The sequence below is a fragment of the Crinia signifera genome, chromosome 5 (assembly GCF_055691185.1).
Source record: "Crinia signifera chromosome 5, ASM5569118v1, whole genome shotgun sequence".
Taxonomy (NCBI): Eukaryota; Metazoa; Chordata; class Amphibia; order Anura; family Myobatrachidae; genus Crinia; species Crinia signifera.
In genome coordinates, this window is record NC_139221.1 from 213,607,728 (window position 1) to 213,679,816 (window position 72,089).

At 40.6% G+C, this 72,089-nt stretch overlaps 1 protein-coding gene across 1 annotated transcript; it reads right to left on the bottom strand.

Annotated features, from left to right (window-relative positions):
• Positions 1-20,392: 20,392 nt before the first annotated feature.
• INHBA (inhibin subunit beta A) lies at positions 20,393-36,255 on the bottom strand. Its single transcript, XM_083188513.1, has 2 exons — positions 35,506-36,255; positions 20,393-26,093 (listed from the first exon to the last, which is right to left on the bottom strand). The coding sequence occupies exons 1-2, from the start codon at positions 35,891-35,893 to the stop codon at positions 25,246-25,248; spliced, it is 1,236 nt and encodes a 411-aa protein (XP_083044639.1). The 5' UTR covers positions 35,894-36,255; the 3' UTR covers positions 20,393-25,245.
• Between the last annotated feature and the right edge of the window lie 35,834 nt (positions 36,256-72,089).

The window sequence follows — 72,089 nt, forward strand, 5'->3', positions numbered from 1 at the left end:
AAAAAATGGTTTCTCTCATTCTCCTCCACACAACATTGGACAAAGCTGCTACAGCACTAGGATATGTGTGGTTGGACTACCGGCAATGTATTTGGATAATGCGCAGCATGAGCACCCCTGTCATAAGCAGGGCCTATTGGTTAATCAGGTACTGTTCATAATGTATTTCTATGTGTGTCTTCGGTAGAGAGTAGTGGAAGAAACAGATGCAAAAAGAACATAATTATACTTCATTAACATATGCACAATTTTTTTATGTCAACAACATCAACTGACTTTATTAATTTAATCATCCACACTGATTATAGCCATTACTCTACCAAACCATAGTCCAATTTGGGCAGATTAGACCCGATCCCGATGGATCGGGCCAAGAAACCGTCCCAAATCAGATGTGTTTGACATCTCATCCGATCCGTTGAGCGATCCCGCCTGCATTGGATGGGATCTGGTGGTCGGACCTGTATGCAGGTCCAACCTCCGACTCTGACCCATCTCCCGGCGGCAGCAAACAGGATCGCATGTGATACATCGTACATGAAAGGACCGCATGTGATGTATCAGATGGGATCCAGCTACATGGAAAGGTCCCGTGCAGGTTAAGGGGAGTAAGATGGCCATACGCTGCTGGGATACATGACAGTAGTGTATGGCCAGCTTAAAACATTGTCTAAAAAATACAGCAAAAGTGGTCAGCCAGGGGCCACAACACCTTGGTACACTACATATCCGTTTTTTTGGTTGGGTCCCGCACTGGATACTCCACTATTTATTGACTATTACCATCAATCTTATATTATTTAGAGTGGAGTGAGTAATTAAAGAGTGTCCAAATCCTGTTATGTTAAATTATTCAGAGGGCTCTCTTCTTTAGAGGGAAGAAAACCCCTAGATTTAATCACTTTATAGGTTGGAGGTGCTCCCCAGAGTCAGAGATAAGTATACGTTACACTGGAGAAAAAGAAGACTCTTTGTGGGGGTACTCTTAGTGTATGTACATAAGTACATACATGTATGAATACCTATTACCAGAGAATGTGGTGAGTGGTAATCGAAATGGTGATATTACTTAAAATTTAGCTTTTAATACTATCATTTTAATATAGGTAGGTAATTAACACAAAAATATACAGTTAAATTACACATAATTCAAATCCACAAATAAAGTTAAAATATGCACCGCAACTCACAGTTACGTCACTGTTTGTGAATAAAGGCTCGTCAATGGGTAGCCTTATGCGTCCTTGCGTTCAATTTTTATATCGGCTATATAGATTGGGAATACCTATAAAAGGCAGTCACCGTATTTACTATTGTTACAGACCACAGATTAATGCCAGGTTATATTTCAAGTCTAAATGTGTGTATCAGTAATTGGTGGCTGTCAGAATATGAGAAAAAAGAGAAGACTTTGGGTCAAATAGAGAGCTAAAGTTGGAGAGTGGTCAAAGTTTGCTATATATATATATATAGACTTTTGCTTCGGTAGACACAGCACTCCAGACTTGTAGATAATCAAAGAAGGTTTATTGAAGATGGCAACGTTTCAATGCATACTCATTTTCGTCAGTCTACATACCCCATCGACACCTGCACCCGACCAGCAACGGATAAGGGAAGCTGTGCCCGGCCTGCCACAAGTCTATATATATATATATATATATATATATATATATATATATATATATATATATATATATATATATATATATATATATATATATATATATATATATGGACCTATATATGTGGACCCAAAGGTGCGGCACTCGTTATGATAAAGCAACCGGCTCCCAGATCACGTTTGTGATAAAGCAGTGACGAGAGCCGCACCTTTGGGTCCATATACTGCAATCTACTTTGCTGTGAAGGCACCGACTCATTTATTGGATGTCGATTGGAGTGCCATACCTTGGGATTTATATATATATATATATATATATATATATAGGAATAAACAATTTTTTTCACTGCTAACAAGTCTCTTTGAGTGACGCTGCTCACACGATACATATATATATATATTATATATGTATATGTATATATATATATACTGTATATATATATATAATGTGGCCACGATGCACATTCTCTCTAAGAGAGTGGAGAGAGAGAGGACAGCAGAGAGAGCGGAGAATGAGAGCGAGAAGGACAGCGGCAGGAGAAAGAGAGGGAAGGACAATGGAGAGAGAGATAAAGACAGCAGATGGAGAGAGATAAAGACAGCAGAGAGAGATAAAGACAGCAGAGATAGATAAGGACAGCAGAGAGAGATAAGGAAAGCAGAGAGGACAGCAGAGAGAGAGATAAAGACAGCAGAGAGAGATAAAGACAGCAGAGAGGACAGCAGAGAGAGAAAGAGAGAGATTAGGACAGCAGAGAGAGAGAGAGAGATGAGGACAGCAGAGAGAGAGATAAGGACAGCAGAGAGAGATCAGGACAGCAGAGAGAGAGAGAAAGAGAGATAAGGACAGCAGCGAGAGAGTAACAAATCACTTTCATTATTCAAGACAAGCAGTGTACCGTGGAGACAGTGTCGGGTTCCATGGAGGCAGCGGTCATGGTACCGTGGAGGCTGCAGTGCATCACATTAGGGAGTGCAGGGCAGCAGGCGACGGTGGGTCATGTAGACCAGGGCCGTCTTTTTGTATGGTCTTAATGGGCACTTGCCCAGGGGCACCGGGTGTATAAGGGCCCTATTCTGATAGCTGAGGATCCCCTTTTTTCAGGGATACCAGAATTTTTAAAATCGGCCCTGGGGAATTGGAGATATCCAACTTCAAAGCAGCAGTCCACTTCTGACCTGTTGATTGCAATTCCCAGTCATATTTCTCAGGTTCTCTCTGACTTAGCATTATTCTGATAGCTGAGGATCCCCTTTTTTCAGGGATACCAGAATTTTTAAAATCGGCCCTGGGGAATTGGAGATATCCAACTTCAAAGCAGCAGTCCACTTCTGACCTGTTAATTGCAATTCCTAGTCATATTCTCAGGTTCTCTCTGACTTAGCATTTTTCTGAGAGTATATTCCAAAAGCTGGGACTCTCCCCTTTTTGTCAAGACTAGCGGCTTGTCTCTATCATGCTCAGAACCAGAGATATCAGCCTTCCAGCAGCCGGTCCCTACTCCAGCTCCAAACGTCTGGTGTACAGTTTTATGTTTTTGGCAATGGATTGCTCTGGCTCCTGATCTCTGATCCCCAAGTTCCCAGCACCTTCTGAAAGTTGGCACTCTAGGTTTTATTACTATTGAAGGCTAAGAAATCTATTTCCAGATAATTGCGATATCTGCAGTCAAACAAGCTGCCCTTCCACCGGAAAATGAAGAATATTAAGCCCACTCCATTATCCGAGCCTCCCCTGCATATCAAACACCCCCTACGTCCCTGGAAGTCATTTACAAGGGACCCTTCATTCAAATCAGTGCCCCCTTCCACACATTAGTGTTCAGCCTCCCACCACCTGTGCAGTAAAGGAGTAATTAGCAGAAGTCACTGCTCCAGGTCATACATGTTGAATGGAAGATAGAGCACCCCCTGCCACCCGTGGGAAATCAAAGCTAGTGCTTGATGTTTTGAGCATTGATAGTGGATGGTTGAATAGTTTTATGCCATCGATGGCTTTCCGATGGTAAAAGTTGGGGGCGCATGTGCGGCCTGCTCCGCCGGGAGGTGCGCGTATGTGCAAAAGAAACTTAAACTGGATTGATGGCTAAAGTTGCGCGGCTAAACGATGGCAGGAACCGTTGATGGTGTGAGGTAGAATGGTTTATAGCCATCAATAGTTCCTGCTTTAGAAGCCATCCATGGCAACCATCGATGTGGGATGTGCCGATGGCCATTCCTACTGCTGATAGCACCCCCCACCCCTAGGAGGGGAGAAAGGGTAAGGGCCCCAGTGCATTGCTTTGCCCAGGGGCCCACACTGCTGTTAAGACGGCCCTGATGTAGATGGTGGAGGCATCAGCGGTGGGTTTCATGGAGGCTGCAGTGGCGGGTCCCGAGAAGGCTACGGCTGCAGAGCCTGTGGCAGGAGTGCCGGGCAGTAGCGCATCATAACGCTGCGGCCTGTTTCATTTATCGCACCGGGGCAGTCACTATAGCGTGACATCAAGCCCCGGCAGCAGGGGGAGGGTCCGCAAAGGGCTGTACCTGTAGTACAGCCAAGGGGTGGACGTGTAATTGCCTGGGGAAGGGGGGTTGGTGGGCATCGGGCAAGCGACGCATTGTGAACAGGGGATGTGGGGTGACTAGTGACGCCACTGGACAGCGGGTTTTATGGCCGCGCCGCGGCTGACTCCGCTACTCAGTCTGCGGGGCGGGCAGCGGCAGGCATGTAAGTGCTGGCCACCGGCGCCCACAAAGACAGCGCTGCCACTCACTCCCCCAAGCCGCAGCGGTGGCTGCCTTAGTGTAGTTACGCCACTGGTAGTTATGGTATATATATATTTTATTGATGGGGCCCACCATAAGGTAGTTGCCTTGGCCACCACAAACATTTTTGCCCTGACAATACCCATATAGTAAATGTATAGGTTTGTTCATCATTATAAAAACCAAGCTAAAGTACGGTATAGGGCATGCTTTAAGACTCATAAGAGCATAATCTAATGTAAGCTTATACAGTAACACACATGTTTGGACACTTCTCCCTCTCACTTTCAGTAGAATTGTCTTGTCATAGAAGCACGTGGAAGACAAAGACACATGTTCACATCTGTACTTACAAAATTATTTTATTGTTTAATTTATTCAGAAGCCTCATCTAGTAGCATGGTCTCGATAGGCGAATCTCCAGCTTCAGCTAAAAACATTCTTATGGGTTTATGTGCCTTTTTCTTTAGATTCACAATTAAAGTGAGCGATGAATCATTTGCCCGCAAGTTAGGCAGGGATTAGGGAGGTAGTTGTGAATAAAATATGACTCAAAACAAAAAGTCTATATGGCCACATCGTCACTAGTTACTGTAGTTACTTTCTTAACCCTTTAAGTGCCAGAGATGTGAGAGATGTGCAAAATATCCGCAAAAAATGTGTGTCGGTCACAATGAGGCTTTTTTTTGGGGTGCAATAATTAATTAAACTTCAATTAATTGACTTTAGATCAATAACTGAAGAGATTTATTTTCCTCGACTACGGCCCTGGCAATTTTAGTGGATATTTTGCTCATCTCTCACAGCAACGTTGGCACTCAAAGGGCAGTATCCAATGCTCCCGATTCACCGGTTTTGGGGGGGGGAGAATCGGGCTGTTTTCACTCCTTGCGTTGAATCTTTTTCACAGAAAATCTGATTTACTCTATTCAATGTTCACTGCTGAAAGTGAACAGTGAATGCCGACCAGTTCTCTGTTTCATGCTCGCTGCAATTCGCTGGTGTATTTCACTGGGGTTTTTACTGGGATTCGCCGAGAGGGTATTCAGTGCTAGTTTGGAGATCTGCTCTCAGCATGATTTTTGCCTTGCATTTGTTTGTTTTTTTGGTGTAAAAAAATCAGATTTTTTTTTCTGTGAAGGTGCATGCTATTTTTATTCACGTGCTTGCAGCACATGAATATATATATATATATATATATAAAAAAAAATGTATATCATTTTTTTTTTACACATTCGCCAGCAGGGGGCCGGGAGTAAATATTCACTTCTCACTGGTCCCGCTCATTACATATGCACGGGCCAGTGAAGCGGCTCCCTACCCCTTTCCCCTGCCAACTCTCCCTGCAGGGCAGCTTCTACTGCCTGTGTCCCTGGGAGTCCTCTTTCTCCCCCACAAATTCTGGAGGAGGCAAGGAGGCTTACATCTCCCTGCCTGTCGCCATCCCCTGGCTCCCTGTGGCATTCACCACAGGGGTTAAAATTAGGGGCAGCGAGCCCCTGCGGCATTGGATAGGGTGACAGGGAGGGTTGGCAGTGAATGCTGCAGCCCTCCGGAACCCTGCAAATGTGCAGCGAATCCTAAACAGGATTTGCTGCACATCGTGAAAAAACGCATTGAATACTCCCCAAAGGGTTAAGCTTGAATTGTACATTGAGTCACAGTAACTAAACAAGTTCTCTTTGAACTGTTTGTTAGTAATAACAGCTTCACACAGCCTGCTTTATGGAATCATTTCCTTACAATGGTTTTCTTTTCTTGATCAATTCAGAAATGTTTTGTGGATGGTTTAAACTGGAAGGTATTTTAATGGTAGGAAAAAGATTTATCTTAAAACATGTTTTGGTTTCATTTGTTATATTGAATGTCGTCTGTTGTTCAATAACAAAAATAAAAAAGTTTTAACATTTGCAACATTTTAAATACAGTATGTAAAATGGGTGGTTGTAAATGTGTAATATATTGAACAGATGACATACCTTTTGCAGACATTCATTCGGTTGACATGAACATGTCGGCATTCAACTTGTTAACATGTTCATAGTTATTATTTCTTTATTTATTTATTTACAGTTTCTTATATAGCGCAGCATATTCCATTGCGCTTTACAATTGGAAACAACAGTGATTAAACAAACTGGGTGATTAAACAAACTGGGTAGATACAAACCGACATGGAGGTAGGAGGGCCCTGCTCACAAGCTTACATCATGTTGACATTCAGCATGTTGACAATGATGTGATTTCAACATTGTTTTTAATATGTTGTAACTTTGAGTCAACATTATGATAATGTCAATATTTCTTTCATTTTAACCATGTTGACGTCATGAACGTCGACATTCTGGGGATGCCCTTAAAATGCAGCCACCCTCTGCTTGCCCCCATTCAGCTGCTCCTGGAGCAAATGGCTCGGCAAGTGTGAATCTCACCAAAGCCGTTCGCTCCAGGGATTTGCACATGTTCATATTTGCACATTTGCAACCCCCCCCCCCCCACACACACACTCTCGGATATGGGGCCGAATTTGGGTCTGAATCATGCCCTATATTCATAAAGCCTCTCTACTATAGAAAATAACATAACTAAAGTAGTTTGAGCTTGCCAAATTGTTAGGAAACAAATCAATTGTAAGTAGGTCTATATAAATTACAACTTTACTGATGGATCTGTGGCTGTATACATTATTAGGCACATCTGTGCATGGGCAGTAAGACAGCTACAGTAAGTCATAGAGTTGGGGTAGTCAAAGCTGTGACAGTAGTAAAAGTGACTTCTGGAACTAGATGACACTCAGAAGAACCTGTTCTAGGACAGGAAGGAGGAGGAAGCATTCTATTGTCAGTACACCTTTGGGTGCTGGATGGGCCCATAAATCATGTGGCTTGAAGCAATACACAACCTGTACCCATGGTGAATATACTACTGGTGTTGTACAGTACAGCCATAAAGATACAGGTCATGCACCTTCAAATGTGCGTTATGAAATGCACGCTCTGTTGATAACAAATTAACATCCATCCACGACTTCTTCATTTTAAACAACCTCAACCTGCTGGCTATAACAGAAACCTAGCTCACACAGTCAGACACAGCCTCCCCTGCAGCTCTGTCACACGGTGCTCTCCCCATCACACACAACCCCAGGCCTGGTAACAGCAAAGGAGGTGGGGTTGGAATATTACTATCCCAAACCTTCAAATACACAGCTCTTCCACAGGTTTCATCCCTCACATTGCCATCATTTGAAGTACATTCTATTGGAACTTACACTCCTCTCTCACTGCATGTTGCAGCTATCTATTGCCCACCTGGGCAACCCACGTAATTTCTGAAATATTTTTCTGCTTGGCTCCCTCACTTTCTTTACTCTGACATTTCAACCATCATGGGTGACTTCAACATTTCTTTTGACTAGAGATGTGCAAGCTCTGATTTACTCTGATTTACTCTGATTTCAAAGCAGGATCTTATTCGCTATCCCAAATCACATGACAGTTGTTGACAGTTGATAGCCAATAAGATCCTGCTTTGAAATCAGAGTAAATCAGAGTAAATCAGAGCCTGCACATCTCTACTATTGACAGCCCAAAATCTGCTGCTCGTGCCTCCAAACTACTCTCTCTAACCTCCTCTATCGGCCTCTCCCAATGGACTGACTCCTCTACTCATCAGGAGGGCCACTGCCTTGGTCTTGTATTCACTAAGCTGTGCTCAGTGTCTGAATTTATCAATACTCCTTTCCTTCCCTCAGAACACAACCTTATCACCTGCATGCTCTCCTCTATTACTTTAAACTCTAAAACACTGAAATCCCTCAATCCACCTCAAGCCCGCAGAAATATTAATGATATTAATTTTCAAGAACTCTGCTCCTCTCTGCAACAACAGCTTGCACCTATTTCTGCTTTCAGTGCTCTTGAGACAGCGGTATTACACCTGAAAATAACTCTCAAAACAACCCTTGATGATGTGGCTCCAGTTACCCACCACACTTCACATAGGCCTAGACGCCAACCGTGGCAATCTAAATTAACAAGACACCTACAAAACCTCTCACCGAAAGTTGAACGTAAATGGCGTAAATCTCGACGTCCAAAGGTTTTCCTCACATATAAGTCTATCTAACAGTCTTATAGTTATGCTCTGGAAACTGCCAAACAAACAGATTTCCAAACTCTCATTTCTGCTCAAGCTTCTAACCCAAAATGTATTTGTAATACATTTAAATCACTTCTCAACCCTCCCTTACCCAAGCCACCGGCCAATATCCATGCACAAGATCTTGCTTCCTACTTCATGGATAAGATTGACAAGATCCAAGAGGAATTGGTATGCTCCAACTCAGTCGGTGATCGGCTCAATTCCCTTCCTGAGCCCTCTGAAATATTTACTTCATTTGATCCCATGAATGAAGATAAAGTATCTGCACTTTTCTCTTACTCCCACACTACTACTTCTCCTCTTCACTATATACCCTCACAAATAATTAATCTCTGTCTCCTGTGCTCATCCCAACCTTAACTAAAATCTGTAACCTCCCTTTCTCTACTGGTATCTTTTCTTCATTGTTCAAACATGCAGTTATTACTCCAATTCTGAAAAAAAATTATTCTGACCCAAGCTCTCTCGAAAACTACCGCCCCATCTCTCAGCTTCCCTGCACCTCCTAACTACTTGAAAGAATCGATACTTATGTTGCAGTAATCTTATAATTTACCATGTACTTGTCCTGTATGGTCTTCAACTGTAAGTCACTGTTTTCCTGTTTTGACTATGTGTACTCTGTAATTGGGCACAGTGGAACCCTTGTGGCATCATATCACTCACCTCACACACTTTCTTAACTCGCACAACTTATTGGACCCGGTTCAGTCAGGCTTTCGTTCCCAACACTCCATAGAGACAGCACTGTCTAAAGTTGTGAATTATCTGGTCACTGATAACTCTAAAGGCCACTACTCACTACTAATTCTTCTAGATCTCTCTGATGCTTTTGACACTGTTGACCATATACACTTTTCATACAAATACTACAATACCTAGGTCTTAAAGACACAGCCCTTTCTTGGTTCTTATCCTACCTATCTAACTGCTCCTTCAGTGTGATTCCACCTCTTCTCTACCTCTTTCAGTTGGAGTACCTCAGGGTTCAGTTTTAGGTCCTCTGCTTTTCTCCATCTATACCTCATCTCTTAGCAAACTAATCAGATCTTTTGGAATTCAGTATCATCTGTAAGCGAATGATACTCAGCTCTACCTATCCTCCCCGGACCTGTCCCCATCTGTATTGGGCCATGTCTCTGAATGTCTTTCTGCTGTTTCATCCTGGATGTCATCTCGCTGCCTCAAACTGAATATTTCTAAAACATAATTAATTATATTTCCACCAATAAATAACAGTTACCAACCAGATATCACTATAGCTGTTGCGAATATGACAATCACTCCTACCATTCAAGCTAACTGCCTAGGTGTCATTCTTGACTCTGAACTTTCCTTTGTTCCCCACATTAAATCTGTCTTGAAATCATTCCACATGCACCTAAAAACATATTCAAAATTTGCCCTTACCTAACACAAGACACTGCAAAAACTCTAATCCATGCTCTCATCATCTCACGCATTGATTATTGCAATAGTCTCCTTATTGGACTTCCCCAATACAGACACTCACCACTACAGTCCATCATGAATGCAGCTGTTAGGCTAATCTTCCTAGTCAGACGTTCATCGTCTGTAAAGCTACTCTGTCAATCACTTCATTGGTTACCTGTATTCTATTGTTACCCTTTGTACAGCGCTGCAAAACACTTGTGGCGCCTTATAAATAAAATTATAATAATTATATTAATTCTATCGTATTCAATACAAAATTATTTTACTCACAGACAAAGCCATAAACCAAACTACATCAACATACATCTCTTCTTTTATCTCAAAATATATTCCAACCCGACCTCTTCGCTTCTTACAAGATCTACATCTCTCATCCACACTCATTACTCGCTCCCATTCTAAATTGCAAAACTTTCTTTGGTCTGGAAGCACTTTGTGTTGCACACCGCTGTCCGGACTGCGAGGCACCCGGACGGACGGCGGATGCTGCACGCTGTGACGCGGCCGGGGACGTTGCCCGGCAGCGTCTCAAGCCTCCTTCTGATGGGGAGCGTCGGGACGTTGCTAGGCAACGTTCCCGAGCTTCCGCCCGGCGGCAGATGACGCGCGCGCCTGACGTCAGTCAGGCGGCGCGAAAATTCAAATAAATAGCCGGCGTCTGCTGGGCACAGACACCGGTTATAGCGTTAGCTTATTCTAAGCTGCTAGCTCTCTGCCCTGTTGGCAAATAGCTTGTGCCTCCGGTCACCGTGGCTTCCCAGCCCATTACCCCTCATTAAGTTCCTGGTCCCTTCTTTGCCTCGTTCTTCCAGCCTTCCCTGGTGTGTCCTGTCAGTCACCTGCTTCAGCCAGAAAACCAGCTTCAGCCTGAGCCTGCGTTTGGCCCACTGTCTCCATCATCTCGTGGGTCACGTAAGTGCTCCAGTGGAGCCTCGGTCTTTCTTTCTCCGGTGGCCCTCCGTGGCCGTGCCCCTCCGTGGGTTCTGTATTCTCTTTTCCTTCAGCTCTTGTGGCCCGCCGTGGCCGTGCCCTTCAGTGGGTTTATTCTTTATTCTTCTTTCTTGTATCTTTCTGTCTTTATTAACATCTGTCAGGCAGGGAGTGTCCTCTTGTCATATCCCGGTTTTGAGGAGTCACTGTCCCTGAAGCGTAGCCTGCTGGAGACTCCTCTTCCCTTTTATTTGTGTCTGCAACTTGGTCGCTTCCCGGTTTGGCCTGGTGCCGGCAGTCAGATGTCAACTCCCAGTTAGGCCTGGTAGTTAGCAGTCCTCTTGGGTGCCCTGTGGCGATCGTTTACCCCTTGTCCATACATAAGACCTGGCTGCATCGGGGTCAGAGCGGGCCTAACTCGCTCCTTCGGACGCGGCGGCCACAGGTGAAGCCTAGCTCTGCAGGGGTTTACCATCTGCCTCAGGGACTCAATAGAGTCAGAGTAGGATCCGCTGTGGCCGTCCTAACCGGCGGTCCCGGCTGCGGGCTCACGCCTGACCACCTGCTTAAATCCTCCAACCATCTCACCTTGTGCCACCATAGGCAACGTAACACTCTGTGGAATGCTCTCCCAAGCACAATAAGACTATCCTCCAGCATCCAAACCTGAAAACTCACCTCTTCAGGCAAGCTTATCAAATTCCAGAACCAGCTACTTACAGTAACCTTCATATACCGTTCCTATCTAATCACATCCCCACTGTACAGTCCACACACATACACTCTCTTTTTTACATTTTCCATCCTCCTGACTCCTTGCCAAACTGCTGGATTACAATACCTTAAAGCACACCAGGAACCTTTGAATTCTGGTAGAATTAATGCCTATTTCCCTATAGATTGTAAGCAGGGCCCTCATACCTTTAACTGTAAATACCCAGTTTGTTGTATCACTGTCTCCTATTGTAAAGCGCAACGGAATATGCTGTGGTAAATAAGAAACTTTTATTAAATAAATACCGGTAAATGTATAAGGCAGACAAGTATTCCCAACTTCCCATTGGTATCCATCTTTGGGGTTCTATCAGTTAAGCATGGAAAGCAAATAATTCAAGATTTAATAAATGTCCATAACAGAGGTTGTGTCAATTGTAAATACAATAATATATAGGTGCATGCAGACTTCAGTAGTTAGTTATGGTTACGGCTTCTATAGATATTTGAATGTCCCATCCCTGACTAGCGCCTCTCCACTATCTTATCCTATTTGTGTCTCCGTTGTAACTTTTCATTTCGGTCTTAGTGTATCTTAGTGTGCAATTTTACACAAAGCACACTTTAGTTACTCTTAGGCTTGTACTTACACACCCACCACGGTAACTCACTTATTATTTAATTATTTTAAATCACATAAATGCTGTATAATTATGCTTCACTGGTTCTCTTTGATCGCAGGTAACTAAATGCTGCATAGATTACAAACCATAAGATCATCTTTTAAAAGATACAACGTAAGTCAGAATATCCTGAAAAGCATAATGTCTTTGTTTCTGTTTTCCACTTCTTAAATCTTTTCTGATAACTGTAAAGTTATTTCAAGAATGCATTAAGCACCTAATTTGTCAGTGCTGTGTTCAAAGGTGCAGATGTGCTCTGCATCGTTTTACAGGAAATACAATAGTAACAGAATTCTAATACGTCCCTATTGTGTTTTCCTGACAGCTAACTACAGTTATTTATTTAGCCTTTTAATACTATAGTAGGAAACAAACCATCATAAGCCATAACAAATAAACCATCTGTCTAACATTGTGCTGGTCCACTGTATGCAGCCAAAACAGTTCCGATCCGATGGTACAGGGATTTGTGTGGTATCTGGCACCAAGGTGTTAGCAATAGATCCTGAAAGTCCTGTAGGATGTAAGGTGGATTCGCCATGGCTCAGATTAGTTTTACAGCACATCTGTTATGATCTAAACATGAGAATCTGTGAGGCCTACAGTAGGTGAGGCAGGCTTGAGTGGCGGATGTCACAGGGTGAGGACTTTCAGGTGGCGGTTCTTCTGGACAGTTGCCCTTGTACACCTGGTAAGGTTTGCAGAGCACACCAGTGGGTCTTCCAACTTATCCCTTAAGGCCAGATATGCCTACCGGTACTGGGATGCCACCAGGATTTACACAACGGATGCCAATGTGAGCTTATTCCCAAATGACTGGAGCGACTGTCGGTAGAGGTTATAGGTAGAAACAAATATGAGATAGGGAGTGTAGTAATTCTAGGCGAGGTAGAATTTTGGCAAGGGTAGACAAGTTTAGTCAAGGGTCTGCGAGGAGCTGGTAGTGGCAGTGTGTAACCGAATAAGGGTTAGCTAACTGGGGCAGGTATAGCAGATGCAACCCAGACACACAAAAATATACACCACACAAAATACACACCACACAATACTAATCACACAAAGACATGACAAGATGCTAATAGAAGGATAATTGCAGACAGGAAATGGTGCAGCACAAGACAGGATCTCTGCAGAGACAAGGCAATGCAGCACACAGGACTGGGACTTCATCAAGGCAAGGAGATATTATTACCAGGGGTCTGTGTGCAGGAAGCAGTTTTAACAGAGACATCCACCAATAGCTTTGGATTTGATCTTAATTAATTTAATGGTGTGCAGCTGCCTTGCTGCATGCCCTACCATTTGCCCCTGTGCTTAATTACTTGGCCCAGCAACTGTAAACGCTGTCTGACTCCAGAATCCATGTTGCTAAACGTCTCAGCTGGCAGACACTGGTCGGATGCCACCTGTCCCTGTATCCTGGAGAAGTGTTGCATCTCAGTCGCCTAGCAACGGCAGGGATCTGCTTCCCCGGAGAGTGGCATGGCGGCCACTAACAACAGCTAAAAGATTCTCTATCTGATTCACCCTCACTATAGACGCTTGCGATGCTTCGGGCACACTATTTTATTCTCCCACCTTACCCTTGTGGATGTCGGCACATGTCGGGTCAAAAAACTGTGAAAAAACCCATGTCGACCTTGCGAACCTGTCGACGGAAAGTCATGTTGACTGTTTCACCTGTACATTCTATATGTCGGTATTTTGACCTTATCGGGATTTAAAATGTTGGGATTTTGTCCTTGTCGGGATTTTAAATGTCGGGATTTTATCCTTGTCGGTATTATGACCCATTCAGGATTTTGACTGCATCCCATATGGTGGGTACCAGATACAGCAGCATTAAGAAAAAAACATTTAGAAATGATCAGTTTTCCTTTATTTGAAAAAGCTTAAAAAGTGTTTTTATTAATATATTTGAATATTTTATTTAAAAAAAATCTATCTAGTGGGTGCCCCGCATCCCCAATATACATAGGCCCCATTGTAAAATTACTTTCCACCATCACCCCATCAAAAATACCCCCCCTCCCTTCCAGTGTAAAAATATCCCCAGCATTATCAAGCCCCACTTCCCTAGGAATAATAGATCCTATTGGTGAAGCCCTCAACTTTACCCCCAGTGTCAATAGGCCCACACTATTAAGGGCCATCCCTCCCCATGTGTTACCATGTATGGCCTTTATTTCATATCCCTGCCCCAGTCAAATAATACCTCTTTGTATTCTACCTCTACACCAGTGTCCCCTCCCCTCCCACTGATGCAGAGATCAGTATTTTTGTACATCATAATGGGAATGATTTCAGAAATTATATCCTCAGCCACTTGTGTAGAATGGATTTGCTCCATAACATTTTGGGGACATAGCAAGGCACGCCAGACATATGGTATACTACTTGATTAGATAACACACTCATGATTGTGTTTCTTTCCAGGCAAGTGTTTATTTGTGGTTTTAACAGTTTACACTTCTATTAAATTGAAGTCACATGAGTTATTCCCTAAATCTTCACATACATGTCTACATCATATTTAAATTCCACCCTGCATGACATACTAGTTTTGTACTTAGTGCCTTATTCTAGTTCACTCTTTCTGACAAAATCCTTCTTAGATGGACAAAACCATGTGCACTGCAGGGGGGAAGATGTAACATGTGCAGAGAGAATTCAATTTGAGTGAGTTATTTTGTTTCTGTGCAGGATAAATACTGGCCTCTTTATTTTTACACTGCAATATAGATCTCACTTTGAAGTAAAACCCCATCCAAATCTAATTCTCTCTGCACATTTTACATCTGCCCCCCTGCAGTGCACATGGTTTTGTCCATCTAAGAAGGATTTTGTCAGAAAGAGTGAACTAGAATAAGGCCCTTAGTGTCGACGATCTTACAGCAATACATAGAAGCATAGTGTTGCAACTGCTAAATAAACTTTATACTGTTGTCTTTTTGATTGTCAGACCATCGCCAAGCAGGTTAGACAAAGCCCTGCCCATTGCTGCATCATCATTCTGGAGGTAACTAAACTTTAGAACCTGTACAAGTGCCAAGTTCTTTGTCAAATGCCTTTAAACATTAGCTAAACAAATTTTAATAAGAGCCTTAAATTGCAAATATCAGCTTGGAAATCTGTATGATGGACATTAGCAAACCACTTGGATGACACTATTAGACAAAGTGAAGTTAAAAGACACTTAGAGCAGGGCTGTTTGTCCAAAGTTGCCTGAAGGTCTACTTTTCTGGCATGGATTAAATTGTTAGTTTTACAATGAAGTACTGTTGTACAAATGTTTTCTTAATACCGCCTGATTGTTATGTTGTTTAAATAGCTCTCCCATTAATGGTTTACGTTTCATTTCTTTTACTATTTGTTCATTGTTTTAATGGTTTAGTGCCTGTTAAACCTTTAAATTGCTTTTATTTAGGCTATATTAATAAAGCAATAAAACAATTCTTTAAAAAAATGTGACACATTTGCATCAGTTGATAAATCTTACAATTGATCATAAAGAGATGACTACAGGAAGTCAAATAAAAAAATATTTGTGTTTATTGACTTTTATTATTGACTTCACAGGTTATTTTTTATTTTCCCACCACTTTTATTTAACGGCCATACATTATATAAACAGTAGCTAATTTAGTGGTAGTATTTTCTACAGACACTACTGCTTTCATATATATATATATATATATATATATATATATATATCCATTTGCATTACATGGTAATTATGACTGTCAGCCTCATCCTAACTACGTTGGTGGTCTGCAAATATGTAGTGCAATGTACAATAATGCATAGGATTAATAGACAATATAGATAAAAAGTGTTTTAAATGTGTAAGACTGTGAAAGACAGCTTTATAATATGTGTCTCAGTCTGAGTGTCTCTCTTGTATTACGCAAAAGCCAATATAATAATTCCTGGAATGGATGTTAACAACAAAGAACACAATAATGCTTAAAAAAAACGTAAGCTAGCCATTCAGCTAGTCTCTGCCTGGATATTAAAAAAATAACATGAATGAACAGGTAAAGCAGATCTAAGCTGAGAAAATATTCAACAAAATCCATTATTCAATAAAGATTTTACATTTTGAAAGGGAACTTGAACTCTTTTAAGTAAATTAATCTGTTTTAATTTGCAGAAATGCAACTAATTTCATCTAAATTCGTGTTTGTGAGTAGAGCAGTAATCCATCAAATTTACACTTGCCTTATTTCAGATTTCATTGTGTTATAGAGCTTAATTACGTTGTTTTATAGAGCTTAATTACCTTTCTGTTATCTTGGGAACCAATATATGCTCACAATGCCTTATAACTCCGCTTAAGTGCTGTTATCTGCGTCTCCCAGTTGCTGGTGTTCATCCAATTATTCAGCCATCTCAAGAATACACATTGACAAAAATGGAAGTTAGGTATCCTCAGGCAAGTAGGTAAACTAGCTTGTGTAAAAAGAGCTTTTTAAAGACACTTAACGCGTTTCTCCACATTTTGTAGGTCTCAGCAGCATCATCATAAGTGAATGATTTACCTAAGCTGCAATGAATTAAAGACTATGAATAATATTGGAGGATAACATTTCCATCAAATACAGCACATTGGGACACCATTTTACTCAAATCAATATGGCAATGAATATGGTAGTATTTTTATAATAATTTATTAGCTAAACTCTATTATAACACCTTTCTGAGGCAAAATGCAAATATTATGTCATTGCACATATTTTCCTTATGGAAATCTTTATATCTGCAATAAGTGGCATATGTACCCAGCATCGGTCCTGATATCAGAGCACATGATGTTGCTCAGAGGGAGTGGGGCCACCAGCACCAAGAAGTGCAGGACTGCCGGTTCATACTGGAGCTGCTGCTAGCTAGCACCAAGGGCAATGGGACAGCTAGCAGGTATCCTGCTAGTCAGTAGCAAGGGCCATAGGGTAGCTCCCACACACTTAATTACAGCCTTGTGTGTCTCTATCTTTTCAAAACCACTATGGTGTATGTGCATTCAGCAATTTCAATCTACTATTCACATTGCTCCCGGTGCTATTGCTGGTCAAACTAAGGTTTAGGAGTTGTTCAAAACACAGAATGAGCACCCATGATGCCAGTCATTCAGGGGGGTATGCAATTTGCCGCTATTTCCGACCTGGGAAATACTGGCAGCTCCCTATTCAATGCAAGTTCACCCTGACAGCAGATAGCAGCATTTGAAGAAGTTGCGTTTTCCCCGTACATCTTAAAATTGTTTAATTCACAATTAGAGCATTGTGTTAACATGACATTTTTATTTAAACTGAACAAAACACTCAATCTTTCCATTTGCTCACCGTAGCTTACAGGGCAGATTGTCATGTTAGCATATATTTCAATGGCACAAAGGATTTATGGGTAAATTTACTAAAGCTTCTAAAAAGTAAAGAGATGATGTTTCCCATAGCAACTAATCACATTCTGTCTATAATTTTCTAGGATGCAATAGAGAAATAATAAACATAATCTGGTGCGGTGCTGTGAGTTGTTTTTACTCAGACCCTATGTCTACCTACTGGTGCGGTGCTGTGAGTTGTTTTTACTCAGACCCTATGTCTACCTACAGGTGCGGTGCTGTGAGTTGTTTTTACTCAGACCCTATGTCTACCTACTGACCACTGAATCTGGTGAGCATTCTGAGGCCTCTAATTACATCTGGGTTCCCAGTGAAAGTGCCAGTGGATGTAGTTTCTGTTTTATTTTGGACTTCTGTAAACCATGTTTTATGAAAGATACCTACCTTTTTATCAATAAATCACACTTTTTGGACCATTATCCTGTTTGAGGAGTTTGTATAAAGATACCCCGATAGGAGGAGTCACATACTTTACAAGTAAGCATACTCGTACGCATATCAGAGCAAAGAAACCTTTATATGCTTAGACGGTGTTTCCTACATGTAAGCATACATGTAAGAATAGTATACTGTGGGTGACACGTGGTGAACCTATACCTTTTTGATCTGAACGAACACTGGTGGGAGAAGGAAGAACTACATTAAGGACTAAATACTTCCTTGGGGATCCCCGTAGTAGTTTGCTGCATAAACGAGACTACACATTGTATGTTTTTGTATTTTATTTCATGACCTTGATGGAGAGGAATACAAGAATTACCCATTCTGGACGTTGTTGAACCATACATTTGGGACTATAAGAGGCGTATTTGATATACCTAAATAGTAAGATCACGTTATTATTTTATACCTAACTATTGGGCGCTTTTTCCTGCCTATCTATTTACTACTGTTTATTCTCTACTGGTAAGGTAACTCTCAGTTTGGTTAAGGGCAGCCCTCATTTGCGCCAAGGGTTATATTCTTTTTTTCATTTAATAAACATAATCTGATTGGTTGCTATGTGCAATACCACGTATTTTCATTTTTAGAAGCTTAAGTAAATGTACCCCATTTTGACAGTCATTAGAATGTCAAGGATGATGATTGTCCTGGGAAGGTCATGAGGAAATAGTTAAAAATGCCATCGACTCAGCATCCTAGTGATAGCAAAAATGTTAAACATTGACAAAGAAACTGTTAAGAAAGTTTTGTAGTACGATCACATGACAAAAGTTTGTGCTAAGATGGCTGCCGAGCAGATAGGAAATTGAAAGTGTATATGTAACGACAAATGTAACAACATTTTGGAACAAAGCAGATTCACATTTTTTAGAATAAGTTATTAACTGTGATAAAATAATGATTTTCTGGTATAATCCTGAGACATAATACCATTCTCTGCACTGGAAATACCTTTATTACCAAGAATGAAGTACAGATGTGTGCTCTTAGTTTTTTGCTGTGGTATGGAGCATTTCATGGTGCTACCGTTATGCATGCCACACAAAATAGCACCAGTCTCCAGTGATGGATAGTGTGTGTGTGTACACAGGCTCCTGCTATCCCATGGCATGCATTCGCAACTATGAAGACACAACTAAAAGCAAGTCAAATTCAAAGCCATGTTAATTGTTTTCTTTGATATCAAGGATGTTATTTTTCAGACTGGGTACCAGAAGCCCCAACAGTTAATCAACATTACTAAAAAAAATGTGAGAAAGAATCAGAAGAAATAGGCTAAAGTGGTGGGAAATTGGTTTTATCTTCAATGAAGTGGTGTGTGAATGCAGAAGGGGAGTTAAAATGTATTTCATATAATTAAAGTAAATTATAGCATCAGCCTCTTTATTGTAATAGCTGCACCTCGTAAATGTAGTCTCTATCCATCTTTCCATGCAAGGTCGTATATTTTTTTTATACCTACAGTATTTGTCTTAATTCTTAGACATTTTCCTTTAAGTTTACGTTTCCATTGTGAGTTATGCCCCTTTCCCACTGCAGCCTTAAAACGGTATATTGCCGATATTTGAGGGCAAAATACCGTTTAAGGCTGCAGTGGGAAAGCGCCAGAGTTGAAATACCGTTTAAAGTTAAACGGTATTTCAACTTGTTTTCAAAGCAGTGTTTTAAACGGTAATCTAACGTTTAAGAGGCAATGGGAATGCATCTTAAACGGTATTCTTAATGTAAACAGGCTACAATTCAAGCGATTGGTTGTTGCCTGTGTTGTGACACTCCCCACAACCCTGAAAAGCCCATTAAAGTCACAGGCACTCATTTGTGCTGTAAAAACGTTTTGAAGAGCTAAAACGTTTTACCTGCAATGGGAATGGTACTTAAATGGCATTTAAAACTGTAATCTGCTGCAGTGGGAATGCTAAATACCGTTAAAGATTACCTGTAACTTAAAACGGGTCTGCAGTGGGAAAGCAGCATTACTTCAAATGTCATGTTTTTGTTTTATTGTTTTGCATGATTTTGTTTTAGCTAAATGAGTTTATGTTTGAGAATGAAACTTAATTTCATGTGTCTAAAGGGCTGTGACAGAGTAATTATCTTTCAACTGGACCGCCCCTCCTTAGAAAACAATATTGAAATAGCACAGTGGACCTATGTATAGGATTTCCTTTCCATTTCATCCCATCCCATAAATATCCCAACATAACAAAAACACACAGTGACAAACGCAAGTTTCTCAGTAAACTCCCTTTATTTAGTTCACTTAAGTTGTTTCATTTTGATGTTTTCAAAGGGCAAGAATACAAAAGATCAAGATAAAACTATATCTGACCCAAACATCTTGCATGTACATAAAGAAATGACCTTATTACAGGAGTCTTGCTTATTTTTTTAATCATCCTTTTTAACAACATTGTCAGGCATTACGAGGACAATCACCTGTGTGCATGGTGAATCTTTAAAGAAAGTTTTTAAAAAGGATGAAAAAAAATAATCCAAATGTATTTTAAAAAAATCATAAATCCTAAAATCTACAAGGAGCTGTTGAGTATTTCCCACTAAATTGTACAGCTAGCATACCGTCCACATGTAAATCATATTGAATGGAATGCTGTCAAAATAAATAATATCTACTATAAACAAATGCAAACATCTCTTTCAACAAACCGTAAATAAAAAAAATACCAGTCCTTTTACACAATAAATATTAAGAAACCATTGACATAGTTGAAAATATTCTCATATAAATTAACAACTTTAATTACATATAGCAGAATGGACATAGGTTAAAGCAATAATAAAAGAAAGTGGAATGCAAAAAAAAGTTTTTTTGAGAATGAGTTGGTCGCTATAACTATATATAAAGAAGTAAGGAATAGTTTAGGGAATTACCATGTTGTGTTCTTTATTTTACAAAATAAATAAGCTTTTAAAAAAAGCAACCTAAAATAATAAATTATCTTTTTGAGTTGATATTGAAATGGGTTGAAAGTTGATTAGTCTTCATTACTACAGAGGCTAGTTAATACAGAGGCTAGTTAATACCGAGGCTTGTACTTTTTATGTCAAATGGGATTTTTGAGACTTTATGATTAAATAAAATGAAAATTCAGGAACCTCTATTTTTTATTCTGACCTTCATTTGTAACATATTGTAATCTGAGATGTTTCTTTATAATTTTATCGTTTTCATTGAAAATGTACTTATTCATGGAATTTGACACAGATGCAAAACCTTCTTCAAAGCTTTAAAAAGAAAGCTATTTTCATTTCTACCCACATTAGACCATTATATCTATTTTACATGTTCAGTCAATATTAATTCCATATCTATAATAAATATTTCATGGTTTGTAGTAAACGTACTACTACTACTAGTCTAATTTATGGAAAATATTATTTGAAATTTATGTATGAAATATACGTACAAATCAAAAACTATAATTTAGTAAAACAGATAGGAATCCAAAAATAACTTTGAGAGAAGCTGCTTTTAAAATGAATTCTAAGAAAACATCAAATTGACTGAAACGTTTTTTCTAAACAAATACTTAATGATGAAAAGCACATTTAGGGATAAAGAAAGATAGACCTATGCTTCAAAAAAAATGTGGTAACATTTACCAGTACATTTTTTTTGTATAGCTAAATGGGGGTTTGTCTTCAGTGTATCATGGCCTACAAAAACGAGTTAAATATGGTAGCAATTTCTATTGCTATTTGAGGACATGCAGATTTCATTAAACTAAATTGTCCTGTGTGCTGTTTAGCAGTGGTCAGCCCTGATTACCATCCCATATTTATCTCATCTTATCATATAGATTTCCTATACTTTTGTCATAAATTATTAAAGACATGGGGAACTTGAATGTTTGTTTTGAATGGGAAACAACAATATTCCCTCTCAAATCCGTTTATAATTTTATCTTCATCTGATCATTCTTTCCCTAACATGGATATCATTATTCTTTTGATTAACGTGTTACTAAGCAAAACAAGGATTGCTTTCTACTGCTGTCTCCATAGTGGCTAGTTCATGTAGTAAACATCCAATTAAAGCAGTGTGTTATTTTTATCTACCTTTTTAGAAACTAGTGCTCTTTATGACCACTAATTACAAAGCACAGGTTAAACACTGATACATGTCTTTCTTACAATACTTCACGAGAAAGCCTACATGTCACTTTCAAATAATAAGTGGTTCCTTTTTCATCTTGGCAATGCCATATCAAAAAGTTGCAGTTTTAAAATAAGGGGACTCAATAAATATGATAATTGCTATAATATTTAACAAATTTTACAATGAATGTGAATATAATGAAGGAATGATCTGGAAAGAACCACTGCAGGATACAAATATTACAATGCCCCAGTGAACTAAAGAGTTCACAGGAAAGCCAGCATGGATAACGTTTCCACTGACCATTTATCCTCTGGCCTCTCTCTCTCTTTCTACAGATTTATAAAGTTAAAGCAACACTTTTAAATGCAAAGTCTACTCATTCTGAGCTCATATATGAAATATATTCAGGCTGCAAGCTCCACCTAAACAATTGGTATAACAAAATCAGTAGATGTTTAATTTTCAAATTAAATAAACATTTAAAAAGGGATAGGCAACATATATTTTGTTTTGCTTCTTGAAGATTGTGTTATAGTTTGATCTTTTCTAAAATACTGTGATAAAATATTCATAAAAGAATATGACACAGGCAAAATATCAATGTAGTGTTATAAGAGGCACTCAGGAAGTGTATTAATTAGTGAAAAAATCATTTTTTTTTACACAATTTGAGTAAAAGTGTATTGGCAAATTGCACTTATTTAAAGAAAACTATAATTTTGCTTACTGGATTCCATAAACAATTAAATTAAAATTGTTTAGGCCTCCCTTCCCATGTACAAAAACATTTTTAGTATATCTTGAATATAATGGAATGAATAAACACATAACCGTACATCTATCCTAGTCTCTTTTAACTATGTATTCTGTTATTCAGTAGAAGATGTATTGATGGATAGGCAGTGTCTTTTTAATAGTAATTCTATGATGGGTGGTCCCAAGTAGAAAAAATATACTTTAATATATCTAAAAATGTCATTATTATAAAACAATCACCATTCTAACTATGTAGGGCGCAGTTGAAGTTATCTAATAGTGTCAAGAGAGATTAAAAATAACTTTTTAAAGCATTAAAATGTTTGAAAAATTGTACAAAATGCTTAAAATGGTAGTCCCAGAGAAATATCCCATAAGAATTTTCAATAATGTACTGTACTGTATATTTTTCTGTTTTCTTACTGTATCTCTGTAGTTTTATTTTGTGGTCACAAATTTCCCATTTGAAAACTAGTTATATACAATAGTGTAAAAGTTGTACACTATGTTCTACTATTTATTATATTTTTAGCCTTTTATTTTTTTCTCTTTTTGCAAACTGCAAACAGGTCAGAAATGTATCCGTATAAAATGCAAATACATGAATAAAACAGTTGCCTTACAATGCAAGCTAAATACTGTGGAATAAATTAGAAAATAGAAGCATGTATTTTGCTAATAATACATGAAAGAAAAAAGATATTTTGCACCTTATTATACATACACATACTTAGACAAAAACACATAATGAATTGTTGTGAAGACCAATCATTCCATAGAATGAGGAATAATGATATTTTTCTTGTTCCACCTCAATGACATGATTTTTTTTCTGTTTGACTTTTTGATTGAATTAAATGCATTCCCTGTGACCTAGCTGTAGTCCCTAGCAACTTGTCATTTTATAGCAAAGTTACGCAAATGTCTAGTTGGTTGCTAGGGGTTACAGTAGTTTTTCCAATTCTTTGCTTACTTGTGCACCAGTTTTCTGACTTTGGGAATAGATTGCAGGCCAATGAGTTCTACGTTCTATGCTGCACAGTATGAAGCTTGCATTATTCTCAGAAATAATGTCATTTCAGACAGGTCTTCATTTAGAAAATCCAAGTCTTATTGTCGCATATGTTTAATAATTCAGTTAACCCATAAGTAGAATGGGAAACCAAAAGAAAAAAAAAATGTATTAGAGATAAGTTGCCGAAGTGCCTTTTTCAAAGGAAACAAAAAGCTGTCTTAAAGCAGCACAATTACCCATTAATGAATGTAAATAAAATATACAATTTTGGCTTCAATACATTTTCATTTACACTCAATCCTTTATATTCTTCCCTCCCATTTGCTCAGTGATTATCCACCACAGGCAGACTTAAATCTTCACACATGTCTTTGGTGTAAGTGTCTCATTTACGGTAGAAAAAATATTGAAAATAGTCATAAAAATAGCTATTTTTGATGTGTGCTGTAGCAGTTTGATCTAGCTCATGTTAAGTGCAGCTCTTAAAACCTCTCTTGAAAATACTTGTTAAATAATGATATTAAACATGTCAAATACTGTTGTAGTGCAAATAAAAAAAGGAAACATTTTTTTTGTACAAAATATAGAAATGTTTGGTTCCAGTATCTGAACCAACATGTTCCTTTCAAGTATCTTTCATGAAAGAACAAAAATATTAAACCTGTTACTTCCACTGAAAAGTCTCTCCTTTCTTTTTTTTTTTTTTTTTTTTCGGGTAAACAGTTTCAAACCCCATAAGTTGCATAGTTCTAAGATCTTAAGCACCTTAGCGAAATTTAACTTTGTATGATTTCATCTGTTTGTTATGCAGTAATAGTGCAGAGGAAGAACATGAGCCATCCGCGCCATTTAGAGACTGTTGTAAAACAGGGAAGGCTTAACGTGGTGCTATGGATCTCTGCATATCTATTTATACAGACAAGTGTAAATGCAAATACATTTACACAAACAGTGAATATGGTGTATATATAGATATACAGATGTGTTCTTGTGCCTGTCAGAATGGTACTCTCACTCCTTACTATAAGAGCTGGAATTGTTCTTTCCTTATAGTGATTGCTGCAGGTTTAGAACTTGTTCTTCCTTTGTATCTAGTTTCTTCTCCCGTTGATCACTGCTCAATTGCAAGTCATTTACATTTTTATTGATTAGTGTATTATATAATTGATACTGCTTCAGTATGTGTTCGTTTTATGAGCAACCACACTCTTCCACAATCATATTCTGTATATCCTTCTTAATTATATTTTGTGCATCATCATAATAGAGCATTGACATAGCTCTCAACTTGGATGGAACACAGCATGATTTAATGCTGTTGAATGGACTATGGCCTTTAACTCGATACTGGTGGATTACTGTGGAATGAAAAGAGAGAGAAGCCCCAGATGTCCCTGCAATGTGGTTGGGGCAATCCCCTTCGCAGTAGTTGGCATGGTAGCCAGGAGGTGCTATGATCCAGTCGCTCCAGCCTATCTCCTTGAAACTGACGTAAAAATGCTTTTTGCAGCAGTTGCTGACTTTGCCGTCACATTCTAAGCCACGTTTTCTCCTTCTGTGAGGGTGATCATCGGACTGTTGAGCCACAATCATTAAGAAAGGTCTATGTGACTGCTCTTTCTCTTCTTCACCTACAGTTGTTCCTGCTTCTTTGTCCTCGTCATCTTTTCTTTTCCGTTTCCCAAGCAAGACAGGGGTTGCCCCTGTATCTTGACACTTATCACAAGCTATTCGAATATCCATAGATGATTTGCCAAGATTCAGTAAACGTTGAATACTCCCAGATATGGGAAATGTGTGCCAGCCACTTTTCTTTGTGTCCACCACTTTCTCAGCAATCAAGAGTTCATTCTTGTTTCCATCAAATCCTCTGTTCTCCTTCTGGCCTCGCTGCTGATGATACAGTCGAATTGTCAGTCTCGTCCGACTTCGGTTGGCTTTAGACAGTTTTAGGAAGAGCCAAAGTTCTGCTTCCTTGATTATCAATAAATCACTGCCTTCTTTGGAAATTTCAAAGTGAAGAATTTTCTTTGAGGGCCCTGCATATTGAAATAACAATAAAATAAGACAATTATGTTAATAAACTGATTTGTAACTGTTAATATCACATCCTATAGATTTTCCATAAACCTCATGTATGAAAAACAGAACATTTGAAACACTGTGCCAATCTCTTCCAAACTGCCGGTAGACTTTTAACACATTTTTCAGAGATCCCTCTGGGAAAATATGGCTTTACTCAAGTTACTCACATAAAAAAAATATTTATAATTAAACTATGATTTCATTTGCACAACTGTGAAATTAAAATGGATTATTTTTCCTCAGCATAGCCAAGAAATATGTATTATTCAATGCTTTTTATTTTTGAACTCATTCAAGATTCCTGCAACATAGCAGATTTTGTGTTGCTAGATTACAGAAGGTTAGGACCTAAAGGATGGATACTGTTTCTCTGCGAACAATAGAATAGCTTTATTCTAGCACAGATGTATCAGAATTTCTTATTTCATAATTATGTCATAATAACAGTTTAAAAAATCAAAACTGATCTAAGAATTCTGAAAATTGGGAAAACGTTTAGAGATATTTGCATTCATATTACATATTCAACTTTATCAAATGCAGATGGGGCACTTTTGTTTAGAGCAGTCACAAAATATATATGCAAGTGGAATTTGGCACCACCTGGTGGATATTTTCATACAACCCTGATTACGCGGTCTTCAAAATACTACTGTCCCATATATATGGCACATTAATGCTACTTTACACTGTTTTCTCACTGAGGCAAAACTAAAGGAGAATAAACATGATGCCATTGCCATGTTCTTTCTGCAGTATGGGGGCAATCCAATTAGCAGCTGTAATTACAGCAGGCCAGCTAGATCTCCTGGAGCTACAGTATTTAATTGGCCCCAAAGTGAGCCCGCTGACATTACTTTTAAAAAAATTTATTTTACGTTTCTGAGCAGATCAGATACAAAAAAAAATTCTCAAAGAATGGTGCCGTGTCTCGTTTAACACTAGAATCTGTGAACTTTTCATGGATTCTGCTTGAAAACATTGTGTTAACACAGCTTAATGTCAATTAATAGGTTAAGTCAACAGGTGATAAGTAACAAGTGGCTCAGTTGAAAGATGGTCTAGAATTGAATAGCCCAAGCATTAAAGCCTAAAGATACCAACCTTTTTCACAGACAGTAATTTACTACAGGGAATTGAGGCCCCCTTATGTTCTCTTTCTAGAGACAAAGTGGAAACAGACCACATGCTACCAGAAGGGAGTAATAATGCCTATATTACGCACATCTATCTATCTGTCTATCTATCTGTCAATCTATGTATCCATCTATTGATCTATTATCTATTTTTGTATTTTTCTATTATATCTACCCGTCTCTCGTATTCATCTGTCTTACATCATGTATATATCTTTCTGATATCAGTTTGTCTGTGCATAATGCCTAAGCTACTGTAGATGTATAAATTGTTTATAGGAAGCTCTGTCATTGGCAGTTATGTTTCTCATGCAATGTGCGTGTGTGCATTGTATTAATAGCTAGAGCTAGATGTGCTGTGGAATAACTAGAATCAGAGGCAGCATACTTTGGGATGTGCTCTCCTATGCATACACTTGCTGGCATAATGCAGCTGATCGTGAACATCATGATGTGGGGGCGTTCCCTTGATAACGACTCCATGTTCTTGGCAGAGGGTGATATGAGTAATAGGTTCTGCTGGGTTATTTGATCATGAGCGAATTAAGTGTTTCTTAATATAACCTGAATTATTTTATTCAGGGAAGGTAACAGTTTTAGAAAGTTGAAAGTGTTTTTAATGTATAAATATAGCAGCATTGCAGATGCTCAGTGCCCTGTTTTTTTAACTAAGTAGTTTAAGTGATGATTATTAGTTAGTATAATGTTTATAGATTGTCGATGCCTTACTACAGTACAGTCTGTGTTTGTGTCTGCCAAAACATGTTGTATACCGATAACTGTTACAGATAAAATGTAATGCTGTTTTTAAAATGTCAAGGTTTCAGTGTCCTGTTTAGATGGCGCATCTTCATGGCATGTCTCTTGCAGCATAATAAAGGGATCGTTCCACTGACAGGGCCGCAAGATCATTGCAACTATGGTGCTGAGTCTCTAGAGGGGAAGTCATACATTAATATTTTCATAGGATTAATGTTTAGGCATATTATGCTGGCATGTGACACCTGTTGTATATATATCTTTCCTTCAGCTATAGAAGTGTGCATAATGGTTGGAAGCTGACTTTAGAAATCAATATTTTTCTTAAAGTAATTTCTGAATAAACCCAGTTGTAAAAAAAAAATGCATTGTGCAAGTAAAGATCAATTCTAACTGTATATTATCAGCATCATCAGCCAATTGTAATCAAATGGGTTGGGTATGAAACCCAGGCAGTTGTGGTAACGATGGTCAGAATTGGATTTCAGTATTTTAACCATACCCCTAATATCAACTCTAACTTGAGATTCTGACCAGCAGAACCCGCAGTCAGTACTGGTTCCCATTACAACTTTTGCACTTAAAAAAAGACATACTGTGTGTCCAACTTAAATCTGTAAGATAGCCTAGATCTTAAACACTGGTTATCTGGCCCACAGATGTTACTGGGGAAAAAAAGCCAATATCATTGGCTATTATTTGATAATATATCAGAAGTGATGGAGAAAAGCTACAGCGATAACAACTGCAACATTATATCCTATTAGTACTGTATGTGATAATGTATATGTAATATGCCTGAAAATGGATTCCACTGTAATGACTCTAATGTCTAGACTAGTTTTTGGTGCCTCTGCCAGTTTTTTTTTCTCTATTTCTTTGACACTGATTAATTTATTATTATTTTCAGGACAGGGTGACTTCGTTTTACTATAGCAGAATTAAAAATTTGTTTGTTTTTTGAGGATTATTATGGCTAACAAGTAGCACAGCCCCACAAATTTAGAGTGTCTGTTTTATAATGTATGTGACTGTAACTCAACAACCAGATATTCAGGCTGTTGAGTGTTGGAAAGTCCTCAGATCGGCCAAAACAGACGCAGATTGTCGAAAAACATCTGTGAATCCAACAATTTGTGACCGTTTCCGAAAAAACAGATCCAACTTTTTCAAAAGTCGGATCTGACACCCTTCAATGCAGTCATTAACGGCAGTATTGAATAGGTGAGTGCCAATATTTCCCTTGTTTCAGAGCTTACTGTGCTTGTGATGTGTTCTGAAAGTGTTTTCTACAGCACATACTCTACTCTACTGTGCATACTCAAATCTCTAGAAAATCGCTGCCTCTCTCTTTTTGCAGTAATTTTTTTCTGCTGCTAGAGACAAAATTGCTCCTTAGACAAATATAATATTAAGTAATGATAATTGTTATTCTGATGAAGACCATCAAGGCAATGCCTACTAATTGGTGCAAGCAAATAGCAGCTCATAATATGGTAGATTTACTCAATACATATGGATGACTGGCGGATAGGATACTGGTTGTCCGAATACCAATATTGGGAATACAGACAGGGGTCCAGTAAATACACTTACCATGCCCCTGTCCATCCACCAACCATAACCCTAAACTCCCCTTGCCCCACAGCCTAACCCAAACCCTCCTGCTAGTACCTAACCATAGCCTAACCCTAAACCCCCTTCTATGTGCTTAACCCTTACCCTCCCTACTTGCAGCCTTACCATAACCATCTGCTCCCCCCAAGCCTACCCCTAACATCCCCACAGCCTAACCATAATCCTCTGACTAGGGTCTACATATCCTTCCAACCTTGTAGCCCAGGCATGTCCAAACCATGGCCCTCCAGCTGTAGTGAAACTACAAGTCCCATTATGCCTTGCCACTGCTTTGCTATGGGAATTCTAAAATTATGGCAAGGCATGATGGGATTTGTAGTTTCACAACAGCTGGAGGGCAACAGTTTGGACATGCCTGTTGTAGCTTAACACTCCTCCTTAAGTGCCTAACCCTATCCCTTCCTAACCCTATCCCTTCCTTCTTTCAGCCACAGTCTAACCCCCCACCCCCTCCCCCACCACACACACACATAGCCTTACTGTTAGTGCTTAAACCCTCTAAGCCTAGCCCTTCCCATGATACTTATGATCGGAATCCCAGCATGCCAACTCCATCGATGTCGGGATCCTGGCACTGGTCTCCTGGCCACAAGTCAGGATACCAGTATCCCAAAAGTCAGAATCTTCAATGCATCTCAGTTTCACAATGGCCTGTGATGCATGCAAGCATTTGGCTGTGCTAAAAGGTGAGGTGTTTATGTATTGGGGATAGTAAAGATAGTCTGTTTTCGACTTTTAAATGAGAGAACATATTTCTAAAAGTAAGAAGTTTACTTTGTGCAGAAGGTCAAAAATTCATATAGCTGGCCAAAATCTCTTAAAACAACATGAGTTTAATAAAGGCACACCTTACAAAATAACGTATGTATGTAAAATAATAGGCAAACCAAATAAAGCTTTGTTAACAGTAGCAATATAAGAGATCCTTGTTAGAAATATTGGCATATTATGAGTAAGTCTTTGAGAGTTATATTACATACACAGTATTTGTATAACTTACTCTGTATGCCTAACTTCTGTGAAAAGACATCTTGGCATGACACATAGCCGCCTGGCTGATAAACATACCAACAGTTAAATTATCCAGAAATAAACTAACACAGAAGTTTGATTTCCTGCTAAAAGAGATTCTGTTGCACCACACAGCAGAACTCAACAGGATGCATACAGTATAATAACACTACTACGCAAATAATTACCAGGAAGGTTAATAGGAGCCTTGTGTTGTGGTTATCAATCTACAGTACTTCATTTTTCACTAGTGTATTAAACCATTATCTATACTGTTGGCTCTTTGCTCTTGGTATGATAAACGTGGCACAGGGCCACAATTGGATTTTGTCAGTTTTCTTTTTAAAATTTGAAAAAAATTGCAATTTTTTTTTAAAGATGCATTGGATCATTTCTGTAGAAGCCTATTCTTAATGAACTTATTAGCATCTGTTCTTAAACTGCAGTCGAACAGTTACAGTACTGTAAAAAATATTAGTCCTTCGGTCAATGTTCCCTCTAATTTTACTAAGGCTGTGTGCGGCAAAAGATTTTGGCTGTGCAACCTTATATATAACTGGGAAATGACGTTCAGCATTTGTGTTGACTTTACTTCAAAATGATATTAAACATTCCAAACATTCAAAACACAGCACACGATGTAGTTAATGGATGAAACACACATGAATTGAGTCCATAACTGAAAAAAGGACCACTGCTGCTTTGTGCGCTCTGTTGTAATGTCTGTGCGCACGCTCATCGAGTTGTGTGCGCGCGCACACGCGCACAGCTTAGAGGGAACACTGCCTTCGGTGCCTGTCTACTGTCAGTTTCTTTCAAGAAGAATATGTAACTAGATATATTTCTTCTAATAAAATGTTCTTATCAGGACTCAAATTTTATTCTTAGCAACTAAAGTGTCATAAATAAAGAACACATTTTATTATTCAGCTGCAAGCTTGTTCCAGATCAGTAAATGAGAAAAGCTTTGCCCGATTTTCCCATCAAAAGAGAACAGCTCCTTTTGACTTCTCTCTCTTCTGTCACTTGCCTAAGTCAAACAGTTGGGAATGATCTGACAAATGCTACCCTCTTAGAGCTTACTCCTATTGAAATATTGCCCTTGTTTGCCCTTTGTCAATATGATGTAAATGATTGCAGAACGATTCAAATCCACCAAGATGAATGTGCCTACATTATTATACGCAACGAAGAAATCTGACCGTTGTCTCTTGTTAATTGCAATTTCAGTCAATGAGAAAATCACAGGCAGAAAACTACCTAATCTGCTTTTGTCCTCGTGTAGAATAGAGCCCTAAATCACAAGTAAGTCAGCTTGTGGATATATTAAATCAGAGCTGTTTAGTCCAGAGAAAAACTGCATTGTTTGTGATTTCACGTGTGCAATCATATATATGTTTTATTTGACTGAGCATCTCTCTATGGTGCCTGCTCTTTTCATTTCTCAAGAAATGCAGGGAAGATGTTTCTTTTATATAACAGGCCTTAATAGTGGATAGGACAAACAGATACCCAATGAGACTTTACCTCAGGGACTATGCAGAGTAAGTATTTAGTTATAAGACACTTGTGAAATGCAGACTGCAGTAACCACTGCCCTCTAGTGGCCATTTAAATGAAACTACTGTTTTACAGAGCAGCAAAGTTTCCTGTGCACATTAGTGCATTTATTTACATTTTGCCAAACAAAAGCACATTGTGCATGTAGATGTTCCATTAGATGAAAGGTAGACAGCAAGAACAAAGCATAAAGCCATGTTTAAAAGAACTTCAAATTTGTATCATACGATAATGAATTGGCGTGAACCGTTGATTACTGTTTTATATTTATATGTTATACGTTACTAAGATAAATTCTGTGCAAATATTATTTATAATTTTCTCTACCTAATGGAACATGTGGTAAACAGCTATTATTCAATGCAAATAATTAGCTGAATTGCTGTGTTGTCAGCTAGCCAGACTAATGATATACATATTTGGCAGTATGTCAGGTGTTAGCAGTTAACTGAATACTGTTTGGTAATGCAAAATAGGAGAGGAATGGACAGATTTCAGTTGACCTGAACAGCAAATGTGCACTTTGGCTTTCAATGCATTGCTTCATACTTTTGTCCTGAATTTGTGAGTTTAAAAAAAAAAAAAAAAAACTATTACGGCAGGTATTTATATAAGATGGGCCAGAAATAAAACTGTGAGAGATAACGTACCAGCCAATAAGCTTATGCCTTGTATTTACAGGCTGTGCTTCAAAAATGACAGTTAAGAGGTAAATGGTTGGTAATTTACCATATTTATCTCTCTGCAAGCGTTGATAAATAGCCCCTATGTATTTGACACCAAACTATAACGGGTGATGTGAAAAATCTACTTCGGATTCTGGGAGATATTAATTCCCCACCTTCTTTCTAGACCATAAATAACCTTCCTGTCTCCTTGTGTGTTGTAAAAACTATGTGAACTTAGCTGCCAGTGTACTGTAAGATAAAAACCATTTGCTAGTTCATTAGGAACCAATGAAGCAGTAAATAATTCTCTAAGCCCTTTATGGCAACCTTGTCCTCAACTGATGAGAGTTGACCAAGTGAAATATATGAAGGCATGCATTAGTCTTGGTGAATTCACCTGTCCTGGATTGACTCTGTTAAGGCTCCATCTCCTGCTTTGTGTAGTCAGTGCACAGTCTTACTTTGGGTCGCTTTCAGTGTAACAGAGCAACCACCCATTCTAAAGAAATGGTTTTAGCTATTGCAATCCATCTAGATTAGATCATTTAATTTACAGGGTTGCTGTAGGGTTGCAGACGAGCCCAATAGAAGCAAAGGAGCTTCTTGAAAGACTGACATCATAGCCCAGCTGCACTGTAGTCACAGCAGGATTTTAATTGATATGACATAGTTGGTCAACATCAGTCAGCCCATTAGGTGTTTGCTTATTACGTCTGAAATGCAGCTTAATCTCTCTTTATGTGTTTTCAAGCAATTTAGTGCTCTCTGGGCTTCTACCAAATGGAATGTCATTTCGACTTCTAAACGAGATGACTTCCCAGGCAGCAATCTTTACATAGCAACCAATTCCTGCGCTGCACCAATATATATTATTAACTACTTAATATGTGCACATATATTAACATACTGTATGCATGATAAATTGGCATAAAGGCATGATTATTGGCTTCAGTGCTGTAAAGCCAGAAGGATTATATTTTTATTTATCTTGTGTAGGTAGAATATGCAATGTGCCAATAAAAATGAGGCTCACAAAGCATCTGGGTATTTTAAGCAGTGAAAATGCATCTTTATTATACATTAACTCGTTCCCTTATAAATGGCTTTGTAAAGCATTCCAGTACAGTATTGGGTACCTCCTACACAGATGTGAATTGCATTTATTCACACACACACACACACACACACACACACACACACACAACACACACACACACACACACACACACACACACATACATATATGAAGTTTGACTTTTAACTTTTAGGCTTGATAACACAGTCTCATGGTTGTGTTCACCAAAAAGGCTGGCAGGAATGTCTGATTTGAAAGCATGCAAATACTGCAAGGATTTCTTGCAGACAGAACATCTGAGTCAACAGGTTTTTTAAGACTGGAAACTCTGAGTGCTGTCTTAATTGTTTATATTGCTGCAGCACACTTTAAACAAAAATGCTTATAGTTCCCACTTCCCGCACATACTTTGCCTACCATACGCTGCACTAAACAATGGCATTCTTTTCAAAGTGGCTTAGAGACAAGATAAAAAAAAAACTGTTTCTTTAAAAGATGTGGTCTCGCAGCTTCTGCTTGCTGTATTATGTTTTCAGCAAACAATTTTCAACACAGCCTGTGGAAGAACATGCTGAACTTTTTTTTTTCACTCTTATGAATGGGAGAGAGGACTCATGTCAAAACACACTTACTCTAAACTGCATTTTGCTGCTGGATTTCTGGAATCTTTTTAAAGCCTGTTTGGAAGGAGTGCAGGAGAAGGTTGTTCCACTGAGGCTGATGCACCTTGGCGTGTTGCATGGAGGGGTCAGGACTTTGAGTGAGAAGGATGGGGCACTTTAAGATTGCATAACTCCTACTTTGGGACCAGAATATAGAACAACCTTTGAAATGATCTAATTGCCTAATTTTCCAGCTGTAAACGCTGCAAGTGCACAGTTATAACTGCTTGGATACCTGGCATGGCAGCTATGATTCAACTCCTGTCACTGCTTATTAGTTAGGTTCTGTGTGCACTACTATTCATGCCTGAGGTTATCATTAACCCTTAACTGATATTGAAACCTATTGCTACCATATAATGTTGTTACTGTGCTGTGTAATGCTTTGCCTGGATGATAACGTGCCCTGAGGGTTCAAAAAAAATTTAGCACTCTTCTTAACCAGGGGTTCTCATGGAGTTTCGGAGAATGCCTGTACCCTCCCCCTCACACACTTGCACTCTGTTAAAGATTCTCAGAGATAGCCTATTCTATGTGAATTTAGTACATGTAGACTGCATGCAAGGAGGAGGGGGGATCTATCAGCGCTCAAAGAGAGATAAAATTATGAGAGATAAAGTAGCAGCCAATCAGCTTCTGTCTTATATTGTAAAACTGACAGTTAGGAGCTGATTAGTTGGTACTTCATCTCTCTTCAAGCTTTTACAATAACCCATTTAAATAACAAAAAATACATTATTGTCATTTAGTTATGTGAGTGCATTGTGATGTCTAGCTCTTGCTACCTTATTACTTTATATATGAGCCTAAAATGTGACAATGACATAGTGTTATAAAGTTGTAAGTCTGGCACTCACCTGCTTCAGCAAATGTGATGATTTCCGAAGTTTGCTCCAATATTTCATTCATTTCTGCTCTCCGCGCAATAACGTCATCTATTTGCACTTGTCCATCGTCTCCCACTTTCCCCACATGAACTTTTTTGATGGCGTTTAAAAGTGCCGCTTTAGGCACTGGCTGGGTGATGTTGGGTCTGTCCCTCAAGTGCAGCATATTGAGAATGTGCTTCTTTACTGCCTCCACCATGTCACTTTGAGAACTGGGCGCATCCTTGTGGAATCTAGAGAGTGAGCATGATGGACAGTCAGTGGCTGAACTGTGTCCCTCAGATCCTGGAGTTGGTGTACTCCTGACTGTAATCCAGCAAAGTACCAGCAGAAATCCGTTCAGTAAATGCACAGACATCCTGAGACCAGGGTTTTATAGACTTGCTATTTTCCTTCTATATCTGTGAAAAGCTTATCCCTTTGGAAAATATATCAACTTTTTTTTGTTTTTACTCTGGAAAAATTAATTTGAAGCAAAAACAGAAAAAGGGGAAAAAAGTTTCTCAGTGTAATTTTGGTTTGCAGTTTCTCTGTCTAGCTTCAGTAAGTGCTGTGAGTACTTGAGGCTGTCAGTGAGGAAAGCTCTGACTTCTGTTTCAGAGAGAGAGAGAGAGTGAAAAAGAGACAGACAGAGAGGACGGATTGGCCTCAAGTGAGTGAGTGAATGAGAGGGGGGAGTTTGGTCTATGAGTAAGGACTTGATTAGGGAAGGGGGAGGAACATACAGTACTCTGACAGGCTCTCTTCTTGTGCTCTCTTATATACACCAAGCTCATGCTTTCACTGCCCCTCCCTTTATCTCTTTTTTTCTGTCTGTATTACCTCTCTTTGAATCTAGTTTTCCTTTTCATTTTTCATCATATTGGATATTAGGCACTCCACTGATTTATTTTCTTAGATTCTGGAACTGCTGCAAGCTATCGTACACCATGTTCTTCACAGGTATTAAAAATGAGTTCAGGCACACAGTTTCTTGTGGCTTTTTATTTGTACTTTTGAGAAATACCTCTACAAGCCTTTTCTAGTGTTCTAACCCTGATGGAACAATTTGAAACAAACAAGGCTTTTAAACAATAAATTATATTGCTGATGAGGGATTGCGAAACACATTAATGACACAGCTACTGTCTGTCATACTGGTAAAACTCAGTCTGATGAGCAACTTGGAGACAAGTTACAATAGGACTTTCCTGTACAAGTGATTCAACATCATTAAAGTGACTTTTTATCACTGGCTACTCTGACAGAGACATGTGCTAGGCATTGCCTAACGTTGCTAAGGTTGGATCTTGCAATTCTCAGTTTTAACTACAAACTGTGCTTAAACATATGTAATTGTTTACTATTTAACTTGTCTCTATCTATCTATTTATGCATCCATCGATCCATATACTATTGACCTGTGCTTAAAATGTATGTGTGTGTGTGCAGATAGATAGATAGATAGATAGATAGATAGATAGATAGATAGATAGATAGATAGATAGATAGATAGACAAGTTTTAAGCCAAAAAGCTACAAGCCTCCAACCTCATCCTTCAGGTGTGCAAGATATATAGAGGTTAATGACTATTAGACATACATGCCGTAGTTCCCTCACGATTGACTGATCCAAGAGCCAATCACACAGTTATCATCAAGCACATGAAAACATGCCATATTAAGTTTAAATCATTATATGACAACCTTGTTATACATAATATACATTTGACACTACAGTATATACAGATCAGTTTATTACAGCATTTTTGTTTTCTATCATGTTTTTAATTGTTTCATTTTTCTCGAAAACTGAAATAAAGCCCTTTCTTGCTTCAGAATGTGAGTCGATTTTTTTTCTGTATAAAACATGGTACAGAAATTGATTACTGAACTATTGAAATATATTTAAAAGTTTTTACTTCCTATGTAGCAGTACAATATATATTTTTACTTGGCTCCTAGTACAAGTGGTGTGTATGGTGTATTATATAGTAAATGCCTGTGTAACCAAAGGCTTATAATAATGCATATTAATATCATGTCTCTCGGTAAACAGCCCTACAGAGAGCTGTAATTATGGCTTGTTTCAATGCCGAGTCTGAAACTTAAGTAGAAGTTCAACAAGATATAACTTTGACACAGCAAGAAGTACTAGCTCTCCTCGGAATCAGGCTTAGGGGTAATGGTAAATGTTTATATATAAAATTATTTAGAATTTTAACTCTAGATTGTAATTTCTCACACTCAGGCCCCTTAATACTTGTTTTATCATTTGCTAGTCTGATCATTTCCTTTACCATATGTTATAGGATTTTAGCACAAGATAGGGAATATCTAGTTACTGTAAAGGTTAAAATAGGTGCATAGATATAGTATGGCAGACCCTCCAGCATGAAAACAAAACTTCCACTTGGAACACAATTCTCTGCTCTCAAACTTCCCTGCTGCTGCTGCAGTTGCCTGTGCAGAATTTATAGGCGGGGCTATTTTTTAAACATACATTAATAATTTTAGCACAGGTAATTACATTAATAAAGAAAGTGGTATCTCCGAATTAGAGCTTTTTCATAGTATTTAGTAATAATCATGATATTGGCTTGAACATTTTTGGCCAATATCCTCGTAATTATAAACAATTTGCCCCTACTTTTTCCTGCTATGCATGGAAAATCCTTACAGAGTTTAAATAAAGATTTAATGTTGAAAAAAAAAAATCGGTACTTCTTTACTTTCACGGCGCCACTAGAAATCGCTGGCATCGCGGCCATTGAATGCACTAAAAATCGGGTGCGACGCGACCGACGCGATGCCCGCGATTTTCCATAGGGAACAATGTTAAATTTCTCAAGTGACCCGATTTTACTGTTCAATGCCTCAATTGACACGATTTTTCCATAGGAAACAATGTTAAATGGCCCACAGAGGCCAAATAGGCACCCTCAAATGTGAAATGGCCCCCACAATTGTTAACGCCACCCCACGATCAACGTGAACCCGAAGCGTGGCGAGCGCAGCGAGCCCGCGAGGGGCGGCGGTACGCGTCCTACGACCTTTTCATACCCCCACTATCCACGTCGGCGTGGAGTTGAGAATAGAATAGTGTGGCGAGCGTAGCGAGCCACCGAGCCCGAAGCGTGGCGAGCGCAGCGAGCCCCGCGAGGGGACGCGGATACCTTCACAGGTAAACGCGTCCCTTCGCGGGCTTCACAGGTATCCGCGGGGCTCGCTGCGCTCGCCACGCTTCGGGCTCGGTGGCTCGCTGCGCTCGCCACACTATTCTATTATCAACTCCACACCGACGTGGATAGTGGGGGTATGAAAAGGTTGTAGGACTGTGTATTTATGAGTGCAGTGTGAGACCGGGGGGGGGGGGGGGGGGAGCTAGGGGGGGGCACACATCCTGCACTCATTTGAATACTTACACTTACACTAAGGACCTATTGGGCCTGAAAATGTTCTAGGAATAGTTATGAAGAGTGGAGGAGGTGAGGCCAATGCCAAGAAGGCATGTAGAAACCATACACTATAAGTCCCAGTGTCTCATTATGGGCCAGATGTATCAAGATTCAAAGTGATACAATGTAGAGTGATACCCACCAACCAATCAGCGCCTACCTGCCATGTTACAGACTGGTTTTGAATATGACAGGTAGGAGCTGATTGGCTGGTTGTTTATCACTCTCCATTTTATCACTTTGTGAAGCTTGGTACATCTGACCCTTTAGATATATAAAAGTACAAAAATTGCAGAAATGTGTAAAATAGGAATGCAATTTTAATACTCAACGTGGCAACCATGTGACCAGCTGACATCTGTCTGCTGAGCTGATCCTCATGTTGTCATGATGGTGGGCCTGCTTTTATGTTGAGGCCTGGAGCTGAATCTCCATCTACCCCATTGTTAATCTGGCCCTGCTCCGGAGTCCCACAACGATGGCAGCAGCACTGTAGAAATCACAAAGATAATGGTCTAGCTGACGTTTTCCGGTGTTTCCTAGAGATCTGCGCATGTGCATAGGAACCTGAGCCCTCTAGTGCTCAGACTCTACAGTGCTGCCAGCAGAGAAGAGGGGGCCTGGATGAAGAAGGCTGTGCACAAGCTAAAACTTTTCGTTTCCACATGATTTAAGTGACCTAATTTTTCCAAGCTAAACAAGTCTGTTGGAGCTACTGGTATGGACTGGTATGGATACCAGTATGCTAAAGGTGAATCATATTTTTATAAATAAGTTTTACTATACAGTGGACAGATCAAACATTTTGTTACATTCAATATAGCTTACTAAAACTGATATATTAACCCCTTGAGTAGTAGGTTTTGCTGGGGCAGGACAAACCTACCAGGGCAGGTTTGTCCTGCCCCAGCAAAACCCACCACAGTTGGAGGCCGGGCCCCCCTCCCTCACCTCTGCTCTGGCATAAGTACGCCGGAGCTTCCCTGATGCCGCTGTCCCTGCTGCCTTAGCCGCCGGGCTGGCTGTCACATTCAGCAGTGACGTCGGCGGCGGCCTGCCGCCTACATCATTGCTACTAAAAGTATGGCAGCAGACGGCAGGTGGCTGGGGGAGCGGGGTTAGAAGAGCTCCGGCGTGCGATCGCAGGAGCACAGGTGATGGGAGGGTTGGGGGAATGACTGGGGGGGGGGGGCTCTAGAGGTGCTCTAGAGGACAGCCCGCTCAAGAGGTTAATGGGTATGTCGGCTCAAAAACAACAGTAAGAAAGGAACTTTTTGACTGATGACCTACAGTATTTCAGGTGTCGACCTAAGCCACGACGGCCTTCAGTGGTCAAACCAATGCATGTCAACCTTAGGTGTGAGCTAACAACTGTATACCATTCGCTCCTCTCTCTCCTCTCTCTCTCTCTCTAGATAGATAGATAGAGTTCTTGCAGTTTTCCTGTCAGATGAGCTTACATTTCTTTTATAGACCGTATGACTTGCGTAGGGTGACGAGCAGATGAAAACGTCTGATAAACTGAAAGATGAAAGTCTCATTGTTATGGTAGGTATATGTTACCTTTGAGTTACTACATTATTAGTTATTATTACAGTATGTTGTTGTTGTTTTTTTATCATAATCCCATGAGTGGTCTTAACACTTACGCCCTTCTTCAGAACAGCAGCAACGTAAACATCCTTGACCTCAGGGGCTGGCTGGCAACTTTTAGCCTAGGGGGCAAATACAGTGGCCCGAAAAGGGGGTGTGGTCACTCAAAAGGGGGCATGCCATTAAACTGACATAATGCCCATTACACATAATGCCACACACCGTAATGCCCATTACACATAATGGTACACAACATAATACCCATTACATATGCCCCACACTGTAATGCCGATTACACATAATGCCACACACTGTAATGCCCATTACACATAATGCCACACATCGTAATGCCCATTACACATAATGGTACACAACGTAATACCCATTACATATGCCCCACACTGTAATGCCCATTACACATAATGCCACACACCGTAATGCTTTACTAAACTGGTGGCCCTGGTTGCAGGGAAGGTGGGCTGGTGTGGTCCCATGGCAATGAAAGGGTGCAATACACCGCCAGTTGTCCTGCACTATTACATATACAGTGTCATACACACAAACACATATTATATACAGTCACACATATATACAATATAAATACATAGTTACACAAAAGTACACACATGTCTTATACATACACACACACTTACATTCACACTCATACAGTCACACATACATAGTCAGATACTTGTACACACAAACCTACATAGTCACACACATACATGAATACAGACACAAAGATTATATAGTGCCCCCTCCTCCTCTCATCCATCAATCCTCACATCACACCAGCAGGGTAGATACTGTACCTCATGGACAGTGATGTAAAAGACTCTCTCTCTCTCAATGCTGGGGCCATGCGACATCCATCCCATCCATTTGTGTCCCCTACCCTACTCTCTCTCTCTCAATGCTGGGGCCATGCGACATCCATCCCATCCATGTGCGCACCCACGCTTCTGCTGTGATTCCTTTCAAACAGAGCGCCAGCGCTACCCGAATCCGCACTTCCGGGTAGTGCTTGACGCACTGTTATCCCTACACAGACACTAGAGGTAAGACTGTACCTCTAGTGTCTGTCTCCTCGAAGGCGGCGGCCATGTTTGGAGGGGCCGTCGCCTTCCACAAGTGGCCGTAAAGCCTGGAAAAGGCCAGCGGCGGCACACTGGACCACCAGTGCCCTATTTGCATTTTATAGTAGCGGCCCCAGACACTAGGAAACCAAGTGGCCTGGGGGGCACATGGCACCCTGCCCCCCGGCCCAGCCCGCCTCTGCTTGACCTATACCATTATCTGGTGTCTCTATTTTATGATGCAATGCAATTCTGACCCTGTGCTGTGATACTATATACTGTATGCCATATGGTAGAAAGCAATAAAAGCAGAGCCCAATTTAGACGTGGGAGTGTAGATAGGTCCATGTGATGTCATGACATCACATGGCGGTCACACAATGCTACTCTGAGAACATTTTGTATGGCTAGGATATCTTTACTGGGCCCCTTGGGACCTGCTGGGCCTTAGGGAAGTGCCTAGGTTGCCTTGTGTAAAATCTGACTCCTAGTCATGGAGTGCAGCCTTTGCTGTGTACAGGTCCAAATTAACAACTGAGTTGATTGAGCTCCAGGTACAGGCTTCCACATAAACATAAGCCCATCATCATGTCAGCATGATGGTTATCAGCTATCTAGCTGGTTACATTGTCAGCCATAAGTAATAAGCATTACAGATGTATTTCTAATTAAAAAATACATCTGCAATTGGGTGTGGTGTGACTGGCCGACAATCGGGATCCGGACATTCAATATACCGACCTCAGAATCCCAACTGCTGGTGCTCCGACATGGGGCGAGCGCAGAGAAGCCCCTTGCGGGCTTGCTGCATTTGCCATGCTGCAGGCTCGGCAGCTCGATACACTCACCACAAGTTCTATTCTCCCTCTATGACTCGGGATCCCCCCTGGAGCACCGGCATTCGGGAATCCGATGTTGTTATACCAACTGTCGGGATCTCGATTGTTGGGCAGTCATCCGGTACCCCCTGCAATTTGTATATTTATGTATAAAGGGAGAGATTGGGGCTGATAGAGTAGAGTACACACCCAAATGCCTCTGGAAACACCTAAACAGCTCCTACCCTTCTCAGTATAGGCCTTTGATCTTTTTCAAGCCCGGTGCTGTATGGCCCTTAATCCAGCCCTTACTGTGTACACTTGTTAAACGTATGCTGCCCATACATATATGAGATATCTCATGCAATCCTTCGATTTTGACCGCATCTGGCAGAGAAATCGAATGATTGTATGCACATAATGTGTACCATTCGACGCAATGCGCGGCCACGCCGCTCGAATGTCGCGCCTCACGGTCTTATGTACTGCACATAATATTTCTCGAATTGTACGTGCGGTCGAATGCTGTTTTGTGCCCATGCAATTTTTTTAAATGGCGACGTGCGATTCTTGAAGAGATCAGGACACTTCCTGGCCACTCCTCTTCCACCCACAGTGCACATCACTGGAGAGGAGGCTGGATGCACGCTGCTCGGCTCCCATGCTGCTGAGGAAAAGGTAGGCAGGCTACACCACTGAACACCAATGTTTTTATTAATTTATAAACAACACTGCACACTTTATTTGCTGTATACTTTCATGCTGCTCCACTGCAAGTACAGGCCGCTCAGGCACATGTGCACACCATTATACTGCCCAGCATTTTAGGCAGGCTACACCACTGACCAATCAGATAGGTTACACATTCTCAGATGAGCTGATATTACATTAAATGGATTAAATAGTAGAATGTTTACACAGACAACAATTGATTCTTAGCCACACATTAATAGCAAACTATTTAGGAGCTTGGCATGTCTCCAAAATGTTTGTTTTAAACTACAGTATAAACCTATCTTTAAAAATCTCTATACAACCCTGGTCATTTGCAGATTTATTTTATTGTTTGTGATCCAGTTATGCCGTATTTTAGTTTGACAGTCAACAAGTCGACCACTCATGGGTTTGATTCCCACCATGGCCCTAACTGTGCAGAGTTTGTATATTCTCCCCGTACTTACATTGGTTTCCTTCGGGTACTTTGGGTTTCCTCTCACAATCCAAAAATGTGGTAGGAAATATAGATTGTAAGCTCCACTGGGGCAGGGACCCTAGAATGTCTGTGTACATGTACATGTGGTAGGGATTATAGATTGCAAGCCCCACTGGGGAGGGACTGATGTGAGTGTTCAAATATTCTCTGTAAAGTGCTGCAGACTATATGTACGCTATTTAAATAAATAAATAAATTAGGTTGACTCAAGCAAAATGTCGACATAAATGGATTTTTTTTTTAAACTGACTTGTTCACAATTTACCATCCCAGTGGGCATAGTGGGTGAATATAATAGTATGCAGAGTGCAGCGAGGTACCGTGCTTGAAGCACAGCGAGCCATACAAGGGGTCACGGTACATTAACACGTTGTCCATGTAGACCTATGTCTAATAGGGATGCGGTCATTTGGTCTACTGCATTATGGTAGAAAGTCATTAGGTCGAATCCATTAGGTCGACATGCTAAAAGGTCGACATGACTCTAGGTCGACATGGGAAAAGGTCGACATGATTCTAGTTCGAAAGGTCATTAGTTCGACAGGTCATTAGTTCGACAAGGTCATTAGTTCGACATTGTCTATGTCGACATTCACAAGGTCGACATGGAGTTTTTCACTGTTTTTTGAGCCAACATGTGCCGACAGGCGGTATTTCATGCCCTACCATCCACTAGGGCGTGGTGGGGGAATAAAATAGTGTGCCGAGCGTAGCGAGGCACCGTGCCCGACGCATCGCGAGCGCAGCGAGCGATGCGAGGGGATGCAGTGCACTTTAAACTGTGTCCATGTCGACTGTGTTGACATTCAGGTAAAAAAACAGTGAAAAACCCCATGTCGACCTTGTGAATGTCGACATAGACAATGTCGAACTAATGACCTTGTCGAACTAATGACGTGTCGAACTAATGACCTTTCGACCTAGAATCATGTCGACCTTTTCCCATGTCGACCTAGAATCATGTCGACCTTTTAGCATGTCGACCTAATGGATTCGACCTAATGACTTTCTACCATAATGCAATAGACCAAATGATCCCAACCCGTCTAATATACTGTATACATATTAACCAAATATTTCAAATGTTTAGAAGTCAGATAAAAACCTTTAGATAGGAAATGTATTTTCCAAAAGACATCCTAAAGGCTCAGAAGTATTTTTCCCTTTGAACCTCACAGTGACATAATTGTACAGTATATATTGAGCAGCACTTCTGCTGTCCGGTGGGTGTATACATTAAGATGGCCCTGTTGGGAGGCACGTAATGTTAATATTTTTAATATGACTTTATTTTTCAGTTAAATGGATTATTTTACCAGTGCAAAATAATGGCCAATATCTGTCTGTACTTACTGTACATGCACAGCCATGTAAATGTGTGTGTGTGTGTGTGTGTGTGTGTGTGTGTGTGTGTGTATGGTACCTTTGTGCTCTCTATTGTCATTATACGGCTCTACAGTCTCAAAGTGTTTCCAGCACTATTGCCTTTAATGAAAACAGTAAGCTCTTTATTGTAAGTTTATTTTACAACACAAGCACTTGGCTCCCACGATGGATGCAATACATAGAGTAAGTTATGCTAGGTCATCTATCAAAAATAACAGCTTTATTCCACTAGCACAAAACTCTATATTCATCTACGATACTTTTTTTATTTTTAATTACACCCCATATATATATTTTAGTGAATATAAACTGCTTCTTAAAAACAAATCGGCTGTTAACTTAAAGCCAAAAATTTAATTTTCCTATTCAAGAAACTTTTATATCCAGTGCAGTAAAATATAATGAGTGCTTAAATTCTGGGGGAGATGAAGTAAAGCAAACAGCTGCTTACAAAACACCTCCACTAGGCTCCTACATGACATAAAGAGTACACAAGAGTTTTCACGGGTGTATAACGAAAAATGATTCATGGCACAATGAAAGTATTAATCAAGTTAAGCGCAAGTTTGAACATCGACTTTAAGTCATTGCTATCGTGCTCGCTCCCTACTAACATTGCAAAAGATTTAATGAACTCCTCAAACTAAAGAATTGTTTGTTGCTAGTTTACATCATACCCATGAGTAATACACATGTGACTTCTGATGCTGCACAGGTCACCAGTCATGATCCTATGGAAACATTCGAAAATCAGAAGACTCCAGTGTCTCATGCGTGCTGGTACATTAATGGTCATCTGTTTTGAAAACATAGTTCATTTGTAATCAGGTTCCGACCACTGAAAGTGCCATTTTTAGCTCCTCATTTGCATTTGCTTACTAGTTATAAACATACTTTTAATTCAGTCAGTAGTTCTGTGGTGTGTTTGAAAACCCCCAATTTTTGTGCTGCCACTATCCATGTCTGCATAAGTCAAGTCCTTTATTTTCATATAGGGGAATGAGGGGGCTGATGATTGCCTTAATCAGCGTTTACCATGCCTCAGATGAGCCACGGTTTAGTAATTGCGGATCTGCAGCCCAGCACGTTCAAATGAAGTTCTATGTATGTGTCACTTTGAGTGGGAAAAAATATATATGCATCAGTAGCAAGAGCTAAATTGACGATACAAGGTCAAGTCTGGATAATCACCGGATTCCTCAATGACCTGTTACCTGCCAGACTTGGCCACACACTGTGGAAAGGTCTAATACATGTGGTCACTCAATGATCAAGCCAAGCAGATCTGACTCCTTTCATGAGAATTGAAATCTGAGTAGCTATTATATTTGCTTTGGTATTATTTATAGATTTTGAAGACCTAATATGAAAGAAATCGAACATACATTACTCACAGACTTTTTTTCCAGCTCAGCTAGCTTCATATTGGGGGGCTAAAGGTATTTTTAGGTTTGTAATTCCTTTCCTTTGTACTGCTGTAGGCAAGACCTAGTAAATGTCCAAACACATTACCAAATGTTTTGAGCCATAGTTTTGTGATTTGTTTGGTAGATGAACATGTGCACATAATGATGTTCTCCATGCAAAATATTCCCAACTGTGTTCTTTAAGCCAAACCTCATATTTAAATCACTAATATATTAGTCCTGATAGTTACAGCTTATATTACACTCAATTGGTTAATAAAGAGCTAGGGGAAGCAACATTCAGTATATGATAGGCTGGGTTCCAGACACACTTAACCAGAATTATTCCAATTTAACCCCATCTTAGGAAGAGACATACAATATGGGCTATTTGTACATGCAAAAATCAATGTGGCCCCCCTTACAAAAGAAAGGAATGCCCATAAGTCAATCCGGTCACCTCTCCTTTGACTTTGTTTTAAAAACATAGTCATCACAGTGTTGGCTTTGCCGTTTTGCAATGAACTAGGCAGAAAAGGGAGAAAAAAATTACTATTATTTAGGTTTATTCCAGTTAGCATTCTCGGCCTTCAAAAGTATCTTGGTAGTTTACAAAACACGGCACATGGTAGAATTTTCTCAAGTTTGAATAAGAATCATGGTCAAACACACATGTATGAATAAAGAGACCATCAGCCTAATGTGGCAGGATTTTCCATAGGCACCACTACACACAGACATTTTGAAAGATCTGTTTCTGTAAATACTGCCGTGAATTTGGCACAAAATACACTTTTCAACAAGAAGTCCTTTTATCTGGCATGTTTGGAGAATCATGCTCGAAACAGTCAGATCCATGCAGTGTTTATGTGTGTAAAAGTAAAAGAAAGGGTTAAAAAGAACTGAAAAAATATAGCCTGGGTTAGCTCACCAAAGAGTGGAGGTGTGGATCATAGAGGTTCCTAAAATACAGCTGTAGGCATCATACCAATGCATTTTGAAATGTGTTTGGACAGTGCCTACAGCTATTTTAGGATCCAGGCTATATTTTTTCATCTTTCCAATGAGTTGAGATGTGTTTAAACCATCACTGGAGTTTCTTATGTTTTTATGTTATTTTCTTAAAATTGTGTTGTTTACAATAAAATATTCTTATGGATTCTATACAAGATTTGATGAGAAGGTTTTTTCTCTGTTATTTGCATATAAGCATAAATGTAAGCATTGTTGATTAGAGATTCCTGACCCGGGCTGACTGGTGAGCACCCATAAGGGGTATGGCTCATAGGGTCAACAGTAATCAGATTAACAGTCAATAGTTCGACCATTATTGAATGATAATCAAATCGTCACATGAAAAGAATCGACATGCATTCGGTTGACATGTTAAAAAGGTCAACACAAGCAATAAGTCGGCATGAAAAAGGTTGACATGAAAAAGGTCGGCATGAGCTTTTCATGTTTTTGTGTCTATGTCAACATAAGTCGGCATGGACACGCATAAGTGTACCACTTCGCTTGAGATGCTTCAGGCACTATTATGTTCTCCCTCTATGTCCACATGTGTCGGGGAAAAAAATCACCTTTTTAAAAAAAAAATAATGAGAAACTCCTGACGACCTTTTTCATGTCTACCATTTCCGTGTCAACATATTGCTTTGTTGACCTTTTGACCCTGTTGACCTAATGCATGTTGCCATTTTCATGTGTCAACATTTTGATTGTTGACCAATAGTGCTCTACCTTTCTACCGCATCCCGGTGTAAGTGCCAGACCTACTGTAATTATGTCACTCATGTCTACAGAAAATTGGGTAGTCGGAATACTGTAAACACCAACACATCTGTCTGTTGTGGCCATGTGTATTTATGGCCCCTTGTGTCCAACTCAGAATCAGGATGATTTTCTATTTTGCACAATGGTGTAGGCATTTCTCTCCCCATATAAGGTCACCTCACAGCACTTTGCATGAGTAACTATTGATTCATCCTAGATGCACCACAATAACCAGGATGCACTGTACTAAAGAAGTAAGTGTATGTGTTGGAAATCACAAAAATACAGTATGACATTTGAAATACAGTCAGCTCCAAAGTCCCCTTACTTTCCTGTGGTACAGTATGTCTAATAATTCCTGTTGTAAATGAGGATCAAGTGATCAGTGTGTTTGTTCCCCATACACAGGGGAATCACAGCAAACAAGGCACAATAAATGTATAGAGCTACAGCGTAATTACTCAGAATGAACAGAATTGACAATGCTAATGGAATAGCAATAATTAGCAAAGCAATAGTAAGTGATAAATAATTCTCATTAGCTTCAAAAGGACTGTGGAAAGTTACTACTTACTTCGGCCTCAGGATATATTTGTTGTATCAGATATTATTACCATTTGCAATCCTGGTGCTGCAATGGTTTAGATAGTATAGTAATAGCATGTCAATGGTAGAAGCGGAGTAAGACATGTTCTAGTGATTTCCGTAAAGGCCCGCTCTATGTTTAGAAGATATTTATAATTTTCTCATCACACTCATTCCTACCAGAACATTTACCCATCATTTCTCCACTTTAGGCCACTGATGGTGAAGGTCTGAAAATAAAATTATTGGTGCTACAGGTACAAATCAAGAGTCATCAGCCTTTTGCTTAATTAGAAACGGGGGAATGACAACTGAAACACTAACTCATACTGAGCTGATAAGACAATGATACTTTTGGTGTACAGTACTTGATAGTTTGGCAACTCAGCCCATTGGTTAAGCCTGAGCAAATCAGTAACATTATCATTCAAAGTATGCATTTAGTTCTCCAATGAAACTGCTCCTTGCTGGCAAATATCGTACACATTCCACACCTTCTGTTTGCATTAGGGTTGTGTTAAATTGATGAAAAATGAAAAGAGGCCCCTATTATTTGTTAGTAAGTAATTGTGCAAAATATCATAAATCTATATGTTCATTAAATATTGTAAAAGAGATATAAGGCATACAGTATGTTCTTCCCTATGTATAAAAAATAGTTTGTTCTGTTATTTATTACTTGTGTGCATTCGTAGGTTCTAGGTTTGTCTAGGCATTTTGCAAGTCGGAATGTTAGCAAATTAGACAATATTGTACCCCAAAGACCTATTTTATTCATCCTTACTGGACCATAGATAGTCTATGACCCAGAGTTTAGAATACTAATATATTGCCTACAGAGTATGCATAAATAACTGTTGCAATACTTTTTTTTATATAAATGTTAGGTCATCAGCAATGTCCTCATACAACTCAATTAGATGAGACAGGTGTGCTAAAGGAGAGAATAATTACATAGTGCTTGGAAATTAAGGTTCTTGGGAATAGGTCGGCTGTTCATCACTTTTCAACTTCGTGGAATGCAAATTGGATACATGATAAGAGAAAGGAAACTGCTGCAACACACAGGGACACTTTTTGGCAGATTATAAAGCTATAAATTAATATAATTTAGAGGGTTTTTGTAACATGATTTTGTGCTTGCATATTGCTTCCAGAGCTGAAACGACACAACTGCGCTCCAAAATAAAGAACATAATGTTAACGTCCAAGAGCGCGTTCCTCTAACCTGACTAAATCTAAGTGAGGCATGTCACCCCAAAGACAACCTGTTTAGAGTTAAACTGTAAACATCAATATACTTAAAAGTGGCTCAAAGCCATCTCCTTACTCTTCAAGCTTAATGAATTACTTAAATGTTGCTTTAAACAATGAATTGTGCATGATGAAAAAATGACAAGTTGCATTCTTATTTTGCAGGGCATGGAAAAAAAAAACCAAATCAAAAACATTCACTGACTCTTAGGATTTCAAAGCTAAAAAATGTTTCCGCTTTATGCTAATGGTAAGGAAATACAAAATGTTTGCAATAAAATGTAGATATAAATTTAGGTGATTTCTGGTTTTCACGTTTGGGTAGATGGGACTATGGCTTTCCTGTCCAAAATATAATGCCTGTGGCCAAAATAAGGCCAGAATTGTACTGTTGGGGTCAAAGTTTGTTTAAGGATAAATCTTCAGCTGTGAAGTTGGCCTGTTGCTTAACTTTCCTGTTGCATCCTTTATGTCTGAATTCTAGTGAACATTCTTTAGAGAGTATGCTCATTCACTAGCTAGCATTTGATTTCATTCAATAGTTCCATGTAGCTATACAAGTTTCGTCAAAAACTAGGTTCATCCAAGGTTGTAACTGTAGGGCTAACAGATGGTGCTTTTTCTAAGGACTTCATCCTATTTGCTTGTCCCCAGACCAGTTTATTGTATAGTACATCACTTTTGTACTCGGAACACATATGAGTTTCATTGGTTGTGAGTCCACTGTGTCATGCCTAAATATATTCAGAGTTCTGCGATCAATTTAATCACTTACTTATAGCTGTTGATTTGGTTGCATGTAAGGGAATGTAATGGGAAACAAATTGGAAAATTCATTTTGGTGATTCTTTTGTACAGTAAAATGGCTTTGGCTTTAAAAATGTTGCCATTTTAAATCCATCAGCAAAACTGCCAAGAAATACAGTATGTAACTGTATACAGTAAGTTTGTACCCCATTATAGTCCCATTTTTGCATCCAAATAATATACAATTTGGGGGGGCCAACAATAAATTCTTCTCTGGGGTCAAGGAAATTGTATTTAAACCGCTAAGATAATCTCTGCATTTATACCAGTCTAATTGGCATAAAACTTAAACCTTTCACACCGTACAATCCAGTGTCAGTTCATATTCTTTACTTAGTCCTGCCAACTTTGTTACAGCATGTTCCACATATACCTGGTAGTTTCCTGAAGTATCTGGTTTTATATACATAAATACTTCTTTCTCCACTTAAAAGGTTACAAGTCCACTTACTTGTCTAAATAAATGCCACTTTCATATGTCCCCTGGTGCATTTAATAGCAAAAATAGAGTGTTGGACAGTCCCCAAGTTGCTAAAATGTGTATATACCTCTATGTAAGAGCCATGTCTTTTTAAGTGCTGTTCACTCTGTCAAATTTTCCATAACTTCACAGCAGGCTGGTGAGCTCACCGCCGCACACCTTCTCAGGCTCACTGTTTACCAAACAGGGAAAAGATGCAAATTGATGCCAATATTCAAAGATGTCTTGATAAAATAATCTGCCGTTTAGGTGAACCTAGTAAATTAAATTGAGCAAGATTTTCTCTACTTAACTGGAGAAATTGGGAAACTGATAATATTACATCTTGCCTGGCCTGGAGGACATTAAATGGTTAGTTTTGCAGCAAGACTGCACGATTTGCCAAAATACTGTACATATGTAGGAGAATGGCCGTGAGAATCACTAATGAAGCATGAAATATATTCTTATGTCATCCAAGGTAATAATATGCTCCTAGGCACAGGCGTTCCTCTCTAAAGGTATGGTCATTATTTGCAATTATACATAGTTTTAGAACAATCTTTCTTTTCTTTCTTGTTACCGTTATGAAATGTAATTGTGATTACAATAAAAATAATGAATTTTTTTTAGGTGGATTGATGTTGTAACTGAACATGTCATGCATTCTCCCCTGGACACTCTTGGGGGAAATAAGAAGTAGATTCTGATTGGTTTCCCATAGCAACATCCCATGTGAATAGAACTCCTATCTTAGTAAAATTTCCCCCTATGTATATGACTACTTGCGTGTGTAGTACATGTGTAGTACATGGATTTCTTTCGCTAACCCTGACATTTTAGGATGCCATTTCCTCTCTGGAAGGTAGGCACAGCCTACTGGAAGGGATCAAGAGTGACAGAGGGACCAGCAACACTGCTGCCACTGAGTGAGCTAGTGCAGACTCTGTACCCCATGTTCTGAACTTCAACCCCATATAGCTATATCATTTATATATGTGTCAGCCATTCCTCACCTCCTTTTTTTTTTCACCTCCATTTTCTGTGTTTCTATCCATGTCCAATTTTGAGTGTGCACCAATGACTCCCTGTTTGTTTCTATATCTCTGCTGTCCTATGCCCAAATGTATGGCCTTTTAAACTGGAATTAAGTTGGGGGTGTGTCTTTCTGTTTCATTGTGCTTGGCTTTACAATTGTTTATGGCCCTGTGTATATTTTTGGGTGCACCGTACACCCTCAGACATTCAGGGGATAGGGGAGTGTATTAGGGATTGGGAGTCTCACTGCGGCCACAAATATACAGGTACACATTAGATGCAATGGGATAATTCAGAAGAGCCATCGTGTCTACTACCACTATGCAATGATGTGCAGACATGCACCCATGGCTACACCTATTTTTTTCCTTGGCTCCCCTTCACGTAAAACCTGCTTACATCACTGATCAGAACTAGCTCACAATAATTCACAATCATTAATAAATATGCCTCTAAGCCTGGAAAGGTGGAAGGAGGACAAGCAGGAGCAGGAAAGTGTTGTTGAGTACATTAGCCGAGATAGGACTTTTAGGAGCACAGGCATTTTAAGTGAGGTGTCTCATGTTCAGCATCCTGGCCCCCTCCTCCCTGCTAACAGCACTAGAATGCTCAAATGACTGCAGTCAATGTGGGACTCTGGAGGGATAAGTATTAAAGTAATTAATGCAGCATGTGAGGTGTGGACCCCCTGCACTGCACACACTGCATCCATTCTAAATACACCACTGTTTAGGAGGCATATCTCATTTGTGTACTTGAGGGTTGGGGCAGTTACAAACAGTAATGACGGCTATAGTATACCAAGTAGCAGCAGCTTGTTTGCATTATTTATGTAACAGTCTAGACTACTGCGAGAGAGTTGATTCCAATTTATTTATTTTGTGTATTTAAATTTAAATTTATGAAGATATTTTATTGAAAATGCGACTTATCTATATTTGAGACTTCCTTTCCAGGCCTTACCAGGACAGCAGATGGAGATGGGTGGTAACAGGGGTGGGGCAGTCTAATTCATCATTAGCCCCCCCACCTCCAAGAGGAGAAAATGTTGTGTCTGTGGCATATTTGCATACAGGGTAGAGCTAAAAAAAAAAATCACAATTTGTATAGAATTACATCCCTAGGCCCCGCCCCTCTGCAGAGACCATGGATTCACTGCATTTATCTCGCCATTCTGCGCACTTCCCTGTGAAGAAGTGGGAGGGGTGTTCACTCTTACAGGGTATTACCCCCCAAAAACTGGTGTTTCCCACATTAACTGCGAGAGTAGGCAAGTATGCTGCAGACATGTGACAGTCAAAAACACTGGAATATTTGTGTACGGTAGTCCTGTCAGTTTTTGTGTATGATCATGACATGTACGTCTAGCACTAATTTATCCATCAGAAATCTATTGGGCTTTTGGGGCACTGTGTGGTTCTGCTCCACCTTGCCTTCCAATCAAAAGTATATCATTTTTATTGTGTCACAAAGTAAAGATCGCTTGGAAAAAACGTAAAACACAGTATTTAGATAATACATAAATTGTGTACTTGTACATTTATTCAGTAGTTTCTAATTGTCTAAAATGTGCTGTGTCTCCAAGCTGGCATGCAGTTTTGGTATGTTTTTTTATCTTTACAATAATTAGTCTGATGTTCATGAAATAAATCACAGAAAATGCTTTCACGAACTGATAAAGCGCTATTCAAACAAGGCGCTGTGACTGCATACCAGCAAAGAAAACTGCTATTCTCCATGTGAATCACATTCAGAATGCTGCCATTCATTATGCCTTCACAGTCAAAATGACGACACGGTCCAAGAGGACCAAGAGGAGCCTCTTGTAGAAGCCTAGTAGGGCCAAGTGACAAACGCAGGATTTCTAGAGAGGGGTTTCCAAATACAGTCCACAATCACCCACTCTGCAGAACATTGGAGCATGTGCAGGAGTCTGGGGGAGCGGTAGAAGAACCGAGTAATGATCCTGGACATTAATGCAAATATTGGTCTTTTTTATACACTGGATTCTGTATGGAATAAAGTAATAATACCTAACACTATAAATGGTCTATAGTATTGGCTGTTTCAAACATTTAATAATATAAATAAGTGGTCAGGAAAAGGTTAAACATACCATAATATGTACACAAATATAATACAACCAGTGCTGCACTTTCTAAGCACATATTCTCCCACCTCATAGTAAGGCTCATGGGGGAGATTCTCTAAGCAAAAATGCGGTAAAAACCCAGTTATCGGGGGTTTTACCGCATTTTGGGATGCTGTAAGCATCCCCCGCCGCGGAGGGGGGCATCGCCAGAAAAATCTGGCGATGCCCCATAGAAGCCAATGGGCTTCTACCGCCACCCTCCGCCGCCCCGCGCCGACCCCCAGCTGCCCCGCATCGCCCCCTCACCTGTGTCCGGGCAGCACAGAGCTGTGCTGCCCGGACCTGTGACCTCCTCCCTGCACTGATCCTCTTCCGGGTGCAGGGAGGAGGAGAGCCCGGTGCAGCAGCAGCGCCGGGTGTATGAGGGAGGGAGGAGCCGCCGGGACCTGCTGGGACCCGGCGACTCTCACCGCAAAGGACAGCTCTTAACGCAAGAGCTGTCCTTTGCCTTAATTATCGCATATGTTACAACATATGCGATAATTATAAATGCGATGGGCGGCGAAGGGGGCGGAGATTCTTAGAGAATCTCCCCCCTTGTCTCTTATTCATGGTAGCTACTCTCTGGTCCAGTGCACTGATTGAGGATCAACAAACACAGCAAACTTGGTGGAAGAAGCTGTTACCACTGAGCATGTGCAGCAGCTCCGCTCTGTCCCTTACACTACATGATGTGACAAGAGGAGGTGGTTTCCGGGCAATCGGAACCCCCATGGACAGCTGCCGACTCCCTTTGCAGCGCATGGCACTGCGAAGCACAATAACTGTATTTTACATTGTGGGGTTTTTTCGTATAAAGTGTGGCTACACTGCCCAAATTTGACCACACCCCTTTCATGCCAGGGCCCCATGGCTATCTCAACAGACCTGCTCCTGACATTTGAATTGAACTATCCAAAACCTAGCTATAAGGGAGTATGAAGATTCAAGCATCCTGGGGTAAAGGGACTACCCCAACATACTGTATTACCAAATGAAGGTCTGGAGATTTTGCCTGTACAAGCACTAGTTAAATATCATACTGTATTAGTGAATAGATTGTAATAGGTCAGGTTCTGGCGGTATGTACCCAGAAAACATACAGCATGATGTAATTTCTTTAAAATGGTAACAAAGTGGGGTGTAACTATTTATTATATATAAAGAGTTACAGGAAATCTTACAAGCATAAAATAAAGCTAAATTTATTTTGACAAATGGCATATTCACTATGATGCAAAGCCGTCCTTGATAACTGGCTGTCAGTCAGGCCTGCAGTTCAGGCTACCCATGTAGTTGCACAAACTGACTCCTTTTATTCATTTATTTTGACTTTGTTAGAAGAAGTTTTGTTGCCTTGTACTCAGAGAGCATTTAACAAAGTTCCATACTGCATGGGGTGATATAAGGCAACGAGAATAAAGATTTCTTGTACAGCCACTCATCAGTACATACACATTTTCTCTCAGATCGATCCAGTCAAATCACCGTAGTGCAAAAACATAGAAACAAAAAAATCTATGTGAATTCCCTATAGCAAAGTAATGAATGTAATGAATTTCAGAAAAACAGGCATCTTTTTTAAGAAACTAGCCTTTTGAAGCCCAAGGCATAGACTTTTGGGAATTAAAGAAAACATGCTGAAAATAAATGATAAACAAACACATCTGTCCAATTTTCACAGGTCTAACTAGCTCAACTGCAGGAATACTTTTATATATATTCTAGTAAGTTTTGTAGAACTTGGTGGAAATGTTCAGGTACAGATGAGACAATGCTTGCAAAATGTACAGATTCTGATGCATAATTTCCATTGTGAGTAACTCTATAACACAATTAAAGTGTTTGGGGTTAATGTAGAGTTTGGTGGCCATACATAAATTGATTTGGGCACTTTTCATCATTGGCTGATGCATCGAGCCAAGAAATTGGATGCAAAGTGTCAAATTGCATCTGTTTTACCTCCGATTCCGATCTGATGTGCAGTCCTGTGCATCGGATCAGAGCGTGACATCGCAAGGGCTGCCTTATAGATTTTTTGGATCTGCCTGCCTCTGTCAGCCTTGGCTGGGATTGCATATGATATATTGTATTTAAGAGTACTGTTTACTATGTATTGTATGCAAACCTGCTGCCTGGGAAGCTGCTGGGCAGTTAAAGACAGATTGTATGCAATTTCTTCAATTGGAGAAGTCGCATAAGTGTATCGGGGCCTTTGAACCAGATGTCAGCTGCATTTGCTCCCATAATTGGTATATGGAGTTGAGACAACCTCTGCTTCTGGACAGCTCCTCACTTTATACTTGGTTTCAAACATGTTATCATCATCAATTTGCATTAGCATTAGCCCAAAGAGGTGGAAAATACATATTTCACAAAAATGAGCAACTCTGCATATCCCACAATTCTGCCATTACGCCATTACTGATTCAGGACAGGGCCGGTGTACAGGCTTCACACTGCCCCCCTTCTCCGTGGAAGTCCAGTAGCCTCTGAGAAAATGAAAGTGTCCATTTTTCAGTTGTTGTGTGCATAGAAAAGTTTATGGGAACATGCCATGGGCACCATGTTCCAAGAGTCCTATTGGACCTGTGCAAAACACCAGGAAAATGTCTCCCATGCCATTTTCTTATTGATTTCTGCTGTTCTGCATTGTTGGGACTCCGGAGAGGAAAGTACAATTAAGGGTGCATGGTACGTGGTGTGGACCCATGTGCACCGCATTCCCGGCATCTATTATAGATACTATAATGCTCTTGGTGGTAGAAGTTATACCTTGTTCAGAAAGGCAGGTACCAGTGGCGCAGGCCAAGGGGGGATGCGGCCCCTCACAGCCAGGGCTTTGATCACACCTGGATGCAGAAAGAACCTACATACATATATATAATCCTCCCTCCGAAATAACAACCATCATGATCACCTTCACGATCGGAGTTGGTAATAACTTTATCTAAAAAATGTGAGTCTTCATGTATTTTCCAAAATGCCTGTACAAATTTGCTTCTGGTTTTATTTCTGTTCAGTAATGAGAAGCCTTCGAAGCATCTGGGAACAAACTGTGTTCATATAATGAACTTGCCTAAAAGTTACCATTTCTGCTGTCATTTAAATGGTCAATTCAAAAACTTTTCAAATTTTTCCACATTTTCTTTTTTTTTTTTTTTTTTTTTATGGTTAAAGCCTTCTAGTACATCATCAGCTCTGACATCCTCATGACCATCAATAAAGCTGCCCTGCTGGGAAACTCAATCCCTTTTGTGATATCTAAAATGTGGGCTTTACTTTGCACTACACTTTAGACCAGTGTCTTCCTTCAGTGATCTGCATCCACATGCAGCATATTCGCAAATCAGCAGATTAGTAAAACACAGAAATCCATAGTACATAAATTTGTTTAAAAAAATATATAATTCTAATAGTTTTTAAAACACTTCAAAATTCAGTAAAGAAATTTAGTTTACTACCCGATCTCTAATGAATTGTTCCGGTCACATGACCAATTGTTTATATTAAGGAAATAGTGATTTTGGAGCTAATATATACCATCCAACATCTGAAGGTTAAAAATCGGTACACACCAAAAAGGGGGCGTGACCATAAGTAAAGTGGGTGTGACCACTGGTAACGGGGCGTGGCCACCCCCTTTCCTTATGTGTACTGGGCATTTCAAATAAAATAACCAGGTGATTGCTGTGATGTGTGGGCCACATCACTGCTGGTGGCAGACCTTTGACAGGGGGTGGGACAGGGCCCTAGTCACTGTTGCTAGCTGTTGTGTGTCTCCCTTGGTGGAAATGTGGGGCCAGGGGGTGCCTTCTCCCCAGCATCAGCAGTTCCCAGGCATCAAATAGAGACTACTGTATGTCACCCACTCCTAAATATCTCTTTTGAGGATGAGACAATGAATAAGTGCAGCCACCTTACTTGCTGCAGAGTGCTTGCTTTAGGTTCAGATCCCAATCCCCCGCAGTCGTGCTGGCCACCGCTCCCCACACTGTTGCTCACTGCGCATGCGGAGAGGGGATGACAGCACTCTCCCCTGAGTGCGCCGGGTCCGCGGTGCCGGCGCGTGATGTCATGATGTTATGACACCCAGGACCGGCCCGCAATGGACTCTTGGGAACGCGTGCTGGACCAGGGCAGAGCGGCGGAGCAAGCTGACACCGTGCGGAGCCCGGGAGCCAGGTGGAGGACTGAGTCCTGATAAATTATGGAAAACGCACCAGTGACTGACAGGAGCCAGGGGGAGCAAAGACAATTAAATCAGTACATTCCAAAAAACGGTACTGTACCGGCAAATTTGGTACAGTTGGAGGGTATGCTTAAATACTCAATTCCATGAGCTTATATATATTTTTGAAAGTGATGAATACTTACTACAGTATACATTTGGTCTTCTCTGAACATTGTTCTAATTTCATTTAATATTTATTTATATACAACTATATTTATTTATATTTGGCAACAGCCCATAGAAGGAATCTTGGTCCCGGCACCTGTACAATATAAATGACAGGCATCGGGACCAGCATGTGCGCAGTACCTATATGGTTACTGCGCATGTGCAATTGCCGATTTTCCCCGGCAGCCTGCAGAAAGGCATCCCGGAATGTGGGAACACCTCCCAATGGGACTGCCTTGGTGACTGGCAGGTCGGACTTCCAATTGGAAGTCACTGCCAGTCACAGTGAAGCCAGTGCAGTCTCACAGACAGCTTCTGGCTTCACTACATTGGCATATTTTACCTGAGGGGGCTGCAGCGCTGCAGCCCATAGGTAAAAACTGACACTGGCTCCCTCTGATCTTTTTCAAACTTGCTGGATATGGACAGTGTCCCTGCAAAAAATGCTTCTGTTATGACATCTTTTAGGACATAAAGGAGTCATTTGGCTCGTTGAATGGCCTCTAGTGGTCAGTGTCAGTACTTCACCACATATAGATGAGGAGTAGTTAGCCGTTTATATATACAGATGGAGCCGCTGTAGTCTTTGCAGGGGCTGGCGAAAGTACCGTCAGCCCCAGCCAGCGGCCAGCTCCTGCCAGGGGACGAACACACACGAGATGCTTGTGCGCCCCATGACAACGGAGCTGCCCGCTGCCGTCCGCCTCTTCCCCCGCCTGCCCCGCCAGTCCCCATAGCCACCTGACCCCCCCCCTAAACCTGCCCGTCTCCCCGAAGCAGAGACGGGTAGGGAGATGCTGCTCAGCTGCCGTGATACTGGGACGCGTGTGTGCATGAGACGCACGCGCATCCCAGTCCCTGGTGAATAAGAGCCACTATTATGCAGTGTAATATGAGTAAGGGGCACTAGTGTGTGATGTAATTTCATTTGAGGGTACTATTATGTGGTTACGGCCCTTCACCATGAGACCATGCCACTTTTTTGTACCTATTTAAAATAAATATATAGGGTGTGTGTCAAACTAGCACACAGTACAAAAATCTATTGATGATAGTGTGTGTGAGTGAGTGTGTGTGTGTGTGTGTGTGTGTGTGTGTGTGTGTGTGTGTGTGTGGGAGGGGGGGGGGGTGGAAGGGCACCAGTCTCTTGCTTTGCCTAGGGATCTCGGACCACTAGATACACCCTGCATTGAAACCAGTTGAGATGGGTATTCCAAAGCCTCTTTTATAGTCCACTATACGTCCATTATACTGTACAGCAGTGTTATTTCCATGATGGTCACAAGTCACTGTGAAAATTCTGTTAGTAGCAGTCTGAAAAATAAAATGAAAAGGTAATTACCAAATTGTTTCTTAGCCTGCTGAGATTTATGTTAGAAAAAAAAACACACCTCAATTTTTTAATGGCATTGCTATTTAAATGATTACAGTTCTAGAGTGTCCTAAATTGTGGGAAGAAGTGCCAGCTATTGTTCAGATGATATATGATAAATATGTTTTTCTTTTCTTTTTAAAATCACTTACATATATTATCGCAACCAAACCTCAATGTGTTGCAAGAGATTTCTCTCTCCCTTGCATCATATTGAGGTTTAGTTGGCAGCTGAAACTGATAAAATCTTCATTCACATTGGGCGGAATCTTAATAATATTTTCAGTATTGTGTTTTTAAATATGTCTGCTCGTCCGTACTTAAACTATTCAAAACGATCACTTAATACCTATTCAGCTACATCTTTTGAAACTTCTGACTATACAAAATAGCAATTGCAGTGTTGTTTTGTCTTCAAGCTTTGCTATACCTGTCACATTCCATTAATCATTGTTCATGTTTTAATATATAAATGTGTACGTTTAAATGACCAGGCTGCAGAATATGCCAAATATTTACTTTTCTTTCTATTAGTTTAGTCCAGATCTTGAAAATTGGAAGCCTCTGATAATGGGGGCAGGGAGGATAATGGTCAAAGTGATCTGATGGCTGTATTGTGTGTGCTTATCATGTGCAAGCTGTCCAGAATCCATCACGTACAACAGTTAACTAGATAGAAAAAAGTCCAAAGTATCTGACCTTTTGTCAGTCAACCTCATGTTCAGGGTTGTACAATGTAAGTGTGGTTAAACATGGAACAAGAGAAAAGCTTTAGTGTAAATCTCTACAACTTTTAGCACAGTGCATTTCGGTTTAGTTGGTAAATATTTCCAGGTGCAAAGCACTAATTTTAGGAAGGTCAAGTTTACAAAGGTTAAATAGCAGGCAGGATTTCCCATAAGTCTCTATCAGTTTGATAAAGGGAATGTAATTAAACTCAACATTCTTCCAGAGATTAACTCAGGCACTGCATTCTACACTCCATGGTATAGAGTTTTTTTTTTTTTTTCTTCTTTATTTTCATAATTGCTGTTGTTCTAATGCACACTCCAAAGATAGACTGGGGTTTGCTTAAAAAAAGAGTAGCGGGAAACTTTAGCCAAAGCATATCAGCCAGAGATGACAAATATTCAAACCACAGCTATCTTTATTAGCAAATTATGACCTCTTGCTATAATGAATAGAAGGTCAGTCATACTCCAAAGAAAACACCATTTTCAGTAAAAAAAAAAAAGTCAGGGTATGAAAAAGACATTTAATTTGAAAGGCTCATCCATAAGATTCTCACTTGCAAGGACCCTTTGTTTTACCAGATCATATTAGACTCGTCTTAGTCATCAAAAATAACTATGTTGAGGCAGTTTGTTCAGCTGTTTTTAATGTCGTTCTTGTCCACCATGCAAGAGTTACAGTAATAATCTCCCCCTTGTTATTACTCATGGTGCTTCTGGTACCACATACACAGAACTGCTTCTATTCACACATACTGAGCTCATAATGTTTCACACATGTGACATGAAAATGATTACCATCTTATTTGGAATATCTGACAAATTGTCCCTTATATTTCTACAGATGGGTACAATTTTCATGTTTTCCCTAGTTACTGCCATACTTGCTCATCACTGAAAGCATCCACCACTGTATGAGTGCCGAGATGTAGTTGGCCAAACTCACAGCATATTGCAGGATTTGTGTTACTGATAAATCGGCGTTTAACCATCTTTTAGTACACAGATTAATGTAGACTTCTTTCCCAAAATAAATATGTCCAGCTGGATGAATGTCATACATTGGACATTGTGAGATAATTAAGACCTTTAGGAAGATCGAGAATGGAGTCCCACAGGGCTGCTTTCTTATGTGTGGGATGTGTGTAGGGGTGTGGGGAAAGGGCAGGTGTGTGTGTGTGTGGGGGGGGGGGGGGATAGCATGTTGCTTAATGGGATGTTGTAGCTCAGGCAATCAATAGTAATAGGATATGGTAAATATAAGGTATTTTTATTATAAGCAAAGTAATGTAACATATTTTTGAGTGTTCTAAACACTTTCCACCACCCTCAAAAATTGTATTTAGTTTGACTTGATGTAATCTAGTTACAAATGTAATGCTATAGTATCAGGAAAAAAAACAGCCATTTGGACAAGAGAACTGATTGAAAGTTCAATAAACGGCTTGCTAGTAATTGCTTTACAAGTGCCTTGTTATTTACCTACTGTATTTATTGAACAAGAGTCATTAGCATCTGTCACCATTATATGTGCATTAAAGACTTAAGCTTACGAGGTATAATTTGGTTCAATTGACATTTGTTAGCAGGAAGGACCTAGGAATGAACTAGCGTAGAGACTAAATTACCTGCTGCCCTTTCAGAGGATGTTCGTCCAGGTCAGGGTAGAGGTCAATGCTCTGCCTAAGCCTGTAAATAAACACTTTGCTTCACTTGTTGGCCATCTCCTTGCTGATTACGACTCTATGAACAATGCAAAAGCAAAGAAAGAAGCAGATGTCAACTCTAAAAATGATAAGTAATAAAACAAAATATGCTATGTCCTTATAGCACAGTTATCATAAGAACGGATTTGTTCTACCCTCTGTCTTTGCTTTAGCCATTTTATTCCTTGGAGATCTATAGGTGATCACTGTGAATTGCTCTGGAGCTTAAATGGGTTAAGTGCAAAACAGTTTGTATTTTGATTTTAAAATAATGTTCCTTTGGCATGTTGTCATCCAGCATTTAGGAAAATGGCGCTGTGCTTGAGAGGTCATTTTTCTTTCATGGAGAGTCCTCGTCATTTCTAAGAGCTGTTGTTGAAATCAGAGATAACAGAATGACAAGATAAGTAGACTTCACATCTAATGAAAACCCTCATGTGTATTCTGTCAAATTTGATTAATGTATCTCTAAAGATCTTGCAAAGTCCTCACAGTATATTTTGTATGCTTCTCTTATTTGTGTTAACACATTTTCTTGTGATCAGTCCATGGTTCATAGGGGAAAAATCCACTGACATTTTTTTTTCTAGGTTTCCATTATGTTACAAAGCTGTTCGAGTTTCATTATGGAAATGGCCCTGAGCTAGAATTAAGATGGGACGTTTCGAAAATGTTTTGTTTTTTGCCCTCACTTTGTGAAGCCAAATGACTTTTTAACCTCTTATTCTTTGCAGGCTCTCTTCACCTTTAGCCCTGTTCATTAACGGCAAAGCAGCATAATAAAATTTAGTTTAAAAACATTCTACAGAGATCTGATTAGAGAGAAACTCATTTACATAGTGTTTAGTGTTATTTCGAATATGTGCTTTTAATTATACCCTCTTTCGCAAACTATTTTTTTAACTTGATAACTTATAGATAATTGAAATCCCTTTGGAGTAATGGCTATATTTTACTATGGTCTTACTGCACGGGATGCGGTCCTTAGGTCAACACCGGAAAGGTCAACACCGGAAAGTCGACAGGGTACTTAGGGTGACTGGCGGAAGGTTGACAATGCAGAATGTCGACACAAGTTTTTTTATTTTTTCCCCCCACTGTGGTTCCAGAACAGGCAGTAGTTCATGCCCTAACATGCACTAGGGCATGGAGGGAGAATAGAATAGTGTGCCGAGAATAGCAAGGCACGTGCCCAAAGCATCGTGTGCATACCACGCTGTGTGAGGGGCTGCCGTACACATAGACAGTGTTCAGAACTAGACATCTAGATCTAGACGCCTAAAAAAAAAAATACATGTCGACCTTCTGCATTGTCGACTTTGCCCCAGTCGACCTTCAGCGGCTGTCGACTTTCTGCCTGTCAACCTTCCGGTGTCAATCTAAGGAGTGTCTGCCTTTCTTGGGTTGACCGAATGATCTATACCCTACTGCACAGCACAGTAACCTTCTAAGAACATTAACTATTTTGTGTGGTTTTATAAACTTTTTTAATTGACAAAAAATTGCATTATAATACAAGTATACCATGATGTATTTCTTGCTTTTTGGATTTGCTAAAGAATACTGGGTACTTGTGTATTTTGGCGGCGCCCATCGCATCGCATACCATAACGCATACGATGGTATGCGATGCGACGCGATATCGTTCGATAGTGTACGATGGCATACAATTTTCAAATTGTATGCCATTGTACATGGCATACAATGCCATACGATGCGATGCGATTAAACATTGTATAAGCACCCTAATGGGTGCTTATACAATGTTAAGCACCCCAATGGGTGCTTACAATGTTAAATGCACCCCACGCCCCCCCCCCCACTATAAACGTGAACCCGAAGCGTGGCGAGCGTAGCGAGCCCGCGAGGGGCGGCGGTACGCGTCCTACGACCTTTTCATATCCCCAATGTCCACGTCGGCGTGGAGTTGAGAATAGAACAGTGTGGCGAGTGCAGCGAGCCACCGAGCCCGAAGCGCAGCGAGCGTAGCGAGCCCCGCGAGGGGACGCGGACGCGGGGACTGCGCTCGCCACACTATTCTATTCTCAACTCCACGCCGGGGGACTGCGCTTGCCACACTATTCTATTCTCAACTCCACGCCGACGTGGATAGTGGGGGTATGAAAAGGTCGTAGGACGCGTACTGCCGCCCCTCGCGGGCTCGCTGCGCTCGCCACGCTTCGGGTTCACGTTTATAGTGGGGGGGTGGCGTGGGGGTGCATTTAACATTGTAAGCACCCATTAGGGTGCTCAAAAGCACCCTTTAGGGTGCTTATACGATTTTTCATCGTATAGGGGGTCAAAATCGCGTCGCATCGCATGCCATCGGGTACATGGCATGCGATGCGATGCGATACGTTCATCGTACGATGTACATCGGGGGCGCCGCTATAATACACAAGTACCGAATACTGAACATACAGTATAATGAGCTTAGAGGCACCTGTCCTGCAGCTAAATCACCCTGAAAACTATTATCAAATATTTAGAAAATAAATGTACGTCAATACAATTACTGCAAGTGTACCCCAAATTGACATTAATTGGCTAAGCAAAAAAGTCAACAGGCCCAAACACAATTTATTTAATATAGCAAAATTATCTTATACAGGTAAAATAATGGCCTTGGCATCTGCAGCTTACAAAAGCCACCCTGCCCACTCCACTGCTCCTCCTGTCCTGCCCCTTCCCCTATGTGCCCCAACCAGACAGGATTAACTCCTAATCCTCTTCTCTCTTAGACATGAGGTGCACAAGTGGGAGCTGGGGTGTGAGTCATACACTTTAGGTTTGAAGTACATGCGCCACAGCTGCAATTACTGTAGGACAGCATGCAAACTTGCACAAAAAAACTAATTTAGAGCAGGGAACAATTTTAAAATAATACATTTCAAAAACTGTTCTATAGCCATTTTTATGTTCTTTGGGGCCAATACAAACAAGTTTGCTGGGACGCGAATCTTTCATGCCAGCAATCAGTTAGCTACCTCCCCGCTAGAGGGGAAATCTACCCCTGTGCACGGCTGCGAATGCCATCACAGAAATGTGAAGAGGGGGAAATTCATTCAAATTCATTCACCATCAAATGCCTCCCCCCACCCGTGCAATGGCAGTGGGGAGATCAGGGGTGTCTGCATTTTTGGGTGGCACTCACAGAACATGATGGGGTGCTGCCCACAAATGCTCGGTGCCTGTCAATCATCTTTTGATTAGCCAGCGATGGCTACCCATCACTGGATTTGTTTGCAGGGGAACCCTAGGCCTTACGCACAAATCGAACTGTCCATCTATAATCAGCAGGGCTGTGAATTCACAGCCCTACGTAAGGGTATGAATCATGCCCTTTGTTCATAAAGTGTACCCCAGCATTTGTTGAGCTGTGCTCTACCAATACAACTGTTATTCATTAACTGCACAAAAAATGGGGCAGCTTAAACTAAGCAGGGTTACAATTAGAAAGAGACTTTTAGCAACTGTCCATTCTCTTATTATCTTCTACACTACTAATAATGATTGTCTTTCAAATGAATGTGTACTCTGTAGCCAATAATTAGAATGCCTCCCCCAATATCTCTGTATTACATTATTTTCTACACATATTCATCTATACTGTTTGCTAGATGGTCATGTTTAGTTTGACCAACCACAATACAGCTCCAGGATCTTCCCTTTAGAAGTTGTCCTTCAGTTCTTGTGATAGCAGGTGTCCGGCACTGGTGTTTTAAGTCAAGTTTAGTCTATTGTGCCCCTTATATTGTCAGGAATTCCAGACACAACCCCTTATTAGGCCACATTAGTAGAGACACGCAGTCATACCTTCATCCTGATGACATTCTACATTCCCCACTCAGATGAAGCACAGCTTAGTAAGTCAATCAGCTGTTTCGCACTATGGGACAATGCAGTGGAACCTCACTGGGGGCTAGTGAGAAACTATTTACAACTAGATCCAGTAGGGTTCAACAAAGAATCGAAGAAGGAAACAGCAGGAGCTGATTGTGTGATAGGAATGTATGAGCCCACGTATGCGATTGCTAGACTTTTCTTTACACTTGGGGTAGGCTTAGCTTCGGCCAATGGTGAATGGTGTAATACGGCACTGGATGTCTAGAGGAGAGGGCTTCTTTTCAATTCCTTTTCAATATTAACAATGTTTTTTGGTACAGCCAGGTTAAATGAATTTACTAAATAACCTGGTCATGCCATTCTACAGTATATAATAATTGGCTAACGCTGCTAATAACCTCCAAGGGGAAAATTCAAGTGAATTGTGTGCGGGAAGCCACTAGATGGTGCCCAACAGAGCAATTATTATTTATTTATTAATTAAAATTTATTAGCAATTAAAGTGTAGCTCACTTCCTTCATGCACAGCTGGCAGTGCTGCCATTACTCTTATGTTGTTAGTCATTTTGTTGGGCTGGTAACTAGTATTAAATAATAATGAAATTATTGTTAAAGAATTTCTGGACCAAACATGTTTTTTAAAGGATATGTCTTTATTTGGGGGTACACAGAATGTAGCAGACTAGCTTTGGAAGCTTTTGCTTCAAGCGGGCTTGCTAGTATTTGTATAAAGAGTCAGGGTTGGACTGATCAACGTAGAAACAGGGGAAACCCTGGGGGCCCAACTTCTCTTCTTTGGATAAGGTTCCAGACTGTGCACTTGAATTAGTCATTATACACATTAACTAATACTACACAGGACTATGGTGTACCCGCGATGTACCCGCGACGACCGCGATGGGCGCCCTTCTAGGTAAAGAGTACCCTGTTATCAATCTAGTCTATCTATGTAATCTAATCTATGCTAGCACCCAAGTTGGACACTGTGCGGGGTGTGCTGGAGACTTTGGATAGGGTATCCAGTCCCTGGGTCAACAAAGTCTAGGTCGACAATCACTTGGTCGACCACTAATGGTTGACAGAGCCAATGTCGTCATTGTCAACCTAAATCTGGTGTCGACCTTCTGCCAATATTGACCATTCTTAGGTGTCGACCTACAGTAGTCACTGTAGACCATTATTGGTCAACTGTCGACCTAGACATTGTAGATTATCTATACCATAACCGGTGGACAGCACATGTTGCAGCCATCTAACCAGATCTGTGAGGTGCCAGAAAGATCTCCTTCAGCATAACTAGGGTGGCCAATCCCGGGATCGGGATCGGCGGGATCCCGGGATTTGGCCCCTAAAACGACGGGATTTTAATCCTGGGATTGGAGTTTCCAATCCCGGGATTTCGGGATTAGACAGGCCAAGCAGCTGCACAGAGCCAGTGTGGCTCTGTGCAGTATGCGTTCGCCCCCGCCCACCAACCCAGCTGGCTCTCCAGAAGCCCGCCCCCCCCTACCCCCGACTTGCTGCCCTCCCCGCTAACCGCTACCCGCCCATCCACCCACCCTTCAGGCTGGCTCCCCGCCCATCCAACCGGCCGGCACCACGCCCATCCACCTGCCGGCTCCCCGCCCATCCACCTGCCGGCTCCCCTGACACCTGCCAACCCACCCGGCTGCCCGGCTCCACAGACACCCGACTGGCTGGCCGGCTGCCCACCCACACACCCGGCCGCACCCCACCCCACATGTAAGTAAATATGCGGGGCGGCCGGGGTGCGTTTTTTAAATTAGGGAAGCCAATCCCGGGATCCCGGGAATCCCGGGATTGGGCATTTTTCAATCCCGAAATCCGGGATTGGCTTCCCTAAGCATAACCCATCTTGTTTGAGGGAAATCACACAAATGGTAGTTGTCATATAAACAATACTTGTTTTGGGGTAGGATGTGTGTTGTAAACGTCAAGGGTACAAAACCTATTTAAATCAAATGTGTGCATCCTATTTTGCATTGCACAATATTTAATTATTTGAAGTCTTCACTCTTCACATAATTGTTCTATTGTGTTCTGCTGAATATTAATTCAGAACAATATACACTTTAGAGGGATTTTAGTACTACAGTCACGCTTGCCAAGTTACTGAATTGTATAACGTTATATACATACATATTGGCCCTTATTCTGGTTCACTTGCAGAGGCAAATTCCTTCTCAAATGGACAAAACCATGTGCACTGCAGGTGGGGCAGATGTAACTTGTGCAGATAGAGTAAGAATTCGGATGGGCTTTTACTTCAAAGGGAGAACTACTGTACATTGCAGTGTAAAGATAAAGCAGTCAGTATTTTCCCTGCACAGATACAAAATAACCCACCCAAATCAACTGTATCTGACCCCCCCCCCCCCCCCGCGGCAGTGCACATACAGTAGCTTTGTCCATTTGGGGAGAAATTTGCCTTTGTGAGTGAGTGAACCAGAATAAGTGTCATTGTACAGTACATTTACCGTCAAATGCCATCATTTCCTAAAGCTGCAAATTGACACAAACAGTTTGCTCAGGGGAATGTGTTAGAAATGTCTTGCAGGTGAGGCCAGATGAAAGGGCCTAATAGGTCTGGAGCTGGAAATGTTCAAGGGTCTAATGTGTGAAGTGGAAGAGATGATTGCAATGCCATGTTGGCATGTAGATCCCATACACTATATGCCCCAAATGTCTCACTAAATATATAAATGTGTATAAAAGTACAAAATGTAAACATTTTCTGCCCATTCTAATATGGATTTAGGAAAATAGTGAAACCAGTGGTTCGCATCACTGACACACTAGGATCATGGCTGCAATACAACCCAGGACCCTATCTATGGGACATGGGGGGAGATTCTCTAAACTAAAAATGCGGTAAAAACACTGTTATCGGTGTAACACCCGCCGCCCCTCACCGACCCCCGCCGCCCCGCACTGACCTCCCCTCACCTGTGTCCGGGCAGCACAGAGCTGTGCTGCCCGGACCTGTGACCTCCTTCTCCCTGCACTGTAATCCTCTTCCGGGTGCAGGGAGGAGAGCCCGGCACAGCAGCAGCGCCGGGTAAGGGAGGGGGGAGCCACCGGGTCCCTGTGGGGGACAGCTCTTAACGCAAGAGCTGTCCTTTGCCATAATTATCACATATGTTAGCGCATATGCAATAATTATGAATGCAATGGCAAAGGGGGGCGGAGCTGAGGTGTGGATGTTAGAACATCCCCCCATGGTTTCCTACAGCACCTCACTCCAAAGTCATACTGGTACATTAGTGGCTTCTGTAGTAATGAACTCTAGTGTGTAGATATGTGTGTTGTATGTGCAGGGCCGGTGCAAGGCACCGGAGCGCCCCAGGCGAGTCGGGGTGGGGGCGCCCCGGTGCCGGGGGGGGGTACCTGTCCTGCGGCGCTGTGTATTTAAATCTGGCGGCGGAGGCAGCGGGGGTCCCTGCAGTCCATTAGAAATAACTAGCGCTATCCGCCGGGCTATGGGGAAGCGCTTCTAGTGTGAAAACACTGGCAGCACGCTGATTGGCTGAGATCAGCGTGCGCCGTGCTGCCAGAGTTTTCACACTAGAAGCGCTTCCGCATAGCCCGGCGGATAGCGCTCGTGATTTCTAATGGACTGCAGGGACCCCCGCTGCCTTCGCCGCCAGATGTAAATACACAGCGCCGTAGGACAGGTAACCGGGCGGCACAAAATGCCGCCCTCCAGTGGCCGGCGCCCTAGGCAAATGCCTAGATTTGCCTAGTGGTGGCACCGGCCCTGTGTATGTGTGGTAGGGGATATCAATTGCAAGCTTTACTGGAGCAAGGGTATGATATGAATCCCTAAATACTATGTAATATATAGAAACTATAGAAATAAGCTAATAAATAAGGAAGCAATATAAATTATAACAATAAATGTCAAAATCAAGACTGGTACTAAATCTATATATAACTGTCTAAATGACAATAACTATCTTGTTTTTTTAGAGGGCTAACTAAAGTTATAATAAATTGTTGGCTGGAATATTCACCATGAACATTTACCTCATAACATTGTCAACACTCACTTCATCGCTCCGTATCAATAACTTGACTGTCGAATCCCTTATTTCTCATGCCACTGGTTTTTGAAATGTATAGTATTTCAGGGTATTAAACACAGATTCTCACGTGAAGGTTAATATTTTCTTCACTGTATGGTAGAGAAATGTTCTTTGCAGACCTTAAACTGTGAGATGAAAACATCAGCAGATGCTCTACAGGATGTGTCTCAGACTATTTTGGCATTGAATGCCTATAGAGCATTGACACTAATAATCGATTATATGAAAATGTAGTGCTTGTTGAAGATGGAAAGTCTAGTACATGCCAGTTAGTCAAGGAGACTCAGCACTGCAAAGTCTATTTTCTCCACAAAGCATATATCATTGCTTTTCATGCTCGTAAGCCATTAGTTATGGGGATCAGGATCATATTAAGTTTAAGCAGGATTGGAAGCTCCCACTTAGTGAAGTTAATAAGTGTGTGTTTTGTGCAATTTTATAGTCCTAGGAAGGACACAGCATCTAGCTCTTGGGTTCATCCACATTTCTTGGCAAAATAATGATTTCCTTGTCATTTGCATACTGGGCAGAAAGCCTCTTGGGTGCTTTCGAAACAAAATATTGTTTGCTTACCCAGCATCCCAGAGCAGAAATCCCAAAATAGCAGATTAGAACTACATTAAGCGTTTAATTTGCCTTAAGCAGATATAAATCAAACCGATATTTAGCATAATAAGGGATATAAAATAAATGTGTGCTTTCCACTGATATACAGAAGTACAATAATATTGCTGTGATGTTTATATACAGGGTATATTTATTTATTAACAGTTTCTTATATAGCGCACACATATTCTGCAGCGCTTTTCAGAGAATATTTGAATATTCACATCAGTCCCTGCCCCAGTGGAGCTTACAATCTATATTCCCTACAACATGTACACGCACATACAGACATTCTAGGGTTAATTTTTGAGTTGGAAACCAATTAAACTACCTGGATATTTTTGGATTGTGGGAGGAAATCAGAGAAACCGGAGTAAACCCATGCAAGCAAAGGGAGAATATACAAACTCCACAGTTGGGCCATGGTGGGGATCAAACCCATGACCTCAGTGCTATGAGGCAGTAATGTGTGTGAGAATTTATATATATAGATATGCTGATTTATATGCCTGCTATAGTATAGGGGTATATACAGATGGGGCCGGGCTCTTCTTTGCTGGCGAATCGCCAGAACGTCACCGCTGGCGATCCGCCAGCAGCCCGGCTCGCCATCTGACTGAGACGCACGCGTGTCTCAGTTTCCGTCGGCGGGGCGACGGGAACCCTGTCCGTCTCCGCTTCAGGGAGAAGGACAGGGTTAGGGGGGGGGGTGCGGGGAGGTGGCGGGGACTCCGGTGACCACCGGCAAGCCGGCGGTGACCCGGGGAAATCGATGGAAGTACCGTCGGAAGGGGACGCGTGTGCA

What these genes read in the sequence shown, in the direction of transcription:
- INHBA (XM_083188513.1), bottom strand. Translation starts at nt 35,893, where the DNA reads ATGTCTGTGCATTTACTGAACGGATTTCTGCTGGTACTTTGCTGGATT. An exon ending in CATCACATTTGCTGAAGCAG is followed by an intron (nt 26,094 to 35,505) that starts GTGAGTGCCAGA and finishes TTCAATATGCAG; the next exon opens with GGCCCTCAAAGAAAATTCTT.